Source organism: Schistocerca americana, chromosome 1 (assembly GCF_021461395.2).
Source record: "Schistocerca americana isolate TAMUIC-IGC-003095 chromosome 1, iqSchAmer2.1, whole genome shotgun sequence".
Lineage (NCBI taxonomy): Eukaryota > Metazoa > Arthropoda > Insecta > Orthoptera > Acrididae > Schistocerca > Schistocerca americana.
Window position 1 is genome coordinate 945884673 of NC_060119.1, and position 72089 is coordinate 945956761.

The 72089-nt window shown below is 39.1% G+C and overlaps 1 protein-coding gene across 1 annotated transcript; it reads left to right on the plus strand.

Annotated features, from left to right (window-relative positions):
- The first annotated feature begins 25558 nt into the window (after positions 1-25558).
- Positions 25559-26074, plus strand: LOC124595473. Its single transcript, XM_047134233.1, has one exon. The coding sequence runs from the start codon at positions 25559-25561 to the stop codon at positions 26072-26074; it is 516 nt and encodes a 171-aa protein (XP_046990189.1).
- The last annotated feature ends 46015 nt before the right edge of the window (positions 26075-72089 follow it).

The following is a 72089-nucleotide window of genomic DNA, read 5'->3' on the forward strand; positions in this document are numbered from 1 at the left end:
GAAGTGGTTGAAGAGCCGCAACCCGGATGTTTGGGAGCAGTAAACTCCAGCCCACCTATGTAAGCCTTCCACATAGGGTCGGTATGTCGTAGTGCGAAGGCAAAGTGTGCAGACATTCATGTTGAGATATAATGAAGGTGAAAACCTCATGGAGGAATTAATTGCTGAACCAAGACTGGCACAGCAACAAAAGACTGAGTTGCTTTTAAGGCTCAGATAAACGGAGTACCCTTAATTGTCATTATTGATACAGGAGCAGGTGCTTCAGTTATAGATTATGAATTCTATAAATGTTGGAGAAGGAAATTTGCTACTCACCATATAGTGGAGACGCTGAGAGGCGATAGGCACAACAAAAAGATTCACACGATTATAGATTTTGGCCATTAAGGCCTTCATCAGCAACAGACACTCATACACACACACACACACACACGCAAACGCAACTTGCACACACATCTGCAGTCTCAGATAACTGAAACCAAACTGCGAGCAGCATCACCAGTGCATGACGGGAGAGGCGACTGGGTAGGCAAAAGGAGGAGGCTGGGGCAGGGAGGGGAAGCGATGGTATGGCTTGGTGGGTGAGGACAGTGACTCATGAAGGTTGAGACCAGGAGGATTATGGGAACATAGGATGTATTGCAGGGAAAGTTCCCACCTGCACAATTCAGAAAAGTTGGTGTTGGTGAGAAGGATGCATATGGCACAGGCTGTGAAGCAGTCATTGAGATCAGGGATAACATGTTTGGCAGCGTGTTCAGCAACAGGGTGGTCCACTTGTTTTTTGGCCACAGCTTGTCGATTGTCATACCTACATAGAACGCAGCACAGTGGTTGCAGCTTAGCTTGTAAATCACATGACTGGTTTCACAGGTAGCCCTGCCTTTTATGGGATAGGTAATGTTAGTGATCGGACTGGAGTAGGTGATGGCAGGAGGATGTATGGGACAGGTCTTGCATTTAGGTCTATTACAGGGGTATGAGCCGTAAAGTAAGGGATTGGGAACAGGGATTGTGTGAGAATGGACGAGTATATTGTGAAGGTTTGGTGGACGGCGGAATACCATCGTAGGAGTGGTGGAAAGGATAGTGGGTAGGATATTTTTCATTTCAGGGCACGACAAGAGGTAATAAAAACCCTGGTGGAGCTTGTAATTCAGTTGCTCCAGACCCAGATGGTACTGAGTTACGAGGGGAATGCTCCTCTGTGACCGGACTGTGGACTTCAGGTGGTGGTGGGAGACTGGAAAGAAAAGCACGGGAGATTTGTTTTTGTACAAGGTTGGAAGGATAATTACGGTGAGTAAAGGCTTCAGTGGGACCCTCGGTGTATTTTGAGAGGGACTGTTTGTCACTGCTGATGCGACGACCATGGGTGGCTAGGCTGTATGGAAGGGACTTCTTGGTATGAAGTGCATGGCAGCTGTTGAAGTGGAGGTATTGCTGGTGTTTAGTAGGTTTGATATGAACGGAGGTATTGATGTAGCCATCTCTGAGGTGGAGGTCAACATCTAGAGCATTCCCCTCGTAACTCAGTACCATCCAGGACTGGAGCAACTGAATTACTTCTCCGCCAGGGTTTCGATTACCTCTCGTCGTGCCCTGAAATGAGAAATGTCCTACCCACTATCCTTCCCACTCCTCCTACTGTGGTATACCGCCATCCACCGAACCTACACAATACTCTTGTCCATCCTTACACAACCCCTGCACCCAATCCCTTATCTCATGGCTCATACCCTTGTAATAGACCTATATGCAAGACATGTCCCATACATCCTCCTGCTACCACCTACTCCAGCCCGGTCACAAACATTACCTATCACATCAAAGGCAGGGCTACCTGTGAAACCAGTCATGTGATCTACAAGCTAAGCTGCAACCACTGTGCTGCATTCTATGTAGACATGGCAACCAATAAGTTGTCGGTCCTCATGAATGGCTTCTGACAAACTGTGGCCAAAAATAAGTGGACTACCCTGTTGCTGAACATGCCGCCAAATATGATACCCCTTATCTCAATGACTGCTTCACAGCCTTTGCCATATGGATCCTCCCCACCCATACCAGCTATTCTGAATTGCACAGGTGGGAATTTTCCCTACAATACATCCTATGTTCCCGTAACCCTCCTGGTCTCAACCTTCGTTAGTCACTGTCCTCACCCATCCAGCCCCCTCCATGTTACCATCAGAGCACTACACAGCCGTCATTTCCCTGCCACACCCAGTCTTTTATTTCTCTCCTTTCCTTTACTTGCCCCCACCAACCAATCTTCTCTCCTGCCCTCCATCTAAACTGCAGAACTTAACTGTCCGCCACCCTCGCCATGTTATCGCTCCCCCTCCCCGCTCCAGCCTCCTCCTTACCACCATCCAGTCGCCACTCCCATCATTCACTGGTGATGCTGCTCGCAGTGTGGTTTCAGTTATCTGAGACTGCAGACGTGTGTGCAAGTTGCGTTTGTGTGAGTGTGTGTGTGTGTGTGTATGTGTGTGTGCGTGTGTGTATGTGTATCTATTACTGACAAAGGCTTTAATGGCCGAAAGCTACAATTGTGTGAATCTTTTTGTTGTGCCTATCGTGACTCAGCATCTTCACTATATAGTGAGTAGCAACTTTCCTTCTCTAACATTGTTACATTCCACCCAGGATTTTCCATTGATTGAATTTTATAAATGCATAGATCAAGTTAAGATAGTGCCAATTTTACCAGTGCAAAACTGTAAAATTGTTGGGGCCATACATGGCCGGGTGCAGATCATTAAAAATCAGGTACAGAACGTCCTAGACATAGTAAAAGAAGCGATGAAATGCTCATTCTTGGTCATTAGGAACTTAGCGGTATCCTGTATCCTGGGGTTCGTACGTTGAGTGAGAGGAATGCAAAGATAGATCTCTCTCATGCGACATGCACCTTGAAAAGTCACAATAATGTTACTGAACTGACACTGATAAAGAGTGATGCCACATATAACAATTGCAGTAGGCAGGTTCAGGTGGATGTCTCTGACCAAAAGGCACTGCATGTAGAAAATGACTACTACAGGGGGACTTACAGTAAGATAGTCCATGATACTGAATCTGAAACATAAGAAATAAGACAAGGTGTTGAAGCAAAGGTGTCAGAATCGAGTTACCTCGACCGAAACCAAAAGAATGAAGTGACTCACCTGCTAAACGCGTATAGTCAGGTATTCTCCGAGAAACCTGGTATAATAAGTGTATACACTTACTACATGCAAAGTAATCCACATGATACGTTTTGCTGCGCCACGTGTTCCGTGCCATGGGCTAAAATACGAGCCATAGCTAAAGAGATTCAATAAATGCATAAATGGCAAATAACAGACCATTCATTGTCGACATATAGCAGCCCTCTGCTCGCAGTTGCGAAAGCAATTGGAAGTATGCAGTTAGTGCTGGATACCTGAGACATTAACAAAATCATTATGTCTGTAAAACCCAACCTGAAATGAAGATGACGAAATAAAAGTAGTTACAGTAGTGCAAGGTTATCTCATTAGTTTTAGGTTCATTCTGCTGTTGTTCTTATGTGTGTACTGTAAATATGTGTCTAACTGTTTATGTATGTGTACATTTATGTGTCTGTGTATGAAATCAGGATATCTGCATGAATACATAAGAGAGCATGTGAAGAATGGCTACAAAAAGTTTATTACTTAAGAGGACAGTACACTTAGTTAGTGGAAATTTCATAAAATCACAATGTGAGTAAGGAAATGTGGGCAATTTGCATGGTCCCTAGGTGACTAATGTATGCCTGTAAATCACAGACCAACATCAAAGAATTTTAGAATAACCTTACTGATAGAACTGCCAAACATAAGTATTGAAATTAAACTTCTATCTCAGTGGAAAGTATAAATCCTTCACACGTTAGATACTTGGGAGTAATGTGCTTGGATCCTGTTGTCAGAAAGAAAAGTAAACACTAGAGAATGAATCAGTGTTGAGAGCAAATATAGTGGTTAAATATAATGAACTGAATAGGCCAGGTGACCAATTGGTCAAACTTCCTGCATGAGGGGACACAGGCTACACGAATCCTACCGAAATATAAAGACTTTTATTGTAAAATATGTACAATGTGTGCTACATAGTACAAAAGTGAAAGTGCTTACAATGGACTCTTCACACGTACAATGTACAAACCGTGTGCGAAAAGTGCATTTTAAGTGACGAACAATCTGAACCCTAAAGTAGCGACAATGAAAGCTTAAAACCTTTAAAAAACAAGAGACAAATCGACAAACTTCGTAGGTGGAAAAAGCAGTGAGCGCAACCACAGCATGGAATAACTGTGATACACAGTGTGCAAATTTATGTTAAAAAATATATACACTACTGGCCATTGGCTAGAGTGCCGACAAGCAGGACTCCATTGTCCTCAGGTGGCACCGTGCGGCGGGACTGAGAGATGGAGCAGATGCGGGAAAGGTCAGCATATCGTATCCGGTTCGAGTCCTGCAGCCGAAACCGTGGATGAGATAGGGAAACGTCAGTCTGGAGAGCATCTCCTGAATTTCCATGGTGGAAACTAGCCAATCTGTTTCTTCGAAGTTGATTTGATCCATGAATTCGAATCTCACTAATCGTTTGCAAGTTGGTGAGTGTCTGGTAAGACACTGGATCTGGTAAGGCACTGGACTCGCATTCGACAGGACGGCGCTTAAATCGCCCTCCGGACATCCAGACTTTGGTTTATACACTACTGGCCATTAAAATTGCTACACCACGAAGATGACGTGCTACAGACGCGAAATTTAACAGACAAGAAGAAGATGCTGTGATAAGCAAATGATTAGCTTTTCAGAGCATTCACACATAGTTGGCATCCGTGGCGACACATACAACGTGCTGACATGAGGAAAGTTTCCAGCCGATTTCTCATACACAAACAGCAGTTGACCGGCGTTGCCTGGTGAAACGTTGTTGTGATGCCTCGTGTAAGGAGAAGAAATGCGTACCATCACGTTTCCGACATTGATCAACGTCGGATTGTAGCCTATCGCGATTGCGGTTTATCGCATCGCGACATTGAGGTCGCGTTGGTCGAGATCCAATGATTGTTAGCAGAACATGGAATCGATGCGTTCAGGAGGGTAATAAGGAACGCCGTGCTGGATCCCAACGGCCTCGTATCACTAGCAGTCGAGATGACAGCCATCTTATCCACATGGCTGTAACGGATCGTGCAGCCATGTCTCGATCCCTGAGTCAACAGATGGGGACGTTTGCAAGACAACAACCATCTGCACGAACAGTTCGACGACCTTTGATGCTGCATGGACTATCAGCTCGAAGACCATGGCTGCAGTTACCCTTGACGCTGCAACACAGACTGGAGTGCCTGTGATGGTGTACTCAACGACGAATCTGGATGCACGAATGGCAAAACGTCATTTTTTCGGATGAATCCAGGTTCTGTTTACAGCATCATGATGGTCGCATCCGTGTTTGGCGACATCGCGGTGAACGCACTTTGGAGGCGTGTATTCGTCATCGCCATACTGGCGTATCAGCACCCGGCGTGATGGTATGGGGTGCCATTGGTTACATGTCTCAGTCACCTCTTGTTCGCATTGACGGCACTTTGAACTGTGGACGTTACATTTCAGATGTGTTACGACCTGTGGCTCTACCCTTCATTCGATCCCTGCGAAACACTACATTTCAGCAGGATAATGCAAGACCGCATGTTGCAGGCCTTTCTGGATACAGAAAATGTGCGAATGCTGCCCTGGCCAGCACATTCTCCAGATCTCTCACCAACTGAAAACGTCTGCTCAATGGTGGCCGAGCAACTGGCTCGTCACAATACGCCAATCATTACTCTTGATGAACTGTGGTATCGTGCTGAAGCTGCATCGGCAGCTGTACCTGTACACGCCATCCAAGCTCTGTTTGACTCAATTCCCAGGCGTATCAAGGCCGTTATTACGGCCAGAGGTGGTTGTTGTTCTGGGTACTCACTTCTCAGGATCTATGCACCCAAATTGCATGAAAATGTAATCACATGTTAGTTCTAGTATAATAATTTGTCCAATGAATACCCGTTTATCATCTGCTTTTCTTCTTGGTGTAGCAATTTTAATGGCCAGTAGTGTAATATAATTAATTAAACAAATTTATTTTTTCGCACTGTTTTCATTTTGATTCCTTATAGATTTTCAAGCGAATCCAGTGTCTTTCACTTTTAACTTACATCGTTTCCTATATTCTCTATGATGTTGGGATTTACGCCATTTGATAATATTTGTCTTCTTCCACCATAAGTATTTCACATTCTTCACCTTGGATACAAAAAAGATTTTTAATTGGACTTCCTCTTCTGATGCAGGCAGCTGCAGTGACATGGCATTTGGATAATACGCGGAAGAAAAGAAAGCTTTCATGGTTTTGCACTAAATGAACTCTCACATTCATACTTTTTATAGGTTTATTATTCAGACAACACATTGTATCACAATAAATACGTCTTCTGGCCATGAGAACTAAAGACAGAGTCTCTCTAATAATTGTCAAAAAAAATTGAAAAATGTTTCCATCATTTGTCCTTCGCCTCCTGGCACAGCAAAATATCTCTTTGCCGACGCTTACAGTGGCCGCACTAGTTTTTATTGGTAATAACTTTTATTGTAGTGTGTCGGGGCTTTCCCTTTATTTATCAATACAATTGCCCCCACACTATGTGGTGACATGCAATGGAGGTGCACAGTGTTTTGTATACACTTGTACAGCTTAAATTTAAATTTTGCCCAAAGGGGTACAATGACCTTTATTTGTCAGAGCATTTTTCTTTGTATTTTGGGTTGGAGATTTCAGCTTGTCTTGCTTACATATTATCTTACAGGAAATACATAACTTACATACAGAATGATAGTTCATTAAGTATTTACATGAGAGCACTGCTAGAGCGACTACTTGTCCTTTTGGCAACATTGGCAGTCTAAATATCTTTGTTGGCTGTGAAAGAGCCGTTAATTCTCCAAGCATTATTGTGTATGGTCGTTCGAGCTTCCACTCACACTTTAGTGTCACTTTCACACTGAGTGCCGTACTATACATCGAATAATTTGCTGTGGTGTGGTCTTCCATTGTGAGTGCGGTGCATGTGTGTTTACTCTCCAAGAACCGATGCTGTGGCATTCACCTTTGATAAGGCCCGGGAAGGATCTTCTCCGTCGTATTCACATTTTCAGTGGGGTGAATACTGCACATCAACACCCGACGTCAAGCTAAGTGATGCTTGCACAATTATAGTTTGCTGATTCATATATCTGACGTTGCGTCGCATTACATTACCACAATTGATTCGTTGCACTATTGCACACGCGTTTTGATACCACCATCAATTTCGTCGTTCACTTTGGCGTGAGAATTGTCTTTAGTCCTTGAGGTTTTTTCTTTTTTGTTAGTTTTTGAAGTTCATCTTTTACATATGGCTGGATATACAATTAAAGTTTACATAAACATTTTGTCATAACAATGCATATTACAATGGCTTGCATCTAAGGCTGATATTCCACCCATTATTTGTATCAAACGTAGAAAATTCTTAAACATTAAAACATTACAAAATTCCTTTTTCAGTTACAGTTGCTGGTTAGTATAGTTTGTTTGTTAGCTTCAAAAAAGTTCCTTTGTAGATAACTACAAATAACTTATTTCCCTTCCATCGCACATGTTACCATGTATACATTTAATGCAACCACACTTTATTTTCCAGTCATGCATACATCAGTTATGCAAGTTTAATATTTTCATAGGGAGAAACAGAGAAAAACATTTACATCAGGATTCTATATTATGCATTTCTGGCTTAACTACGTCTTGGCGCCGCCTCCTGCATTGGGGAAGGAATACTATTCTACTGGTTTATGGATTACTAAGGAAATGCTATTCGTCCTTTCTTATATCACTTATCAGGGAACTCCTTTTTCATGGAACTGAAACGTATTAACGACTCTTGTACTATATACCATTGTGTTGCTTACAATTGTTTACATGTAGCTTTGTGTTCATAATGCAAAAATTTTTGGCATTACCTCATGCTTACCTCTTTACGATTATGAGGAAATGTCGTCGTTTATATTCGCATGTGTCACGATATAAACTGATTAGTTTTATTTGAGGTCGCATGCCTCCCTGTTTCTGAGCACTTTGTAGTAAATGTTGTGTAGTTGCACTGCGATGATGTATATTCTTATTCTTCATTTGTCTGATGATCAAAATATACACATAGAGACACTAATAACTAAATCATTTCTTTGAGGTGCGGCCCGTTTTTTCATTTGGTACTTACAACACCCGTCGTAAATCTCTTCTGTGCCGTGTCGATGCAGTGGTCGCTGCAATATAAAAAACTTATAACTAACTTAAAAACTAATTGTGTTTCGTACCTCATAGGCCACGCATTTACTCGGTCACAACATTCGTTTGTAGACGTTTTCCATATTTCGTTCTTATTTGTTTATATATTTATTCACTTGCATTTTTATTCTTTCTATTCATTCACCCCGCAAAGAAAGTTACTTTGACATCTCCTACGGTATCTTATCTTTTTGTTAGCTAACACGTCCTGTAAGTTTCGTTGTAATGATTTCTTTTAATTCTAGTTACAATGTATGTATCTTAGTATTGATGCAACTCGCATGTTTATATAAATGTAATATTATACTCTTTCGTTCCCTAATAGCAAATATAGTTGTTATGTGCTATTATTTATTTTGCAATTGAGTTTGATACTTGTGTAGATTCTCCTTTCTATTTGGTTGCGCCTCGCGTTAGCCTGTTGCGCTTGTGCAAGGTCAATGTCTCTTCCCTAGTACTGATGTAAGCATGCATTGTTGAGCGTACACAGCTGAGTTGTACGCTGCTCCAGTTTGAATTTCGCTTCGCGTGAAGCTGTGTTTTTACGCTTCCTTCTTTTCAAATGCTTGTCTTTGCTTACAAAATAAGTAAATTACTTAAGTCTATACATATTTAATTCACAAATGCACATAATAAAATTTTTTACTTATGAAACTATGACACTACTTATAACTATATTTTCCGATAAGAGAACTGCTGTAATATTGGGTCACTACTCATGAAAAGCTTTTAAATCTTTGTGAGGGAGGAGACCTTTGTCTCTCCCCATTCTTTCATATACCAACCTACAAGTTCCAGGATAAGGTATTATGCAGTAATATAGGGTCCTCAGTAAAGCAATTCCCACTTTTTATTTCGCTTACCGACCTTTGTCGATTTGGGATGTGTTCTCAAGAGGACTAGTTGCCCTTTGTAAAAATGTGTAACTCGTTTTAACTTTCTGTTGTATATTCTCTTTCTGTATTCTGCTCTATTCTCTAGTGTTATTTTGCTTGTTTGATTTTATCCTGTAAAGTTAACTCTTTAGTAAGTAATTTTGGTATGGGTGATTCCCATTCGTCAGTTTGCTTTGTGTGAAACATAATTAGGAGAAAAACCTGTGGAAGAGTGGGGGAGATTAAACATACTCTCCATGGGACTTGCTTCTGGATGGAAAAAGCTTACCAAGATGTGTTTAATGCACTGTGTATTCATGAATTGTTTCCATTTTCTTTCTACGAAATAGGCTACAATGTCTGTTAATATTACTTTGGGTTTCCCTACTCTTCGTAAATAATCCTCTTCAGTTCTCCTTATGATGCTGCTGGCTGTAGTGGTTTTGATAACATAAAGTTTGATGTATTTTGTGAAAATATCATAAAGAGCTATTATGTATTTGACACCTCCTTTTGCTCTGGGATATGGCCCTGCCATATCCAGAGAAACCATTTCCAGTGGAGCTTTGGTTAGTGTGGGGCATAGTTCTGTAAACTTTGACATATTAGATGGTTTTTTTCTTTGAGAAATAGCACACATTTTTAATATTTGTGAAACACGTCGTTGTAAATTAGGAGAGCAAAAAAGTTTGGAAATCCTGTCTGTACATTTAGTTACTTCATAGTGTCCCCATACTTCACGTGTGTGTTTGATAAATTCGCCGATATATTCCTCTGGAAGGCATACACACCAACAATTAGAACTTTCGTGCTTCTGGTGAAAGAAAACGCGTATGTATAACTGATACCATTTACTTACCTTATGGTTTGTATTCTGGTTGAGATTTTGTATTATCTTTTTCCACCTATTGTCGTGGTGTTGTATCATACCCATCTGTTTCCAAAATTTTTTGTAGTCTGATTTTTGTGTATTACTTTGCATCAATAATGTTCAGATTTCTGAATCGTGTTCAGACAATTCACTGAACTCATCTAGTCCCTGCAGTAATCTGGATAGTGCATCTGTGATAATATTCTGGCTGCCTTTTATGTGTATTATTTCAAAATTGAATTACTGCTGGTACAAACACCACCTTCCTAGTCTTCAGTGTAACAGTTTACATGTTAAGAGAAACGATAATGATGGGTAATCACAATACACCGTAGTGTTTTTACCCCAAAGAAAATATTCGAATTTCTTAAGCGCCCAAATTACTGCTAAACTTTCCAGTTCTGATACTGAATATGATCTTTCTGCCTCTGATAAAGTTCTACTGGCAAAGTTGATGACTTTGGACACTCTTTTTCCTTCTTCTTCTTATATTTGGAACAAACATGCCCCCAGCCCTTGAGATGAGGCGTCTGTGCTTAAACAAAAGTCCTTAGACATGTCAGGATGACTCCAAATGTTTGCTGATATTAATGCGTTTTTTATTTTGGTAAAGTCCTCCCGGCATCTCTCAACCCATATCCAAGGTTTATTCTTTCTCAACTGGTTAAGTAGGGCATCGCTATTCATAAGCTGTTGTGGTATAAATTTTTCGAAAAAAGGAGGGTAGTTTCAGATATGGTTTCCATTGTTTTTGGTTCCTTGGGGGTGGGCAGTTACGTATGGCATCTAGTTTCTTTGGGTCTGGTAATATACCCTGTTCTGATGCGATTGTCCTAAAATTTTACCTGTTCTTTGCCAAAGCTAGATTTTTTAAGATATGCTGTCACTTTGTACTCTGTAAATCTCTGAAATACTTTTCCCATTATACTGATGTGTTCTGCCCAAGCTGATGTGGCTATTAACATATCGTCAACATAAATGGTAACTTTACTGAGCAATTATGGTCCTAAGACCCTGTCCAAAGCTGATATAAATACGCCTGTGCTAATGTTTAAGCCAAGGAGTAGAACTTGAAATTCATAACTCCTGCCATTGCAGACAAATGCTGTGTGTTTTCTACTTTCCTCAAGTAATTTTATTTGTCTGTCGGATTCTTTTCAGATCAAGGGTGCTGAAATATTTGATGTTATGAACTTTTAGCAATTGTTCATCTAATTATCTGGTATTGTTCTTACTGGTACTAGGATTTTGCTTACGCCTCTAGCGTTTAAAACTAGTCGTGCTGATTCATCAGATTTGCTAAATGGTAATATTGGACTGTAATATGGTGAAAATGATGGCTGTATGATTCCCCATTCACACATTCTATTGATATCCTGCTTAACTTCTTCACACTTTGTCCATGGTATGGGGTAAGACATAACACAAAACGTTTCGTGAGGATAGATATTAAGTTTATGTTCATAATCTTTGATCAATCCTGAATTCTTATTAAAAAACATTTGCATATTTAAAAAGTAAGTCAGAAAGGTCTTGTCGTTGTGTAGCATCTAGAATATTTGATTCATTCAATTTTTGTTCTACTAATTCCTGGTTAACTTCAGTGTCAGTCTCGTGTTCGTTATCACATATGTTCAACAAATACACGGCGGGATATGAATACTGTACAGTGACATGGGGTTCTGGGTTAACTGTGTCACGCCTCTCCAGTGTGCTAATCGGCCTGATAGAAAATCTTTGGTCTTTCACAAAGAAATGGCACTTACCACTACCTATGCCTGTTCGAGATTTGTGGGCTCTAAATGTGTCCCTACCTATCAAGCAGTTGACTATAAGTTTGTCTATTATTAAAAAATTACACTGCACGAAAATTGTTCAGTGTGCATGGTGATAAGAGCTTGGTGTTTTACCAACTTGGTTTTGCTGCCGGTAGCAGTTTATACTTCGCAATTTTGTACTGGCAGAACAGGAAATTTATTCCGTCTTTTTAATTCAGTGAAAAATGATTCAGGCATTCTATTAGTCATGGACCCTGTATCAAGTATTAACTGTGTATCTATACCAAAAATTTTCACTCTGATTACTGCTTGCACTTGTTCTTCTAGTGTATTTTTCGCCGATTCTAGTTCATGTCGGTAAAGATCTTCTTTTATGTCTCCTTGCTCATAGAATCGTACGAAACATGTTTGATAATCTGATTTGCCCCCATCGCTTAAAAGGTCTATAGTATGGGGCTCAACTACCACCGATTCGGGTTTTCCTGTGGTGTAGTCTGATCTACTTCAGTACATGTGACATTTTCTGTCAGGTGTACTGTGTGATTATTTCCTCAGTGTGTATCATTTCCAGTTCGCGACGTGCTTTCTCATGTGTTCATTTGGCTGTTGTGGAATGTTACCATATTGTGATTTTACTGGGCAAAAGTTGGCTGCGATATGGCGCGCGGCATGGTATTGTTGTTGCCTCGCGCCGGCCTTTGGTATTTTATTTACAGGCGGTGCATAGTTTTGAGAGGAGGGATTGAAATTAGCGTGTGGATGGTAATCGTTCGTCTTATGCGGGAAGTTTTGTTTAAATCTCTTGTTCCTGCCATTTCCATTCCCGTATCCACTACCATGGTTAATGCATCCTTGGAGTTGCGCATCCCAGCCTTGCTGTATGTTCACTTCTGGCTTTTTGTATTGACCTTTCCTATTACGATGTTGTGATGTTTGGCTGTCTGACGCCCTATTTGTTATTACTTTCTCCTCATATATGAAGTCGAATGAATCTAAAATTGATAGAAAATATTCTGTGACGTGCTCTGGTGTAGTAATTATAGTAATTAGTTTTTCAGGAACGTGTGACGGCAAACGACTTTTTAAAATTTTTAAAACATCAACATGAGAAATAGGATTCGTCCAATAACGTGTTTTATTCAGATACTTCTCAAAATACCCTCACAAGCTACCCTATTTGCTATTAAATGGGGCGGCATTAAAAACGTCTCGCCTAAGTCTCTCCTGTATGGCTTCTGACCAGTTTTCGTCAATAAATGCCCGTTCAAATTGTAAATATGGCACAACACTCAGCTACCTCGGTCGCCCACAAAAGTACATCGCCTTGCGTGTACTCAACATCACACCTGATCTTTTGTGCTTCGATCCAATTTCTAGAAAACACATGTCGAAAATCACTAATAAATACAACAGGATTCATCTTCTTACCTTCACTTGTAAATGTTGGGAGTTGACAGTGTCTTAATAGATCTTCCTCAGTAAATATAGTGGACAAGCTGTTTGCATTTTGTGTGTTGTGATTACATACCTGTCACAATTATTTACATTTCTCATAAGTACTGGTTCCGGTGTTACGCCCTGTAAACTTACACTCTGCAGTCTGTCATTAATACTAGCATTGTTTGTAGGATTGATAATGATCTGTGTGCATACATCACTTTGGTTTGCTGTGGCTGGCTCTTTGCTTATGTGTACCACTTGTGTCCCTGTAAAACTTTCACCTAAGTAGTTGCATGTCCAGTGCTCCGTAGCTTGCAAATTGGTGTTCACTTTGTCAATAACATCATTTTCCTTTTGCTGGATAACTTTTCGAACTAAATCATTGATCAATCAACATTCCTTCACTATCTATTCAGCTGCAGTACTGTTTTGTCCAAAGTACCTGCTTCAGCTAGTGAAATGGCATCAGATAAATTTTCACTAATTTTATCTCTTTCCTCTTTGGCTCAGACTGATTCGATTTCAAGTGATGCTACTTTTAAAGTGAGTTTATCAATAGCTATTGGTATATTTTCGTAATCATTATGCTGTTTGTTCACTACGGTAGAGATGTTCTTTACTGTGGAAGTTAATTGTGTTTGTATAGCTTCTAGGTTTGTGTCTGTGTCTTTAATCGCCATTATTTGCTGCTCTACTGCATCATTCTGCTGGTTAAGAGTGTCTAATTTCTGCTTTATTTCCGTAATGTCATTGTTTACTTCAAAAAGTACATCTTGCTTTAGCTGTTTCCCATGTCTCTAAATTTTACATTCTTTTCTTCGTGAAAATTCTTAGTCAAATCACTGATCTGTTGAGTTACTGTATCCTGAAAATCTTTTAAAACGTGTTTTTGCTCTTGTTCTATGTGACTATGTGACTATGGTAAGGTTTTGCGACAAACTGTCAAGCTTTGTATTTATGTCCGTTGGCAAATTGATGTTTATATTTTTTATGTCTGCACGCAAACTGGTGTTCATACTATAGTGTTTTTGAAGTATAGCGGCAAGTGCGTCATTTTGGTTTCTGTGCAATGTACTTTGGTTGTTAACAATTGTACTTTTTAAATTGATATTTGGATTTCGTCCGATAGGTGACGGTAAAGTGTAATCAAAAATCATGTTATCTTCGCTTTCCATGTTTTCCTGGGCGAGAAGAATGTTGCTCGTGGAGATACGTGATGTAGTTTCATCTATTGTCATCAACGTATTATCAAAGTTAGAACTCTGTCAAAGCTCACTAGCACTTGTTACTTCGGTTATGTTCATCGCTGAACTACTTAATACTTGGGAGTGTGGAAGACATGGCGCAAGTACTTCAGATGTTCTGTCTTGCAGTTGTACACCATCTTGGCTCATTGCGTTTTTGCCATTGTCAACAATAATGGAAACTGATTATTGTGCCATTTTGATTGAATATTAAAACCAAAATTTTGAAAAATAGAAAATTGAAATATATTATTTGTAGAAATTTAAACATACGATTTACGTGTCGTCAAGCGTTAATTGGCTACTTTTATGACACACGAAATGTTGTGAGACAAAAACTTCAAACTTTTCTCTCGCTAATCATTACGTAAAATTACTGAAAGATTCATTACAATACATTCAGAAAGGAAAATTATGGAAATGGATGTCTAATTACTACGCAGGAGACGCTACTTAAACATAGCTAAGCAAGTGGTTGCATGGCGGTCCTGCCTTTGCTGCGTTGAAACAAACAGCATATTTCCAAAATTTTCCGAAAATTCCCGTTTCACTTTTGATTCCCCTCTGAATTGGTTACTTCATCCACAAAAATTTTTGGTTCTGGTTATTTTGCTCCCAGTCGTTATGTTGCACACGAAAATTTGAAAATAATTAGTACATGCAAATAATGTTCATACGATGTCATAAATAATGTTGAATAATTTACACAACTGGTTTAATGGCTTTCTCAATGTCATGTCACCAGGTCGCCAGTTGAGCAAATTAATATTAAAACAAATGTAATAGAATTAATTAAACAAACTGATTTTTTCACTCTTTACCATTTTGATTTCTTATAGATTTTTAAGCGAATGCAATGTCTTTCACTTTTAACTTACATCGATTCCTATATTCTCTATGCTGCTGACATTTATTATACTCGTCTTCTTCCGCCATTTCTCATTCTATACCGTGGATACAATACAGATTTTTAATTGGACTTCCTTCTCTGACGCAGGCAGCTACAGTGACATGACATTGGGATAATGCGCGGAAGAAAAGAAAGCTTTCATGGTTTTGCACTAAATGAACTCCCACACTTCATACTTTCATAGGATTATTGTTCAGACAATACATTGCATCACTAGAAATACGTCTTCTCGCCACGAGAACTAAATAACTGTGAAAAAAACTGAAAAAGTATCCATCATTTGTCTTTCGCCCTCCAGAGTAGCAAAATGTGTCTTTGCCGACGCTTACAGTGGCCGCGCTAGTGTATGTTGGTAATAACTTTTATCGTAGCGTGTTGGGGCTTTTCCTTTATGTACCTATACAACAGTAAGGACTGTGAATCTGTAAATAGTATGTAAATTTATGGCCAAAGTCCGTAGTGTGAGGAAATGTCTAAGTATTAATGTGAAGTTTCACGTACAAAACAGTTACATGCAGTGTACAAAACTGTTGAAATATCACATGCATAAAAGTGTTAGATGTACTGTCAAACCGCGGATTCCACACGAGGCAGTGAGTAACGTGAAAACTCGAGATATCTGAACGCTTGAAGTGAGAGGTGGACCAACATACAACAGAAAATCCTAACGGAACACGACGACTGTATGAACGCTCTAGGAAGTGCAAATTCAGTGTGTGTGTTTGTGTGACGGGAGGTGTTGACAAGTTATTAACCAGTAAGATAGTAGAAGCCTAACCTTAAATGCTGTAAAGTTCTGGACTAGTGACATTCAAAACAAAGTACATGCAGAAACAACAAGACAGTGACACGTGTGGCTGAAGAGTTACTGTGAACTAACCAAAACATCTTCTTAGCTTATATGTGCATATATCTTCATTATAAGAAAACTGATGCGCGGTGGACTTGTTTTATGTTTCGCTTCGAGGTGGCGCGATGACAGAGCCGGCCTGCCGCCCAACAGCCGATGAGCACGCGGTGGGAGGGACACGCTACTACAACAACGATGTGCAGCTGTCCGGCGTTCTTCGACCAGCGGCAGGAGGCAAGTTCCCGATCGTTTGCCCGGCATTCCAGCGGCACCAAACAACGAAGTCAACCGACGAGAGAACCGTCATAGTTTCTTATAAAAACTATATTCAGTTCTGTAACTCTAAATTATTGATATATTCTGCAATATTGGCTGCGAGAGACATGAATGAATAGGTTTTTGTGCTGTATGTATCTCCTAAAAACTATGTTACATTTGTAAAGAGAAGTTCATTGAAAGTTGATGCACAAGAAAAGTGAACGAACTTGGTAAAATTAACCATCAATTGCATATTTTCATATTGTATGCCCGATAAAATGATTTAAATATGTAACTTGTAAATATTGTATAAAACTGTTTACTGTAAGAAAATAATCATCTACAGATCAAGGTAATCAAATGATATCATCATTTACAATGAGTACTTGATAGTAACGGGAGTGTGAACAGTTTAAAGATTCCGAGTGGGAGTTTTTAAGCCGGTTTTTTTCTCGTCGCTCATAACATAAACAGGGGAGTAATGCGAATTTTTACAGGGATTGTTCAGTCATACCAAGCTGTTCCCACCCTTCGTGTAGTGTAAGGGCGAAAGGTAGAGCAATACCCACAGTCGAAATAGATGAAACCTCGTAAAAAGGGAAAATGTTCTTTGTAACGAAATGAATGCAAATTATCAACCATTGTAAAGTGATATATACTCTATATATACGCATATGTGTAAAAAACAAAAGAGACGTAAAATGACGTGCAGTGTCTAAAAAACATACATGTGAGGACATTTGTTAATATAAAGGTGTATGACTGTTCGCAAACCACAAGAGTTTTTGGCCCATTCATACTAGGGGGCCCTTGTACCAATAAACGGCACAAAATATTAAATTGTGCAATGACAAGTCAGACACAAAATACAGAGAAACGAAAATTGTAAAAAGCTCTGAAAATGCACATGCAGTTAGCTGTCATAACGGTAATTTATAATGAAATGAAATAATAACGGCACAAACAGACTTTATAAGATAACTGTATAGGATCTTTGAGGTAATTAATTGTTTTTTATTCGCTGGTGACAGGAACTAAAAAAGACCAGCGTTATTACTCACTCTCTGTTCTAGTCTCGAAGATAATGCACGCTACGGCGACCATTTCACATTGTTAGTTGTAAATTTTAAATAATATATGGTAATTTATTCTGATTGTGCATTTTTATTTCATATGAATAGTGACCTTCATGCAGAAGTAAACATATTATTTGTGAGTTTTCCAGTACACTGGATAATTAACAGGAACAGCTGAACAATCGACCATTCTGTCGAGACATCTTGCATAGGAATAATTTCATTATAATTTCATTGTGTTCCATCATCAACGGAAGCTTTGAAGGACTTGCACCATAATTATTAAGAAAAAGAAGGTGAATATATTAATTTATGTCGTATTAAGGTAAAAACTAAGAACTTTCAATTAAGTTCAGACATTGGCCACTTCTTGGCAAGATGAATATTATTATGTTTAAAAAACGGAAATACTTTCTTTCATTAAAAGGTTTATTTTAATAAAATTTCCCTACAGTAAAGATATCCTGCGCCATATTTTATTGTGATAACACGAAATACAATTCCGGAGACTATGCTTACATTTTTGTCAGTATGAATGCTCCACATACACATCAGTTTTAACAAATTTTAATCTGCCTCACACAATCCTATACTAATAAGGCAGTCAGTCGTATGCTGTTAAATAATCAGAGCTCAGAAAATTATTTTCTGAAAGTATAGATTCCGTTCCCCCATATTATCATGATTGTTTCTTGTGTCTGCTCCATCAAATAAGTGCTTTATTCGTTCTCTTGCCGGGCATAAATATCAGTAAAGTTAGGCAGTAAGATGTTCTTACACTCTTTTCATTACAATCGTTGAGTACACCATAAGTATACTTCCGATGGTGTCCAGACCAGGGCGGTAACGGTACACCCTCACTTTGTATTTTTTGTTAATGCTGCTCACTTGGACATATGACAACACAATTTATTGCTGTGATACCTGAAGCAAATAATGAAGGAATAGATATGGATTTGCAGTTTTGAATCAACAATGGAACAGCGCAAAATCATTTTATTTTTGGTTGGCGCACTTTATACACAGGCGCGCCTGCTCGAGGGTTAACGATTTCTTGATAACCATCATAATCTGGAAACATCTGACAAACTTTCATTACATCAGTCTGCCTATCAGCTGACCAATACACATCCAGGAATTATGTGGAAAGTTCCTTAAAATATTTGTACCTCTTTGGAGCATATGCCCACCATTTCAACCTTTTCCTTTTGAAGCTCACACATCCTATTCTCAGCTTATTCTTTTCTGAGCTATCAACCATAACTTGACTCCTAACAGTATTTACAACAAAAATTAAATTTAATTCTACAATGAGATCAACAGCTATGTTGTCAGTGTTATTGCCACTCTGTACCTGCATTACTTAAGATTCTCGCAATTTGTTTTTGTCCCCAATGCCGTATTCTGAATCATCAACCTTATTCTAGATTTCAGAAATGTTTTTTTTATCTCTTCCACTTCTGCCTCATTCTTCCTTCTACATCCCTAGAAAATCCGGTCACATTCACTCTCTACTTCAGCTTTCTCTTGTTCAGCCTCAACAGTTAGGGTTTCAGTCTTTTTATCCAAGCATTCTACCTGTTTATTTCGAATCCATTTTTGAATCATCTTGTTTTGTAAACATTTTACTTTTAATTCCTATAAATGTCTGATGTGTTGGTTTGCCTGGCCTCGTTTTTGAATAATCCGCCTTTCTGCTAATAGTTTCTATCTGCACACTCAATTGTTCCTTCAGTTCTTTCTACCCTCATGCAATTTTTTCTTTCATTTCCTCCTGCCCTTCTTTCGCTCTGTTCTCTTCCACTAACCACAGTGCCAACATACTTCCTATTCCATACTTCCCATCTACTTCCCTTTTGATACTTGGTTCCAGTTTAATGGATGAACCTTACTCTACATTTTTCGTTACAGGTCCCGTATCTTTATCTACTGCCTAAACACTTCCTCATGTCTGGAAACTAGATACAGATGCAACCTCCTTAATCATCATTTTGAAAAACTTAGTGAATACAGAAAAATCAAAATAAATTATGTTTTCCACTAAATTTCGAACTTCAATTCAAGAATTAACAGATTCTGTCAGGACAGCACTAAAACGCCACTGCCTTGTCACAACACAGTCGACATATTTGGTGATCAGTTCATTAGGTATCACAAAATGTAACTGTACCATACTAAGCAGCACTTCCTGAACCTCGACTGGTCTACAGTCGACCACGTTCAACTGCTTGGACTGACAATATTCCAATCTGTCTTCCCTAAATTTACCACACTCAGAAATTTTAAGTTAACTGTAACAAGGAATACTCTACTTCTCTTCAATTTGGCTGAACATTATATTCAAAAATGCAACTAATTACCGAAAAACTATAACATCATGAATTTAGGGGATCCTATACATCCCAAGGGCTGTTGATTGAGTTTAAACAGCTGGAAACGTGAGCTAGCTGATTCGTTTTACCCCAATACTGAGTCTAGTAGGATTACCAATAAAAAAATAATAATTTACTACAGAGCTGTAGTAGGGTAGTTCAGGTGCTCATTAGCACCACAGATTCAGAACTCAAATTTTGGATTTTATTCCATGGTTCTTGGAACATTAGGTCAGAAGAAAACTAATTTTGATAGTAAAAAAAAAAACATGCACACACAAATAATCTTCTACACCAAAATATTTTGACCAAGCAAACCCTCTAATCTAGAATGTTTGTCTAATATAACAGCTACAGCTATTGTGCAGCCCTGTCATTGCTGTACTGCATTACATATGGTACAGCGTTTCTCTGGAAATGTTTCACAAGTTACATTTATTCATACCAACATGAAATGCAAGATCTGTTCAAAAAATTCCGTAACTTTGACCACAAAATTTTTCTCTTCTTACCTTTTACTTATTGTGCATGGCCTCCTTCAAAATACCCTCCTCCACAATTGATAAACTGCTTCCAACGCCATTTCCAATTCTGGAACCAGTTTTGGTACACTTCTTGTTGGATCTCACGAAGCACCAGCTGATAATTTTCTTTTATCTCGTCCATCGTTGCAAATCTTCATTCTTTCAATGGGGTTTTCATCTTTGGAAATAAAAAATGTCTGCAGGGGCCAGGTCTGGAGAGTATGAACGATGAGGCACCAAAGTGATTTCATATTCTGTCCAATTGTCATGCACCAACAGGGATGAATGTGCAGGTGCATTATCGTGATGAAAGAACCATGAATTTCCGCCCATATCCATCTCACATTTTCTCACGGGTGTTGCAACACATCCCAATGGTACCATCGACTAACAGTATGCCCCTGTGGCACGAATTCATGCAGAACTAATCTTTCAAACTCAAAGAAAACTATCAGCATGGCTTTCACAATTCACCTGACCTGACAAGCTTTTTTGGTCTTGGAGGAACTTACCCAACCCACTGTGAAGATCGAACTTGGTCTCAATATCATAACCATAGACCCAAGTTTCATCTTCAGTTTGATTATCTGAATGAACATCTCATTTTCATTTGCGTGATCCAAAAGTTCTTCACAGATTGTGAGGCAAAGGTCTTACTGGCCTTGACTTATGCAATATGGGTAACATGATGCATTTCGAGATGCAGTATCAGGATTTCATCACATGATCAAACTGAAATGTTACATACTTTCGCAATCTCTGGGAGAGTCATCTTCAATAGGCACACAAAATTCCATTGACATTCCTGACATGAACATCTCTGGTAGATGTCGAAGGGTGTCCTGAACGAGTGTCTTCTTTAACTTCCATCCAGCCATTGTTAAACCATGTTAACCATCCATAACACCAATTAAGGCTTAAGCACTCGTCACACTGTAAGCTTTCTGCATCATTTGTTGTGTCTCTGTAAAGGTTTTCTTGAGTTTCGCACAAAATTTAATGCAGATGCATTGCTCTTCTAACTCTGCTGTCTCGACATTTGCCAACTGTGCGACAGAATGTTCTACTCAATACAGCACTAAACAGTAACTAACGGACATACAATAATAAAACTCCCGGCAGTTAACATTAAACACAAATGTGAGCAGGGATGCCAACTGCATTTCACTCCAAGACACCATGGGCGCAAAATTACGAATGTTCCGAAATTTTTGAACAGACCTCGTATTTGTAAACAACTTTTGGGAGAAGAAATCTGGTAATCAGTAAATTTACCATTATTTGTAGTGGACAAGCAGAATTACAGCATCGGATGGAAGGAGTTCAGCGCAAGTGAAATTATTAGCCTTCGCTCAATGTTACCATGGGTTTACAAGTCGACTTCACAAGCACGCAACCATACGCTTTTAGGTAAGAAGAGAGAACAATGTACATGATCATGAAAATTCAAATTCTTTCATATACCTGTTTCTTCTTAGAATCTGATTTTTTTTCCAGATTACCTCTCATCATACAGTGGAGGCGGTTATATTACAAATCTTGGCCGTACAAGAAATAACTCCCTTACGATATTGCAATTTTTGAATGAATTCAAGTGGTTTGATGAAATGACACGATCTACAGTAATTGAATTAACAACATATAACATCAATCATTATGTTTTTAATGCGGTATCACTTTTGACAGAAAGAGAGAGAACGGGAATTCACATCACATACCCTTCTGTAAGTTGCAAGGTAGTCACCTATCTTTTCTATAATTCAAGACCTGCTTAACAGGAAACAAGTGCTACTGTTGTGCTTCAGTCAAGAAAGACACACAAACACAATATCAGATTTCATGAACACATTTTTATTTAAGAATGATTTATTCTTCGAATATGAAAAAACCAGTAACAAAATGGGTCAAGAAGATTTTTTATAGGATCTGGGATATTTAGGAACAGGGAAGAGCACATGGATTACAATGAATCCTCAACCACTTTTCCTCATATTGTTACATTTCCTCCAGAGCAAAAAATCAGTAAAACACATTAACTGAAAACTTACTGCTTGCCTTATTGTACACTGGCCACTGCTTGTAGCGTATTAAACAACATTTGTTTTAGCGGTTTTTTCAGATCAATAAACAGGTTCTTACCATCAGTGCGTTTCAGTGAAGTGCTGGGTAGTATACAATGGCTTTTTATATCTTAACACACTAATATTGTCACTGTAGAGTTAGAAACTGTTCTAGCATTTCATATTTTTTAGGTAGTAAATGAAGTAACAAAATTAGCTCTTTGACTTCTTGACTTATTCAAATAATTTCTGACTGTTATGGATGTGGTCACTACTCTCATCAACTGACTGGTCCCTGATCTTATTCCACCAGAGTACTTTGTCATAGTTACGGTTTTGTAATGTGTTGCCTCCTTGTCAACAGTGAAATCTGAATCATTGTCAGTTATAAGTTCCTCTTTTCTATTAGATGAGGCCATTGCTTACGTGTTTTTCAGATTCTGACATGTGACATATGAGAAAGTTGCAGAACAAAGAGATAAAATATTTTTGCAATAATAGATAGAAGATAAATTTGTTTTATTTCAGTTGTTCTGCTTACATCCAGTGGGAATTGAGGGAATATTGGACTCTGCCACTTCAGATCTTGCCAGTGTTTGTTTTGTGTGCTGCTCTCAACATTTCCACTCCACATTTATACTGCTTTCCTTTTATGCCAAGGACATTGTTGGAGTATTGAATTCATACAGTAAAGTGTCCTCCAAAACAGAAGATATTTTCTGGGCATTGCTAGCACCATTGCCATTATCTTTATACAGGAATCACTTGCTCCCTCAGTTGTGTCATTTGTGTAAATATAATTTATATTAACTATTTTAATCACTTAATTTAGTGCAGGCTTAACGTAAATAAGTAAATTGAAGGTGTAGAGGAAGAAAAGGAAAGGAAATGGATTACTCATGAATTTACATACAACTTAATACAGCTGCAGATCGCATGTGGTATCTTTTCTTTCAGACATGTCTGAAAGAACAGACACTAAGCATTTATATTATCTGTAAGTTTTGCACAATAAGTCAAAATACATCATTGACAATTATAAAATACTTCTGTTGCAATCATCTTTCTTTTTATCAGTTAAACTTTGTCTGAAAGCACTTGATTGGTATCTGATTGATTGCTCCCAACCGAAATCTCTTTGACCCTTATAAACTAAATCTTCACATAGTAAAAGTTGGTTTTGATGTAACATAACATACACTTTTTGGTACAATATCAAACTGCTTGAAATTAATCTGAACTGTAACATATCCAAAGTAGAAACGAAGACAGTAATTGAAAACCGAAAAGTGGTAAATTTTGAGAGCTCCTTAGTAGATATGATAGAACCAGTTCAAAATCCAAAATATCCAGCACTATAAAAAGCAATATCATTGCAGATTAATCTGAAAGGCCAAACTATTGATGAAGAGCAAGAAAAAGTAGCTAGTCCTAATGAGACTGAGCTGAACTGTAACATATCCACAACAGAAACAGGACACTACATAAAAGCCCAAAACCCACCGCAAAGAAGAGCATATATTACTGGAACTAAGTACAAAATTCGAATGCAGTAAAGAAGAAGAACAGTTGCAAACTGCTGCACAAAGGAATAAAAAAAAGCCTAGTGAATCAGTGCCCACGAGAACTTTAGTAAGCAGAAAGATGACGTCTTAGCATTTGGGAGATGATTTTTTATGGTACAGCCAAGTGAAGCAAAAAATTGGAAGTTAAATATTAATGGCAAGAAACATGAACATGCCAGTCAAATAGAGACTGAGAATTTTATTAGTAAGCAAAAAGAAATAATGCTAAAAATTCTGCATCAAAATCTGCAATACATGAGTAATATAAGACTAGAAGTAGAACTACTTGCAAATGAAATATGCCCAGACATATTGTGAATAAGTGAAAATGGCTTAAAATAAAATGAAATTTGCAGTCTTACCATAAAAAATTATGTTCTTGTCAACTATTTCTGCAGATCAGAATATAGAGGTGGAGGAGTAGCTCTATTTGTCCAAATAACAGAGAATTATGATAGTAGTATGAATGATACATACAAAACCTTACCAAAATGCAAAGAAAAAAATTTTGAAATTTTGGGTATGGTCTACAGTGAGTTAAGAGTATTCTGTGTGTACCGATCGAGTGGCAAAATAAATCCTTTCCTCAAAAAAATGTCCATTCTATTATGAGAAACATAAAATGAAAGATTGTGTAAAATGTGATGATTTTAACATTGATATGGGACACAAAGAAAGCAAAAAAAAATGAGTAGCTGCTACTACAATACAACATGAAGGCAACTGTTATGGAACCAACAAGAGTGACTTCGGAATCTGAGTCAAGTATTGACAATATTATCACTAATATAGATAGCAATGCATATACAACAAAGGTTCTAGAAACAGGAATTTCTGATCTTTTGGACAGTTTTGTAAAGTATACGGAAATCTGAACTCACAAAGAGAGACAAAAGTGTAGAGATGTTAGGCTTATCAGCCAACAAAATATCAACATCTTCAAAGTGATGTTAAGAAAAAAACAGTGGATGGACACACTTCAAGCCCAAGGAACAGATGAAAAATACAGTGCTTTCCAAGACACCATAACACATTACTTCAATTTAGCATTTCCAAAAACCAAGAGTAAAAGAAAAAACCTTGAAAAAAAAACAGTGGATGACGAAGGCATTAATAGAACAGAGACCTACCTTATGAGAAATGAAACAGAGAGAAAATATTGAAACGTACAGGCAGTGCCAGAAGAAATACAGGCAGTTCATAAGACAATAAAAAGCAAAATCAATTAATGAGACTATTTCAAAATCAACAAATAAAATGAGAGCAGCTTGGAATATAATGAATTTTTAGAGGGACAAGAAAAAATACTCACAGAGAACAAATGAAATAGAAACTATGAGAGTAAATAACAAAATCATCACAGATAAAACAAAAATTGCCAACATTCTGCATAATAACCATACAGATGCAATAGAAAAACTAAAGCATGAATATAATAGTCAAGGAACTGAGCAAACTGCTATGACAGATAAGCGAAGCCAATCTATGTACCTGAAACCAGCGTCTGAAAAGGTACTGACAAATGTTATGAAAAAGCTGAAAACAACAAAGCCAACTGGACATGATGAAGTGTCAAACTACCTAATCAAGCACATGGCAGCAGAAATAATTACGCCATTACTGGATATTGCCAACTGCTCTTTCCAGGAACGAGTATTCCCAGATAAACTCAAATTAGTTAAAGTAGTACCTGTATACAGAAAGGGAAAGCACGACGACCCTAACAACAACAGGGCAGTATTTTCAGTATCAGGCTTCTCCAAAATATTAGAAATTCTCATGCTAAACGGACTAACTGCTTTTTTGGTAAAACATAAAGTAATAATTCCAGCACGGCATGGATATCAGTAAGGGAAATCAACGGAAACAGCAACTGAATCATTAACAGACTCAATCATACAGGCCTTGGACAAGATGGTAGTCTCTGGAGTTTTTCTTGATCTATCCAAGGCATTTGACGCAGTTGGTCATAGAGTCCTAGTAAAGAAACTAGAGAATACTGGTATTCGTGGACACGCAGCAAACTGGATATCATATTTAAGTAACAGGAGGCAATATGTAGCCATTAATAGCTTACATAGATCAGAAGTTAGATGCATTAAGTATGGTGTACCTCAAGGACCTGTAATGGGATCTGTTCTCTTCAATTTAATTGTGAATAATATACAAACATGTGCAAATGAAATCAAAATACTTTATGCAGATGATATGACTGTGCTAAATGTTTCCTACAATTTGGAGGCACTTGAGCAAAATACATTCATATCAGTCAGTAGTACAGCACAATGACTCTCTGATAACGAGTTAATTAGTAATCTGAAAAAAACTATGTACATGGTCTTCAAAAATAAACAAAAGCAAGAACATATGAATGTTTTCTTAGATGAAAAAGTACTGGAAGAAGTATCTTCAGTTACGTTTTTGGACATTTCAATAGACAGTGAGCTAAATTGGAAACAGCAGATAAATGCTATTTCCAGCAAGCTTCGCTCAGTGATATTTATAATGAAACAACTGGCTCAGCATACTCATCAAGACCTTTTGTGCACTGTCTATCATGGACTTTTTGAAGCATACATGTGATATGGAATGACAGTATGGGGGAACTCAACTATCACAGGGATGAAGAGAATATTCAGATTACATAAGCAAGCCATTCGCATTATATTGAAAAAGAAGCAAAAAGAACTGTGTAAAATTTGTTTCAAAGAACTAAACATCCAACGTTTCCATCATTGTATATATTCAAGACCACTGTGAGTGCATTACGTGATCTCACAACACTGGAGATTAATGAGACTGTTCATATACACAACACAAGGAACAGAAAACAACTGTGGTGCATTTCACATATACTTAATATTTTGGAAAAAGGAACCAAATACTCTGGTATCAAGTTAATACAAGCAATGCCACGGGAATTGCACGACCTCAAATCCGAGAAAACGTTCCCCACAACTCTAAAAGTTTCTGATACAAGGAGAATTTTATAGTGTAGCTGACTACATTAGCAAACTGTGATCAAAAGTTCACCCTGCCAGTGACAAATCTCAGACATCAGAAAAAGACCTAGCAACAGGAATCAATGTTAAGGACATTAACTATAATTAGGAACCACTGATATATAATATAAGCTAATTATATCTCAGCAAAGTATTTTCTATGTACCATAAGTCATTTTGTACCATGTAATATTATGAATACACTGCATCATAAGGCATTGTGTACGATTTAATATTATATATATACTGTGAAAGCTCCTATGTATATTTATTGTGTAAGCTATTTTATATACCTTTATATTTTATATTGTTTAGATTGTAAGCCTAATGACCTGTCCTATGTTACAAGTACATATCTGTACAAAAGGTAATTTATGACACCAATAAAAATCACAATCACAATCACACTGTAACCCACTACTCAAAAACCTGCAACAGAGCCTTCACTTCTCACTCATGGTAAAATTTTACAGTTACTGAAAAAAACTATACATCTACAGTACGTTACCTAAATTCAGTTACACCAGTAGAACTATTTATGGAAACAACAATACGGTCTCGAAATTCTCCATCTACTAAGAAAGCAACTACTTGTATTAGTACTGCTACACCACAGCTAATATCAATACCAACAAAACTTCACAAAATTACTAGCTAAAACGAAAAATTCAAGGGCCCACTGGAAAAATCAATGAAGATAAAATAGTGAATGAAACTTTTACTGAAGTATTTCACTAGAAACAATAAGAAACGGCTTCAACGCACAGGAAATTCTAAAAAACACAGCAAGCGAACTTTCCAAAACTTTATTTAATCGTTATCTCGCCATAAACTTCACGAAACACCGCTGAAAACTATTAAATTTAATAACTGTATAACAGTGCACAGGTAATTTTGTAAGTACTTAGTTTTATTACCAGAACAGCTGCAACTGCATGCCGCAAAATGTAAACACTTGGTGACCTACTGTGGACTACTGTCTGTGTTTGGGGACACACATGGTGACCGTCATGCCACATGCCAGAACCGAGAGTGAAACCAGCAGTAGCATAGGGGTTGGCTGGGGTTCCACGCAAAGCTGTGTTGCCAAGTGGGCGGTACTGTGTGTCAGCACAATGAAGGCTGTTGTCCATCATGACACCTGGTGCTGGTAGCTCAGGTAGAGTCGGGTGAACTCGGTTAGTCTCAGCAGCATCCTGGCAGATACTATGGTTTTGCCTTTTTGAAATCGATACCGATTTTTTTTATTTTAAATTCATCTGTGAAATTTTGGATTTGCATGGTTACTACCTTTTCAAATATTTTTGATAGTGATGGAATAAGAGAGACTGGGTGATAGTTTCCCATATGTACTTTTGTGCAACTTGTGAATAGTGGCTTAACTACTGCATACTTCAGTGTGTCAGGAAAATGATCTTCTCGAAGGGACTGGTTAACTATTGCAGTTAGTGGCTGCACAATTATTTTGGTGACTGTTTTTAACACTTTTGTTGGTATCCCATCCCATCCTGCTGATGTTTTACTTTTTAATGCTGGTCTTACATTTTCTATATATTTTACAGCAATTTTGGTAAATGTATTGAAATATTCACTGTCAAATTGCTCACTGTTGAAGAACTTTACCTTGTGTGGGTACTCTGCTATATTGACATTAGATTTACATTTATAAAGAATTCATTAAGTAATTCATAAATTTGAACAGGATATACAATAGTTTTATCCTCTATCTTAATTACAGAAATATAATGGCCTCTACCTGTGGCACCTGTTTCAACTTTGATCACTGATCACAAAGCCTTTGATTTGTTTTCATTATCCAATATAAATCTATTATTTGCCAATTCTTTGGCTGCCTTTACAACATTTTTAAAAATATTTTTGTGATCTTCACATAGGCAACAAAATCAGGACTTTTGTTACCTTTTACTTCCCAATGTATCTGTCTTTTTCTTGCACTTTAGATTTTTCATTCGTTCAGTAATCCACATTACTTTATTTCGTACTTTTTTGTGATGTACAGTAAGGGGGACGCAGGAGGAGCTGGCCACTGTTCACGAACAGCTGAACGTGTTGATGGTCGCCGTCAGCCGTCTCCAGGCTGCTGCCTCGGAGTGTAGCGGCAGTGGGGAAACTGGTGCGTCGCATGGTACACCCAGGTGTTACATGCTTCGCCCTCGGTCCCTGCTGTTGAGACATCTTCATGGGTACCGGGCATGGTTGGGCCATCCTCTCCCCAAGGAAAGTGGCGGGTTCAACGGCGTTTGCGTCGCACAAGGCGGAAAGTCAATGTGGAGGCTGGCCGTGTGGCATCGCCTGCTCTGCCTGTGAGTGGACATGTGGCCGCTCCTCCAGCAAGGTCCGAGCATGCACCCGGGGGGAAGGGGTTTATTAGTCATTGGGAGCTCCAACGTTTGGCGGGTGATGGAGCCACTTAGGGAAATAGCGGAAAGGTTGGTAGAAAAATGCCAGTATTCACTCTGCCAGCTTGCCGGGTGGTCTCATCTGAGATGTAGCCCTGCTGGCGGCGATAGAGAGCACTGGGTGCACACGACTACAAGTTGTTGTTCATGTCAGCGCCAATGACTCCTGCCGTCTGGGTTCAGAGGTCATCATCAGTTCATACAGGCGGTTGGCGGAGTTGGTGAAGGCGGAAAGCCTCACTCGCAGGGTGGAATCTGAGCTAACTATTTGGAGTATCGTTCCCAGAACCGATCACGGTCCTCTGGTTTGGAGCCGAGTGGTAGGATTAAACCAGAGGCTCAGACGATTCTGCGGAGATCTGGGGTGCAAATTTCTCGACCACCGCTATCGGGTGGAGAAATCTAGGGTCCCCCTGAATAGGTCAGGCGTGCACTACACGCAGGAAGCGGCTACAGTGTAGAGGAGTACGTGTGGAATGCACATGTGGGTTTTTTAGGTTAGAGAATTCTCTTCCTAGGCCTGACAAGATGCCTTCTGAGATGCGACAAGATAGCAGTAGGCAAAACGCAACAGGGAATGACAATATTAATGTGGTAATAGAAAACTGCAGAAGCGTCTATAGAAAGGTCCCAGAACTGCTCTCATTAATAAACAGTTACAATGCCCACATAGTACGATGGACGGAAAGTTGGCTGAAACCAGATGTAAATAGTAATTAAATTCTAAAACCAGATTGGAATGTATACTGCAGAGACAGGCTGGGCAGTGAGGAGGGAGGCGTGTTAATAGCGATAAAAAGTGCAATAGTATCGAAGGAAAATGACGGAGATCCGAAATATGAAATAATTTGCGTGAAGGTCACGGTTAAAGCAGGCTCAAACATGATAATTGGATGTCTCTATGGGCCCCCTGGCTCAAAAGCTGTTGTGGCAGAACATCTGAAGGAAAACTTGGCAAATATTTCGAGTAGATTTCCCGACCACGTTATAGTTTTGAGTGAAGATATTAATTTAACAGATATAGACTGGGAGACTCAAACAATTATAACAGGTGGCAGGGACAAGGGATCCAGAGAAACTTTTTTTAAGTGAATTATGTGAAAACTACCTTGAGCAATTAACAGAGAACCGATTGGTGGCGATAACATTTTAGACTCTCTGGTGACATACAGACCCGAACTATTTGAAACAGTTAATGCAGAACAGGGAATCAGTGACCATAAAGCGGTTACAGCATCAGTGATTTCAACTGTAAATAGAAATAGTAAAAAAGGTAGGAAGATTTTTCTGTTTAGCAAAAGTGACACACAGCAGATTTCAGAGTACTTGATGGCTCAACAGAAAAGTTTTATCTCAAGTACAGATATTGTTGAGGATCAATGGACAAAGTTCAAACCATCGTACAATATGCATTAGATGAGTATGTGCCAAACAAGATCGTAAGAGATGGAAAAGAGCCACTGTGGTACAACAACCGAGTTAGAAAACTGCTGCGGAAGCAAAGAGAACTTCACAGCAAACGTAAATATAGCCAAAGCCTTGCAGACAAACAAAAATTACGCGAAGCGAAATGTAGTGTGAGGAGGGGTATGCGAGAGGCGTTCAATGAATTCGAAAGTATCGTTCTATTACTGACTTGGCAGAAAATCCTAAGCAATTTTGGTCTTATGTCAAAGCGGTAGGTGGATCAAAACAAAATGTCCAGACACACTGTGACCAAAATGGTACTGAAACAGAGGATGACAGACCAAAGGCCGAAATACTAAATGTCTTTTTCCAAAGCTGTTTCACAGAGGAAGACTGCACTTTCGTTCCCTCTCTAGATTGTCGCACAAATGACAAAATGGTAGATATCGAAATAGACGACAGAGGGGAAGAGAAACAATTAAAATCTCTCAAAAGAGGAAAGCCGCTGGACCTGATGGGATTTTACACAGAGCATGCGAAGGAACTTGCCCCCCTTCTTGCAGCGGTGTACCGTAGGTCTCTAGAAGAGCTTAGCGTTCCAAAGGATTGGAAAAGGGCACAGGTCATCCTCGTTTTCAAGAAGGGACGTAGAACAGATGTGCAGAACTATAGACCTATATCTCTAACGTCGATCAGTTGTAGAATTCTGGAACACGTATTATGTTCGAGTATAATGACTTTTCTGGAAACTAGAAATCTACTCTGTAGGAATCAGCATTGGTTTCGAAAAAGACTATCGTGTGAAACCGAGCTTACGCTATTCGTCCACGAGACTCAGAGGGCTGTAGACACAGGTTCCCAGGTAGATGCCGTATTTCTTGACTTCCGCAAGGCGTTCGATACCGTTCCCCACAGTCGTTTATTGAACAAAGTAAGAGCATATGGACTATCAGACCAATTGTGTGATTGGATTGAAAAGTTCCTAGATAACAGATCGCAGCAAGTCATTCTCAATGGAGAGAAGTCTTCCGAAGTAAGAGTGATTTCAGGTGTGCCGAAGAGGAGTGTCGTAGGACCGTTGCTATTCACAATGTACATAAATGACCTTGTGGATAACATCGGAAGTTTACTAAGGCTTTTGCGGATCATGCTGTGGTATATCGAGAGGTTGCAATAATGGAAAATTGTACTGAAATGCAGGAGGATCTGCCACGAATTGATGCACAGAGCAGGGAATGGCAATTGAATCTCAATGCAGATAAGTGTAATGTGCTGCGAATACATAGAAAGAAAGCAGTGCGCTTCGTTACAGGATTATTTAGTAATCGCAAAAGCGTTACGGAGATGATAGATAAACTCAATCGGAAGACTTTGCAGGAGAGACGCTCAGTAGCTCGGTACGGGCTTTTGTTGAAGTTTCGAGAACATACCTTCACTGAGGAGTCAAGCAGTATATTGCTACCTCCTACGTATATCTCGCGAAGAGACCATGAGGATAAAATCAGAGAGATTAGAGCTCACACAGAGGCATACAGACAATCTTTCTTTCACGAACAATACGAGACTGGAATAGAAGGGAGCACCATTAAAGGTACTCAAAGTACCCTCCTCCACACACCGTCAGGTGGATTGCGGAGTATGGATGTAGATGTAGATGTAGATATTATGACCTATAGCCCACTCCACCTTATTTAATCTGTGATAGAATAAGTTCATATTATGTTTGCTGACTGGCGTTTGGTGCAGGTTTCTTTTCCAGCAAGGTTCTATTGTTTTTGGTCGCTTCATAAACAGAGTGGAATGATCAGGAAGTCCTAAATCTAAACAAAATTTATTTGCCTCATTATTAGTGTAATTGGTTAAAACATTATCTATACATGTTGCAGACATTTCATGTACTCGAGTAAAATGAGTGAAATTTGCGCTGAAATCCTATATTTTAAACATATCAATAAATTTTGTTGAGTTATTGACTTGCTGGTTAGATCTATGTTGAGATCAGCAGTTATTATGATTCTTTTCTTGGTTTCTTTTTGAAGTTTTCGCAATACACACTGGAATTTCGACAAAAAATGTTTATTTCTACGCCTGTAATTCTATACACAGATAAAATTACAATTTGTTGCCCTAACTCTACGCAGCAGCTTTCAAATATACGTCTTCATTAAGGGAATCCACATCGAGTCTTGTTCTACATTCCATTGAGCTTTCCACAAGTATGCACGATCCTTCTCAAGTTAAATTACTCCTACAGAAGCTGCTGGCAACATCAAAATTATTAAAGTTATTTAAGATTTTGATACTATCCTTTGTAAGCTATTGTTCATTCAAGCATACAACCTTGATATTTGGTATTTTTGGCAAAATGATTTGCAGGTCGTTAAGTTTTGTTTCTCTGCCATTTGTGTAGTTTAAACTTAACCCATTTATGTTCAAGTGTATTACGAACGTATTGTTAATTTTTTGAATATTCCTAATGTCATCTATCTTGAAATGCTGTTTGTGTATCTTCATTTCAACTTTGTTATTAATTTTTCCGCCCTCATCTCTGCATACTAGTTTCGCTTACTAAGTATGATCTTGCATATATCGCTATACATATTGCTGAGTGTTGTCGATCCTAGCCTGTTTAGATGCAGTCCATCTTGGCCTACACATTTATCATTGATAAATTTATTCGAATTCACGAAAACTGCCCCAAGTCTGTTGCACTGCTCTCTGATGCGATTGTTTATACTGCCTATGTATTTATCACTTACCGATCTTCTGTGCAGGATACTACTAATAATTAACTTTGATGCTGGGTGCACGTTTCCGCCGTCCTGATTAGATTTCTTGCTTCGTTTACCATCTCTTCTTCACTGCTGTTTTGCAGCGAGGTCGTCCCTACATGGATGAATACACCTTAGTAGTATTCGTTGCGATACCGGCGGGAATGCATTTTGTTTAGTTGTCTGCATGTTCTTGAGGTGACTATTTAATTAATTAATACCTATCCCTGGACGGACGTCAATTTTAGTATTCGGCACTGCAACGTTTTTTATTAGTAAATCACCAATTATTAAGAAGTCATTTCTGGTGCTTTGTTTGCCACGTTCTTGGTGCTTCCTTCCTTTGTTTTTGTACGTGACTGCAACCCACTCACATTTATTTCTAGGTTCGACATAATTTGTATTTCTTTCTACATGATTTTTCTCATTATCATCACTTTTTCAGTGTGCACATCACTTTTAACACATTTGAGTTTGACAGTTTTTTGGCCAATTTCCTTCACTGATCCACTGTTTCCACGGATCCATAAACGTTTTTCATTTAATAGTTTCTCATTTTCCTTCTTCAAGATTACAATTTCTTTTCTGAGAGTCTCAATGCCTCTATTCAGTAATTTGATAATTTCGTCTTTTGAATTTACCATGTTGAGAAAATCTTCACGTTCAGCACTTACACAGTTACGACATGACTACCTGATCTCGTCATTTACTAACTTCAGATTCACATTCACACACTTTTCGTGTAACCAGAAGTAACATTTCACACAGAACAGAGGTAGAATAGAATAGAATCTTTATTTGCCTTTCAGTATGTTTTCCATACAACTGGCATCGTCAGTGTGTTCAATACATTTTTTTTTTAAATTACAATAATTATTATTGTACATAATTGTGCCTGTGCAGAGCAAGCAGATACGCATGCTAAAGTAATATTGGTAATACAACAATTATTCATTAACGATAGTAATAATAATAATAATAATAATAACAATAACCCCGTGGAGGCCCAGGAAAAGACTAGGCCTCTGGTATGTTCTGCCAGTCGTAAAAGGCGACGAAAAGAACAAACCACTAATAGGGCTAACACCCCTTTTAGTGTGATTAGTTGGTTCAGGACAGAACTAATGAAGCCTCGGACAAGCACTGTCATGGTTGGGGACGACGCTTGAACCCTATGCCTGTCCACAATGATAAGGACACTGCTAGCCACGCGGAAAATGATTTAAATCCAAATGGAGGTGTTTTGCAGGATATGCTTCCTGCAACCACCCTAGAAGGAAAACAAAGACAGAGGATGAGATGGTCAGATGAAGTTAACTGACACCTTATGTTCTGTTATTACCAAGCAACAAACTTAGGAACCAACACAACTGGATACAGATCACAAGTATACACAACATTTATTACCAGATACCCAGAATTATAATTTTTAACAGAACAACGACTAGCTGAACAGATCCGAGTAATAATCAAAAATAACAGGATACCCTAGTCAGAATTAGAAAACGTCAAACAACAAGTACAACAAATACTGGAACGAAATAATGTGCAGTCAGAAGAAGAAGAAAATACAGTAATGGACTCAAACATCCCAGAGCAAACAAACCAAGAACAACACACATCAATTAATCAATCAGAGGAAAACGAAATCTTAAGACAGCCCCCAGAGCAAGTACAAATAGAACACAAAGTGACACACATGTTACATATAGAAGAAACATTTCAGCTGACATATATAGAATATAAAGACACAAATACAGACATTAGACCATTCATGCATAGACCACCAAATAACCCACAAGTAGAAACAACAATAACAACTATCAACACAATCATACACAACAAAATAAATGAAAATACTACTATGGAAGAGTTACAACTACTGGTTTATATTGGAGCACTCACTACACTAAATATACACACCAGGCAGAGATCAGAACCAACCAACACACAGAAAAACCCACAAAACCAGCATGGCAACACAGGCTACAAATCAGAATAGAAAAATTGAGAAAAGACATCAGACAGCTAACACAATTTATAAGAAATGAAATATCAGACAAAAAACGAAAAAGATTAGGTAAAATCTCACAACAAGAAGCGATAGAGCAATTAGATGAAAGAAGCAGAAATTACAAGCATTGGCCAAACGACTTAGAAGATACAAAAAAAGTGAAAACAGAAGGTAACAAAACCAAACATTCAACACAAACCAAAAGAAATTTTACGAGACAGTAGATAACACACGATAGGGAACAATTGACAGGAATGGGTAGCTTTGAGGGATGAAGTAGTGAAGGCAGCAGAGGATCAAGTAGGCAAAAAGACGAGGGCTAGAAGAAATCCTTGGGTAACAGAAGAAATATTGAATTTAATTGATGAAAGAAGAAAATATAAAAATGCAGTAAATGAAGCAGGCAAAAAGGAATACAAACGTCTCAAAAATGAGATCGACAGGAAGTGCAAAATGGCTAAGCAGGGATGGCTAGAGGACAAATGTAAGGATGTAGAGGTTTATCTCACTAGGGGTAAGATAGATACTGTCTACAGGAAAATTAAAGAGACCTTTGGAGATAAGAGAACCACTTGTATGAACATCAAGAGCTCAGAAGGAAACCCAGTTCTAAGCAAAGAAGGGAAAGCAGAAAGGTGGAAGGAGTATATAGAGGGTCTATATAAGGGCGATGTACTTGAGGACAATATTATGGAAATGGAAGAGGATGTAGATGAAGATGAAATGGGAGATATGATACTGCGTGAAGAGTTTGACAGAACACTGAAAGACCTGAGTCGGAACAAGGCCCCTGGAGTAGACAACATTACATTGGAACTACTGACGGCCTTGGGAGAGCCAGTCCTGACAAAACTCTACCATCTGGTGAGCAAGATGTATGAAACAGGCGAAATACCCTCAGACTTCAAGAAGAATATAATAATTCCAATCCCAAAGAAAGCTGGTGTTGACAGATGTGAGAATTACCGAACAATCAGTTTAATAAGCCACAGCTGCAAAATACTAACACGAATTCTTTACAGACGAATGGAAATACTAGTAGAAGCCGACCTCGGGGAAGATCAGTTTGGATTCCGTAGAAATACTGGAACATGTGAGGCAATACTGAGCTTACGACTTATCTTAGAAGAAAGATGAAGGAAAGGCAAACCTACGTTTCTAGCATTTGTAGACTTAGAGAAAGCTTTTGACAATGTTGACTGGAATACTCTCTTTCAAATTCTAAAGGTGGCAGGGGTAAAATACAGGGAGCGAAAAGCTATTTACAATTTGTACAGAAACCAGATGGCGTTTATAAGAGTCGAGGGACATGAAAGGTAAGCAGTGGTTGGGAAGGGAGTAAGACAGGGTTGTAGCCTCTCCCCGAAGTTATTCAATCTGTATATTGAGCAAGCAGTAAAGGAAACAAAAGAAAAATTAGGAGTAGGTATTAAAATCCATGGAGAAGAAATAAAAACTTTGAGGTTCACCGATGACATTGTAATTCTGTCAGAGACAGCAAAGGACTTGGAAGAGCGGTTGAACGGAATGGATGGTATCTTGAAGGGAGGATATAAGATGAACATCAACAAAAGCAAAACGAGGATAATGGAATGTAGTCGAATTAAGTCGGGTGATGTTGAGGATATTAGATTAGGAAATGAGACAGTCAAAGTAGTAAAGGAGTTTTGCTATTTGGGGAGCAAAATAACTGATGATGGTCGAAGTAGAGAGGATATAAAATTTAGACTGGCAATAGCAAGGAAAGCGTTTCTGAAGAAGAGAAATTTGTTAACATCGAGTATAGATTTAAGTGTCAGGAAGTCATTTCTGAAAGTATTTGTACGGAGTGTAGCCATGTATGGAAGTGAAACATGGACGGTAAATAGTTTGGACAAGAAGAGAATAGAAGCTTTCAAAATGTGGTGCTACAGAAGAATGCTGAAGATTAGATGGGTAGATCACATAACTAATGAGGAGGTACTGAATAGGATTGGGGAGAAGAGGAGCTTGTGGCACAACTTGACTAGAAGAAGGGATCGGTTGGTAGGACATGTTCTGAGGCATCAAGGGATCACCAATTCAGTATTGGAGGGCAGCGTGGAGGGTAAAAATCGTAGGGGGAGACCAAGAGATGAATACACTAAGCAGATTCAGAAGGATGTAGGTTGCAGTAGGTACTGGGAGATGAAGAAGCTTGCACAGGATAGAGTAGCATGGAGAGCTGCATCAAACCAGTCTCAGGAATGAAGACCACAACAACAACAACAGATAACACACACATTAAAATAGACAATCCACCAAACATAACAGATATGGAACACTTCTGGAACGACATATGGTCAAACACGGTACAACATAACAGGCATGCACGGTGGATACAAGCAGAAACAGACAGATACAAGATGATACCACAAATGCCTGAAGTGATAATTTTGCAACATGAAGTCACCCAAGCAACTAATTCTATGCACAATTGGAAAGCCCATGGAAAAGATAAAATAGCAAATTTCTGGCTAAAGAAGTTCACCTCAACACATTCACATCTAACTAAATTATTTAACAGTTACATTGCAGACCCATACACATTCCCTGATACACTTACACATGGAATAACTTATCTCAAACCTAAAGATCAAGCAGACACAGCAAACCCAGCAAAATATCGCCCCATAACATGCCTACCAACAATATACAAAATATTAACTTCAGTCATTACACAGAAATTAATGACACATACAACACAGAACAAAATTATAAATGAAGAACAAAAAGGCTGCTGCAAAGGAGCACGAGGATGTAAAGAGCAACTGATAATAGACACAGTGGTGACATATCAAGCTAAAACCAAACAAAGGTCGCTACACTATATATACATTGATTACCAAAAAGCTTTTGATAGTGTACCCCACTCATGGTTACTACAAATATTGGAAATATACAAAGTAGATCCTTAATTGATACAGTTCCTAAACATAGCAATGAAAAATTGGAAAACCACACTTAATATCCAAACGAATTCAAATAATATCACATCACAGCCAATACAGATTAAGCGTGGAATATACCAAGGAGACTCATTAAGTCCTTTCTGGTTCTTCGTTGCTCTGAACGCACTATCCAACATGCTAAACAATACAAATAATGGATACAATATTACTGGAACATACCAAAACAAAATCACACATTTGCTGTACATGGATGATCTAGAACTACTGGCAGCAACAAATCAACAACTCAACCAATTACTAAAGATAACAGAAGTATTCAGCAATGATATAAATATGGCTTTTGGAACAGACAAATGTAAGAAAAATAGCATAGTCAAGGGAAAACACTAAACAAGAAGATTACATATTGGATAACCACAGCGACTGCATAGAAGCGATGGAAAAAACAGATGCCTCTAAATATCTAGGATACAGACAAAAAATAGGAATAGATAATACAAATATTAAAGAAGAACTAAAAGAAAAATACAGACAAAGACTAACAAAAATACTGAAAAAAGAACTGACAGCAAGAAACAAGACAAAAGCTATAAATACTTATGCTATACCAATATTGACCTACGCATTTGGAGTAGTGAAATGGAGTAACACAGACCCAGAAGCACTCAATACACTTGCACGTTCACAATGCCACAAATATAGAATACATCACATACATTCAGTAACAGGAAGATTCACATTAAGCAGAAAGGAAGGAGGAAGGGGATTTATCGACATAAAAAACCTACATTATGGACAGGTAGACAATTTTAGAGAATTCTTTATAGAATGAGCAGAAACTAGCAAAATACACAAAGCAATCACTCATATAAATACGTCAGCTACACCACTGCAATTTCATAACTACTTCTACAACCCTTTACATCACATAACATCAACAGATACGAAGAAATTAAATTGGAAAAAGAAAACACTACATGGCAAACACCTGTATCATCTAACACAGCCACACATCGAACAAGACGCATCCAACACATGGCCAAGAAAAGGCAATATATACAGTGAGACGGAAGGATTCATGATTGCAATACAGGATCAAACAATAAACACCAGATATTACACCAAGCATATTATTAAAGACCCCAATACCACATCAGATAAATGCAGACTTTGCAGACAACAAATAGAAACAGTAGACCACATCGCAAGCAGATGTACAATACTAACAAATACAGAATATCCCAGAAGACATGACAATGTAGCAAAAATAATACATCAACAACTTGCCATACAACATAAGCTAATAAAACAACACGTTCCCACATACAAGTATGCACCACAAAATGTTCTGGAGAATTATGAATACAAATTACACTGGAACAGAACCATTATAACAGATAAAACAACACCACATAACAAACCTGACATCATACTCACCAATAAAAAGAAGAAATTAACACAACTAATCGAAATATCCATACCCAATACAACAAATATACAGAAGAAAACAGAAGAAAAAATTGAAAAATACATCCAACTGGCTAAGGAAGTCAAGGACATGTGGCATCAGGATAAAGTTGACATTATACCAATTATACTATCAACTACAGGAGTCATACCACACAATATCCACCAGTACATCAACGCAATACAGCTACATCCAAACGTATATATACAATTACAGAAATCTGTAATTATTGGTACATGTTCAATTACCCAAAAGTTCCTGACTGCTATGTAACATATACCGTACAGTTAAAAGGAAGTCACACTTGATCAAGGTCTGCGTCAGTTTCCATTTTTAACCAGACATAACGTCTGAGAAAGGAAAAATAATAATAATACATCATAACAGTTAAATATACAATAGTATAAAGATATGTTTATGGTACATCTTACATATCCATGTAAAAAATCATTGTTGGTACAGTACTGTCACAAACATATAGGTATAATTCATTTCGCAGTTTTTTGTTTCATGTAGCATATCTCTTTTGTGTCACTGTTTAGAATTTCATCAAGTGAGTAATATGGCGTACATTTGAGCCACACTTTTACTGTTTCCTTAGTTATTCATCGGTAGTTCACTCACAGCTTTTGGGAGTTTGTTATAAAATTTCAAGCTAATGTGTTTATGGCTCTTTTGTGTTAATGTCAGCCTTGTGTATTGTAGGTCTATGTTACTATTATTTCGAGTATTATGAACATGCACTTCAGATCTTAAGTTAAAGTTCTTTACATTCTATTTAGCATATATTAAACAAATATAAATGTATATACTAGGTATTGTCATTATCTTCAGTTCTTTAAAATGATTTTTGCAACTTTTTCTTGGTGCTAGTTCTAAAATGCACCTGACTGCTTTCCACTGCCACCTGAAGATGGTGCTTGAACCCACTGAGTTACCCCAAAGAAGTACCCTGTATTGTAGTTGTGAATGGAAAAAAGCAAAGTATGTGAAGATAGCAGATTTTTACTGATAACGTTACTCACCTTGTGTAATAGAAAGAGAGTTCGAGCAAGTTTGCCACACAGATAATTTGTGTGTTTCCCTCATGTAAGTTTTTGATCTATATGTAAACCTAGTAACTTGACATTTTTTGTATTCTGTTCAATTGGTTTCAGGGTGAAGTAATTTTCTTCAGTTTTCAATTTGTTTATTGATAAAAGGTTCGCTCTGCATCAGTCACTGCTCATTTCAGTTACTGCTTTGTTGTATTCTATGACATCTTGCAGATTTTCTCCATCTGTTATTAGTGTCATGTCATCAGCATACAGTACATTGTTGCATGGCATATAATTTGAGAAGTCATTGATGTAAACAATGAACAGGAAAGGGCCAAGCACTGAGTCTTTTGGAATTCCTCTGTTTATTTTCATGGATGTTGACTTTTGATAGTTTATTTTTACTAATTGTACCCTATTGCTTAAGTATGATTGAAAAAATTGGAATGGTTATCTACAATACCATAATGTTCTAGTTTTTTTATCATTATTTCGTATGTGACTGAGTCAAAGGCTTTTGTTGAATATAACAGTGTAGCACAAGTGAGTTTCTTGTTTTCATATCCTTCATATATATTAGCAAGGAGGCATTAAACTGTTTTGGTTGTAAATAGTTCAGATCGAAAGCCAAACCGGTTCTTACTCTACTTTCAAAATAATTTTAAATTTGGATATGTATGCAGTTTTCTATTACTTTTGATATAATGGCAACTATTGATATAGGTCTACAATTGTCTGGCATTTTTCTGTCACCTTTCTTATAGATTGGGAGTGTAACTGTCATTTTCAGACATTCAGGGAATACTCCTTCTTCAAGTATGTGATTCATCAGACATGTTAGTGGCATTACGATTGCAGTGGCTATGTGTTTAACAATACTGTTACTAAGCCCGTAGTAGTCCTCATTTCTTGAGTTTTTAATATTTTTTTATAGATTTGATAATGTGGCCAGAGGTGATTTTTGACCAAGAGAATTTCTTGGTTGCTGGTGCTTGTTGTTTAAGAAGGGTTACAGCAGCTGAAATACTATCACAATTATTTTTACCAAAAGAAGAAGAAGAAGAAGAATGAGAGCTGGCACAATTTATAAAATACAGTAGAGCGTCGATTATCCGAAGTTATTAGGGGATATGGGTGTTCGGAAAACTGGTTTGTTCAGATAATCAAACTGTACATCTTTATTTGCCAAAAAGAAGTACTGTACAGTAAATTTATTCATAAAGACAGGCATCTCTTTTAGTATTACAAAGTAACATACAAAGGCAACTTCAGTTGGAATATATAGTATGTGGCACAGTTTATCAAACAAAAATACATACATATTACATATACATTTTGCATGAACAATACATTCAGTATACAAAATTAACGTTTAAAGAAAATCCTTTATTTTGGTCTGTCTAAGCAAGCCTACATGCTTACGAGCAGCTAAGTCACATACTTTTTTCATTACAAATATCTGAAACTGGTCACTTTCATCTTGGGCTTCAAATCATCGCAAGGCAGTATCTAAACAAGTGAACGCCTCAGAAGCTGTTTCTATACTTTCATCTTCACTTTCTGGAGCACTGATTGGTGAGATGCTAGTGGCGTCATCTTTATCAGCGACGACGTTTACAATCTCGCTGTCCTGCATGATTTGGTGTCCTGGATCTGCATCATCGATATTCATCCATTCATGAACCTCTTCTTCATCACATTCCTGGTAATCTATTTCTTTTAGCATGCCGAGAATTTCGGACATATAATTCTGTTCGTCATTTCTTCACGCAGCAGCACACAAGTGGTCGTAACAGAGAACAGAAGGTGACTGTTTGCACCGTGAGAAGCTCTTCTTGGGGGCGCGCAATCCTTCAAACTGCGCGCAGCAACGCGCCTCAACTGTAAGCTGGCGCAGCTGTTGCTGTGAACAGCTTTGATACTGCCGCTACTTCTACTGCCAGTGCCAAGCCGACAGAAGTGTGCCGATTGTTGAAGCACAGCGACTGGCGGCTTGGCCGGTCAGCAGCGCCTTCTGAAGGCCCCAGTAGAAGCAATGTTCCGCCAGCGGTGGCCCAGTGCGGCGACTACTGTGGGAAACTTGGTTTGGAAGTGAGGGGGATGATGGACGGTAGGGTGGGAGAGTATCAGGTGCGAGCGAGTACACAGTTCGGTTAAGCGGTCGTTCAGTTGACCGACGTTCGGATAATCGACGCTGTACTGTACTCGTTAAGGATGTTGCAATCTATAGGCACTGTGGCTTCCTGTTTGCTCATATTGATTTCACTTTTTATTATATTCCAAGCTGCTTGACGGGCATTTTTTGAGCCTGCAATATATTCATCATTTACTTTACATTTAGCTGATTTTATTTCATATTTGTACAACCTCTTAAGGGTCACGTAGTGTTTCCTGGCTTCCTCATTTTTATCACTATTATTTTTTAGTATAAGTAGCAGTGTCCTCATTTGCTTGAGCTCCAGAGTGTAGCACTTGTTAGAGTGTTGAGGTTTTTTTCTATAGTTAGGGGTGCATCTTTTTGTGATATGTGGACAGAGACTATCTACTGCATTTTTAATGATATATGTATAAACATAGAGAAATATTCATCAAGACTTTTTATATTGTGTAGTGTATTTGGCCAGTCTACCACCTTCAGTTCATGATTCAATTGTACAATATTGCTCTCTTTTAGTTTTCTGAAAGTGACTAACTGTTTAGTTCTCTCTGGGTTCATACTGCCTATTCTGACCCATATCCCACCATCATCATCAGATAACTCTAACTTAATCACATTATGCTTTAGTTGATCCTGATTTACATTACTAATTACATTGTCAAGCCATGCATCTAGTCTAGTAGGTTTATCATTTATTCAGTAGGAGTTTAGTGCCTTTAGGCTGTTAACCATGTCATTAACATTTTTTCTACTTTCTCTTATATCTATATTGAAGTCACTTGCAATAAAAATTTTGTGATTTTTGTGTTTAGTGAATAATTTGATTAGTGAATTTAGTTTACCTATAAGAACTTCCTCATCAGAGGCTGGTGTACGGTACACAGAAGCAATGATAATTTTTTGGGTATGCAGTACTGCTACTTCAAATACACTTTCAATGCAATGTTCGTGTAGGTCTATCACTGAATGCTGCAGATTTAAGTTTTCTTTGATGTAGTTTGCAACTCCAACATATACAATATTTGTTCTACAATACTTTGTGGCTAATATGTAGCCATAAGGTACACACAAATCTATTTCTGAGTCATGCAACCAATGCTCATTAATACACAGTATGCTACAGTCAATTTAGTCTGTCAAGTACTGTAACTCATTAACCTTATGTCTTAGGGATTGGACATTAGCATGACATAACATTAAATCGTTTTTGTTACTGGGAGGAATACTTGTTGCTTTTTTCTGTTGCATTATCTTTACTGTCCCTTGCAAACTGTTGTGACCAAGCTTGTGTTAGATTTGGCCACTGCTGGGAGTTTCCCTGTACCATATCTTTGAACTGAAGCCTATAAATTGTTTTATTAGCAGAGTTTAATTTTTCTCTTACAGTCCCAAGTATTTTTTTGCTTAGAAGTGACTTTTCCAAGCGATTTAGATGCTGTCCATGGCTTGTATGACAAGCTCTGTTACAGTGACAAGGTTTTTTAAGGGGCACAATTGTGGTGTGGCAGCAGTCTGAAATATCATTCATGTCAATCAGTGTTACGTTTTTGAAATGTTTACGTACTGAATCACAAGAGGGTATTTGCTTTTTTAATTTCGTTGTTCACACATGATTGTTCTATTAGATCATAACGGTGAGGTATTTTAGCCATTATTACATTGGTATGTGTTAGGTTACCCAGTGAGTCTTTCAGTGCTTTTGTTGCTGCAACTGTTTCATTGTGATACACATCATTAGCACCTCCTATAATTAATGCATAGTCCTTTGATGATAGATTCTTGCATTCTTCTTCAACACTGTCAACGACTTGGCTTCATCTTGCATTTGGTTTTACTAGTCCCTGAATTTTGAACCTTCCTGCTGCATCATCTGTTTTCAGTTTTATAGCGAACCCTCTTCCAAAACTGTCTGAGAAAACTTATAGGTTATTATAGTGTTTATTTTTTCGTAATACCTTCGTGTTCATTTGATGAGATTGTTTTATCGCAGTTTTGTTTGGGGTATGTCTTCCTTAGACTGTCACTTGATAATCACTCTCATTGTTTACATGTGTTAGAGCTGAGTATCTATTCTCATGTTCAGGGATTGTACAAAGATTAAGATGACTATTCACTTTTGTGTTGTTTGTTACCTTACAAGGTGGTCGAGGCATAATCCATCCTGTGCTGCTTTTCTGAAAATGTGTTTGCCCTGTGGACTGGGATGGTGTTTCGTTATTTAGCTTGTCCATTGTTGTTGTAAATTCTCTATGGTAAACTTCCTGTTGGCTTCTAGCATTAGATCTTGTCCTACATTCCTCACATTTCCAGTTTGTCAACAATTTCATGTTTCCTGTAAGGGATGGATCAACTTTTTCACATCTAAAGTGAAATAGTAGACAGCATTCGTTGCACTTCACACCACTTTTCACATTTTTCTTGCAACTTTTACAACGAGACGAAATTTCATCACTTGAAACTTGGGTGCTAGGATCTAGTCTTTTATCAGTGTGAGTTGTACTACGATTTTCTGTTAGCATATACGAAAGTTCATCACATTTGTATTTTAATGTATGAATTTCTTCTATTAACGCCATAATAATTATGTTTTTACAGTCCTTTTTAAGTTTACTATTGAATTCATTTTGATCACATTTTGCACATAACCATATTATCCATTTTGAAGTCGCATTTGCACATTGAAAATGAAATGCTGTTTTACATTTCACACTTTTTATTCCTTTGTGAGCTCGCTTTTCACAGTAGCAATAACCGGAATCGAGAAATATGTTCATATCACTGTTGTAGGACGTGGTTGCTATGCAGGCATTTTCTTTATAGCGTTTTTCTATTTCCTTAGTCTTTATTTCGGCTGTTTTTCCGGCAATATGACACACCATGCACATATTATTACGGTAAACACTGAATTGTTTGCACTTTTCACACATTTTCTCGCTATTTCTTTGTTTACTAACAGGAATATCACACTCGCGATTTACTTCGACCACCATCTTGGTGTCATAGATGTGTATGCTTGCTGAGGTCAAAATGAAATTTATGACTGTTTGTATTAGTATAATAAATTGGGTTCTAAAATGACCAGATAAATAAAATAAGATTGTTACAAAATTTACATAACCCTGTAAAAGTGGTAGCCTGACACTTCATGTCACTTGTGTTCTAATGATTATATAATGGTACATTTCAGTGCCCAAAATTTCCCTTTTCTATAGATATAACATTCTACCATGTAGAAAAAGATAGATTGTTACTTACTATAAACAAGATACATCAAGTTACAGACAGGCATGATTAAAAGACACTCACATATCGGTACAACTTTTGGCCACAGCCTTCGTCAGTAAGGACACACACACACACACACACACACACACACACACACACACACACACACGAGTGCCAACTCCAGCATCTCAGGCCACAATGTTGCATGAGATGGATTGCAAGCAGCAATCTGTGATGGGTGGGGAGAGGAAGGGATAGTAGTTTATCAGTGGGGAGAGAGACAAATGTGTCTGGTGAAGTGGACAGGGAGTACACTGCCGACAGGCACAGCGTCAGGAGGCTGTGAAGCAAGGAGTTGGGGGAAAAAAGGAACAAAAATGGAGAGGAGCGGATAAAGATGATCAGATGCATAGTCAGAGGGCTGCAAATAAACAGGGGAGGAGACAGGAATGGAGAGGAGACGATAGAACAGAGAGTGTGGAAACTGTTGAATGGAGGATGTGGGGACAGTATATTAGCATAGGTTGAGGTCGAGATAATTGTGGTAGCGGAGAATGTGCTGTAATGATAACTCCCATCCGACAATGGAAAATCCAGGTAGGAATATAACAATATTATGAAAAGGAAAGTTGCTACTCACCTTATAGCAGAGATGCTGAGACAAAAAGACTGTCACAAACAAAGCTTTCGGCCATTAAGGGCTTCGTCAACAATAGACGTACACACACACACACACACACACACACACACACACACACACACACAAACGCAGCTCACACACAACTGCAGTCTCAGGCAACTTTAACGACACTGCGAGCAGCAGCACCAGTGGATGATGGGAGTGGTGACTGGTTAGGGTAAGGAGGGGGTTGGGATGGGGAGGGGGAGGGATAGTATTGTGGGGGTGGCAGGAAGGGGGAGGAAGTAGTGGGAAAGGAGAATGACTGAGTGTGTTGCTGGAATGACGGCTGTGTAGTGCTGCAATGGGAACAGAAAAGGGGCTGGATGCGTGAGGACAGTTACTAACAAACGTTGACACCATGAGGGTTATGGGAAGGTAGGATGTATTGCAGGGAAAGTTCCCACCTGCACAATTCAATTGGTGGGTGGATTCCATATGGCATAAGCTGTGAAGCAGTCATTGAAATGAAGAATGTCATGTTTGGCAGTGTGTTTAGCAACAGGATTGTCCACACGTTTCATGGCCATGGTTTGTCGGTGGCCATTCCTGTGCACAGAAAGCTTGTTGGTTGTCATGGCTACATTGAATGCAGCACATTGGCTGCAGCTTAGCTTGTAGATCACATGACTGGTTTCACAGATAGCCCTGCCTTTGATGGGATAGGTGATGATTGTGTTCAGACTGGAATAGGTGGTGGTGGGAGGGTGTATGCGACAGGTCTTGCATCTAGGTCTATTGCAGGAGTATGGGCCATGAGGTAAGGAATTCGGAGCAGGGGTTATGTAAGGATGGATTAGTATATTGTGGCATAATCCATATCACTTCAGGCAGGGGGGGGGGGTACCTTCATAGTCTCGGATGTTATTGAATTTAGCATGTTAAAATTCAGGAGTAAGTAAGAAAAAGGTATTATTTGTTTTCTCCAAAAATATTCCTGCCCTAAGATACGCGCCTCCAAAGATGACACTGCAAACACCATTCTGAAGATGAGAATTTCGAAAAAAATGTTGTACCTCTGTAACAGTTCTAGATATTTTGTTACAGTTTTTTTATTTGAAAGATAATTGCTTTATGATTACAATGGTATCCTCCATTTTGGCATATCTGTCAAAATTCTTTTACTGTCACCTTTTGAATTTTTTATAATTTACAGAAAAATGTTTTTATCAAAAATACCAAGCCAGAAAAGTTAGATTTTTTTTCAGTTGATTAGTTCCATGTAGTACCATATTCTCTGTAAATGAGAGCTTCCACTTTTAAGTTGGACAGGTTTTATTTTCAAAAATCAGGAGTAATGTATGTCTTCACTGAAGTTATTTCTTACTAATTTCTTCGTTAAAATTTTTATTTCTATTGTCTTTATTGCAGTTATGTCTTATCACTTTCTTTGTTGTAGTTACGTCTTTTCACTTTCATTGTTACAGATATTTCTTACACTTTGTTGTAGTTTCTTGTCAGTTTCTTTGTCACGGTTTTTCATTGCCGGTTTCTGTATTGTAGTTATTCAGTGCTAATTTGTTTACTGAAGAGGCTTCTAAGAATCTGAAACCATCCAGTGAGTTCTGTGTTTTTGTGAGGAATTTGTCAGTTGACACAGTTGAAGTGTGTTTTGTGAAAAGGGACTCATTCAAATCTCTTCTGACTGGAGCCACAGAAGAGTGAAGTGTGCTGACTATTTGCATATCCATATGTAAAGCAAACGAAGAAACAGACTTTGTTCAGGTTGGGAATAAGTGTTCCCATTTGAAGATTCTGTTTCAAACTGAAGATGTTTCCAGTGATGACTTTTTTTTGTTCTAAATGTTTTGACAGAATAACAACAGTGATAGAATCTGAAGAAGGTGAAGCCTCCAATGGTACAGATGACGCAGATTGTGCAACAATAGAGGAAGAATTAAATACCCTCAATCAGTCAGCTACAGATCTAGGTGTTTGTCTTGTTAAGAAACAATGGTCAGTGAAGTACAGTCACAAGCTCTATCCATCAAGAAAGCGTTGAGAAATAACCGAAACTATGGATGAAGACACTACAGCAAAACTGATCACACTCTTCAAAGCAGAAATTTCATCTTCAGAAGAAAATGAACCAAAGCACTTTTGCACCTCTTGCCAGGAATTTTTCACAAATATGACTGTAGCTGTAACTCTTCAGGCTTTCCCGGCGATCTAATGACATCTTGGGTTGTTGGGTGTTCTGCCGGATATCAGCGTTGTACTTGCACGATATTTCGGTCACGTAGCTCGAGACCTTCATCAGGTGCGACCTGAGACTGCTCCTCGAGTGGACCTGGTCCAGTACTTATGCCTGTGGCCTTCCCCCTCCACCAACGGCTGCAGGCGCTTCCTCTGTGGTCCGCGCCCATTCCCTGCGACCTGCTGGAGCGTTGCTGCTCCGTTTTCCGTCCGCTGCGGTTCTAGGTGTTCCCTCTGCGGTCCGCGCCCACCAAACCCGCTCTTGGGGGTTTCATCTACGGTCTGGGGTACCAGTCGTTCCCCCTGCGGTCCGCGCCCGCTCACCACGACCTGTTGGAGCGTTGCCGCTCCGTTTTTCGTCCGCTGCGGCTCTGGATGTTCCCTCTGCGGTCCACACCCACCAGTCCCAGTTCTGGGTGTTCCATCTTCGGTCTGGTGCTCCTGGCAGTCCATCAGGGGCTCGTTTACCATCTCCATGTCTCTGGTTCTTCTGTTTGTGTAGTGTTGCAGCTGGCCCCGTTGCTCCTTTAACAATTCCAGAGCCGGATCCCAGGCTCTGCTTAGCTGGTACCCTGTGTCACGATTCACAAGATCGTCAGCCATTTTAATCTCAATCGATTCTCTTATAACACTGTCCCAAAATCTGGGTGTTTGTGCTAGAATCTTGGTATCCTCATACTTCATGGTATGATCTAGTTCTAGACAGTGTTCAGCAATGGCTGACTTAGTCACCTGTCTTAATCTAGTGTGCCTCTGATGTTCTTTGCACCTGATCTCCACAGTTCTTGTCGTCTGGTCAACCAGGGATTTACAATATACCTTGTCAATGTGGCATGTCCTACATTGGCCAGACGACAAGAACTGTGGAGATCAGGTGCAAAGAACATCAGAGGCACACTAGATTAAGACAGGTGACTAAGTCAGCTATTGCTGAACACTGTCTAGAACTAGATCATACCATGAAGTATGAGGATACCAAGATTCTAGCACAAACACCGAGATTTTGGGACAGTGTTATAAGAGAATCGATTGAGATTAAAATGGCTGACGATCTTGTGAATCGTGACACAGGGTACCAGCTAAGCAGAGCCTGGGATCCGGCTCTGGAATTGTTAAAGGAGCAACGGGGCCAGCTGCAACACTACACAAACAGAAGAACAAGAGACATGGAGATGGTAAACGAGCCCCTGATGGACTGCCAGGAGCACCAGACCGAAGATGGAACACCCAGAACTGGGACTGGTGGGCGCGGACCGCAGAGGGAACATCCAGAGCCGCAGCGGACGAAAAACGGAGCAGCAACGCTCCAACAGGTCGTGGTGAGTGGGCGCGGACCGCAGGGGGAACGACTGGTACCCCAGACCGTAGATGAAACCCCCAGCAGCGGGTTTGGTGGGCGCGGACCGCAGAGGGAACACCTAGAACCGCAGCGGACGGAAAACGGAGCAGCAACGCTCCAGCAGGTCGCAGGGAATGGGCGCGGACCACAGAGGAAGCGCCTGCAGCCGTTGGTGGAGGGGGAAGGCCACAGGCATAAGTACTGGACCAGGTCCACTCGAGGAGCAGTCTCAGGTCGCACCTGATGAAGGTCTCGAGCTACGTGACCGAAATATCGTGCAAGTACGACGCTGATATCCGACAGAACACCCGACAACCCAAGATGTCATGACTGTAGCTGTTGAATATTCTACATGCTACAGTGAAAATGTGCAAGTTTTAACTATTATTCCAGACACATTTGCAAAGAAAATTATTTTGAACCACGTTCCATCAGTATCAAAGTACATGGTAGACAAATCAAGACATGTAAGGTGCATAAAAGGAGTCCTTCGAAGACCAGATCCCTATTATAGTCATCCTGTAGAAGCAGCTCAAGTTCATATAGTGCAGTCATTTTATCTGGAAGATAAATGGGACTGTTCTCACCAGAGTGCCAGCAAAAAGGACACTATTACTGTAACAGCTGAAGGCCAAAAAGTTGTGAAAGTGAAGAGGTATATGACCCGCAGAATTAAAGAAACTTTTGCAATTTATACGAGCAACTATACAACTACACATATTGGAAGATCAAAAGTTTATGCATTACGGGCTAAGTGGGTAGTTCCACACCCACCTAGAGATGTCTGCTTATGTATGTACTGCGCGAATTTTGAACTTTATGCGGTAACTTCGAAGAACTTGCTGGAGCACATGACATATGACACCTTGGTTGAGTGTGTGAAGTCTTTAGTAGTCTGTGACGTAAAGTGAGAGACTTGTTTGTTTCAAAAATGTGGTGACTGCCCTGGAAAGGAAGGACTGTCTTTACAGACACTTGGCCTGGAAGACGTATCAGATAACTCTGCAAAAATTACATAAGCAACATGGGAGGAAAATAAACTAATCAAGAAAACTGTTGCCTTTGACAGATTCATTAATGAATTTGGTAAACGGCCAGTGAAAGCAATAACATACCTGCATCTCAAGAAATTGCAACAACACATTGCAGAAGTGAAAGGGTGTGTACAGGCTGAAGAACTATGTTTAGTGCTTCACTGTGATTTTGCGGAGAACTGGCCTGTAATTCTCCCACAAGAAGTACAAGGGTATCATTGGAGTAATGATCAGTTTTCAGTTTCTACAGGACTGACATATTTTCAAAACAAGACCACAAGTTTTGCAGTTACAGGTGATGACACAGGACATGACTCAGTACATGCTTTGCTAGCAATGCTCAAAATTCTTCAACTGCAGACAGGAGCATACAAGATCATCATTATTTCTGATGGTGCTACAAGTCATTTTTAAAATCATTAGCAGCTGTTTGAGCTGAGTAAGTCGGTAATGCCAACTGACTGGATATACAGTGCTGCTGGTCATGGGAAGGGGCCTTGTGATGGTGTAGGAGGCCTGCTGAAGCACCATGCTACAAAACATAATCTTTCCAGACCAAATACAGCTGCAATTCAGAATGCTGAGGATTTTATGAGAGTCATGAAATCTTACACATCCACACCCCTCATTCTTTTGTCCAAAGAGGAAACTGAAGTATTCCTTGAGCAGAAAAGAGAAGAATAGTCCCAAACAAATTACTCCTATGAAAGGAATTCAGAAGACGCATTTTTGGACTCAAAGTGAGAGGCAAACTCATATTACAAGCACTTTAAAGAGAAAGAAAGAAGAAAATTCTTTAATTCAGCCAACACCTCAGGAACAGCAGGATAATATTGAGATTCATAACCTAAGAAGGGGGATGTTTGTGGTTTGTGTGTATGACTGTGACTGGTGCATTGCAGAGACTATAGACACCAGTTATGAGTTAAACGAAATTGTAATGAACTTTAAGTTACTACATGGACCAGCTGCTGGATATAAGTTTCGAGCTGAAGGACAGCAACAACGCCATCAGTGCTCACGTCCAGTTCACATTGTTTTGAAGTTGTAAGTGCTCCAGTTCTTATTGGTTCAACAGCAAGGTATCACTCTATATCAAGGGAAGGTACCGAAGCAGTGGAAAACATTTTTAGTTCATTGACTGCCTAATTTCAGTACAAAACATAGTGCACAGAGGTTGTATAAATTGAAATGTTCGAGTCTTTGGACCTTTCAAATACATTTTGGAATCATTTAAAATGCTTAAAAAATGAGTCTCTTACTTATCTTTCAAACTAAAATTTTGTTAAATAAGGCTGGATTTTGAATTTTATGAGCCTGTTATGTGATAATATGATAATAAAACAGTTTTTATGTATTGAAGAAATTTCAATTGTTTATAAAGCCTGTTCAACCTAAAAGTGGAAGCTCTCCTTTTCAGAGAATGTAGAAATGTATGGTTCTAATCAACAGAAAAAATCAAACCTTTATGGATTGGCATTTAAAAAAAAAATTTCCATAAATTATAAAAAAGCTCAGAACACTATAGTAAAAGATCTTCGACAGGTAAGTCCAAATGGAGGATTTCTTTGTAATCATAAAGCAATTATCTTTGAAATAAAAAAACAACAAAATATCTAGAACTGTTCTAGAGATACAGCATTTTAAATTTTTTTACAAAATTCGCATCTTCAAATGGTATGCAGAGTGTCCTCTTCGGAGGGCTGTGTCTAGGAGCAGAATTTTTTTTTGGAGAAAATAGAAAATATGGGTTCCTTACTTAGTCCTTCATTTTAACATATGCTAAATTCAATAACATCTGAGACTATGAAGGTGAGATTGTTTCCTAGCATGCTTGAATCGGTATGGACTATGCCTTGTGTAGGTTCAGTGGACAGTGGAATACCACTGTTAGAGGGGTTGGAAGGATACCGGACAGGACATTTCTCATTTCAGGGCATGATGGCAGGGAATGTAATTCAGTTGCTCCAGTCCTGGATGATGCTGAGTTATGAGGGCAATGCTTCTCTGTCGGCAGATGGTGGGACTTTGTAAGGTGGTGGGAGACTGGAAAGGTAAGGCAAAGGAGATTTGTTTTTGTACTAGGCTGGGAGGATAATTACAGTCCATGTAGGCTTCAGTGAGACCCTCAATATATTTTGAAAGGGACTGCTCACCACTGCAGATGCGATGACCACGGGTGGCTAGGCTGTACAGAAGGGTCTTCTTTGTATGGAATGGGTGGCAGCTTTCTTCCACCTACAAACCTTGCCACAGTGACTCCATTCCAGAAATCGAGCAGGATCTCCAGTCACTACTCAAATCCTTAGGTCCACCCCAGAACCTCTCCATCATCTCTCTACTCACCCCTACCACTCCCTGCACTCCTACCTTCTACATGCTTCCTAAAGTCCATATACCTAACCACCCAGGACACCCCATTGTGGCCCGCTACTGTGCCTCCACTGAGAGAATCTCTGCTCTCGTAGACCTTCAACCTATTACCCAAAACCTACCCTCCTACATGAAATATACCTACTATTTCCTCCACTGACTCTCCACAGTTCCCGTCCCTTTACCTCACGGTGCCCTGCTCATCACCATTGATGCCATCTCCCTTTACACTAACATCCACAATGCCCATGGCTTTACCACTACTGAACACTATCTTTCCCAATGCCCGATGGATTCCAAACCAACAACCTCCTTCCTAGTCACCACAGCCAACTATATCCTCACCCACAATTACTTCTCCTTTGAAGGCATTACCTACAAACAAATCCAGGGTACAGCTATGGGCACCCACATAGCATCATCCTTTGCCGACCTATTCGTGGGCCATCTAGAGGAATCTTTCCTAAAAACTCAGAATCCTACACCCCTCACAGATTCAGATTCATTGATAACATCTTTGCGATCTGTATTGATGGTGAAGACACCCTATCCATATTCCTCCAAAAACTCAGAAACTTCTCCCCCATTTGCTTCACTTGGTCCTATTCAACCAACAAGCCACCTTCCTAGGCCTCCACCACAAAGATGGCTACATCAGTACCTCCATCCATATCAAACCTACTAACCACCAGCAATACCTCCGCTTCCAACAGCTGCCATGCATTCCATACCAATAAGTTCCTCCCATACAGCCTACCCACTCGTGGTCACCACATCTGCAGTAATGAGCACTCCCTCTCAAAATATACCAAAGGTCTCACTGAAGCCTTCACAGTTCGTAATTATCCTTCCAACCTTGTACAAAAACAAATCTCCTGTGCGTTGTCTTTCCAGTCTCCCACCACCTCACAAAGTCTCACTGTCCGTCCACAGAGCAGCATTTCCCTCATAACTTAGAACCACTGAGCTGCATTCTACGTAAGCATGACAACCTACAAGCTTTCTGCCCACATGAATGGCCACCTACAAACCATGGCCAAGAAACAAGTGGACAATCCTGTTGCTGAACACACTGCCAAACATGACAGCCTTCATTTCAGTGACTGTTTCACAGCCTGTGCCATATGGGACCTTCCCACCAACATCAGCTTTTCTGAATTGTGCAGGTGGGAACTTTCCATGCAATACATCCTGCCTTCCCATAACCCTCCTAGCCTCAACCTTCATTAGTCACTGTCCTTACACATCCAGCACCTTCCCTGTTCCCATTCCAGCACTACACAGCCGTCATTCCATCATCACACTCAGTCTTTCTCCATTTCCGCTATTCTCCCACCCCCTCCCCACCTCTCCCCTGTCTTCCACCTAACCTTCAGCACTTCACTGTCTGTCACTCCCACCATACTATACCTCCCCCTCCCCACCCTTCCTCCTCCTTATCCCCACTTAGTCACCACTCTCATCATGTACTGGTGCAACTACTCACAGTGAGGTTTCAGTTGCATGAGGCTGCAGTCATGTGTGTGTGTGTGTGTGTGTGTGTGTGTGAGAGAGAGAGAGAGAGAGAGAGAGAGAGAGAGAGAGAGAGAGAGGAGAGAGTGTGTGTCTATGTTTATTGTTAATGAGGCCTTAATGGCCAAAAGCTTTATTTGTGACAGTCTTTTTGTAGTGCCTACCTGTGACTATGCATCTCCGCTATATGGTGAGTAGCAACTTTCCTTTTCATAACATTGTAACTTCCATCTGAGCAGTTCAGAAAAGCTGGTGGTGGAGGGAAGGATCCAAATGGCTCACCTAGTGAAGGAGCCATTGAAACCAAATGTCTCGTATGTTCAGTTACATGTTGTGCTACACAGTGGTCTGCTTTGCTCTGGGTCACAGTTTGGTGGTGGCTGTTCATCTTGGTGGACAGCTGGTTCGTAGTCCTACCAATATAAAAAGCTGCACAACAATTGCAGCAGAGCTTGTAAATGATATGGCTGCTTTCACACGTGGCCCGGGCCCTGATGATGTAGGACAAATCTGTGACAGGACGGGAATAGGTGGATTGGGCATGTGTTGTACCTGGGTCTGCCATAGGGATATATGATCCTTGTGACAATGGCTTGGGATTGGCTGTGGCATAGGGATGGTCTAGGATGTTTTAGAGGTTGGGTGGGTGACAGATCACCACTTTTGGATGGGTAGGGAGTATCTTGGGTAGGATGTCCCTCATTTCAGGATACGATGATAGGTAAGCAAAGCCCTGGCAAAGAATATGGTTCATTTGTTCCAGGGTAACAAAGGGGACACTCCTTTATGGCTGGTTTTTGGGGTTGTGGGAGGATTGGAGTTGTGAGGGGAAATGGCACAAGAAATCTGTTTGAGGACTAGGTCTGGGGGATACTGCCTGTATGTGAAGGCCTTGGTGACCACTAAGCATACTGAGCAAGGTAGTTTTTGTCACTGCAGATACACTGTTCCTAGGTAAGCAGGCTATATGGGAGCGATTTTTTGGTGTGAAAGGGATGACAGCTGTCAAAATGCAGGTACTGTTGGTGGTTGGTGGGTTTAATGTGGACAGAGGTGCAAATTGAGCCATCAGAGAGGAGGAGGTCAACGTCCAGTAAGGTAGCACACTGGGTTGAGAAGGACCTCATGGAGAGGATGAAAGAGAAGGTGTTGAGGTTGCAAAGGAATGAAAATAAAGTGTCTTAGTCCAGGGTCCAGATCATGAAGATATCATCAATGAATATGAACCAGACTAGGGGTTTGGTGCTTTAGGAGGCTAGGAAGGTATCCTCTAGATGGCCCATAAAGAGTTTGGCATAGGAGGGTTCCAGGCGGGTGCCCATGGCTGTGCCACAGATTTGGGTTCTGAGAAGGGGCTAAGGTTTTAAGCAGGGATTGAAATTTATGTTGGACTTCTGGGATGGGACCACTCTGCCAAAGTTTATAGATGGAGGAGTCAGACAATTGGCAGAGACCTTCTGCCAGGTAGTCACTGCGACTCAGAAAATGGTGGTGAAATCTTTGTCTGCAGGTAGGATGTTCTGAGGTTTTGTACGGCTGTTCTTTCTTCTACTGAAAGTTTGGTATTCTGGGGAAGGGGCCTGGGGAGGGATGGTGAGGCTAAACTGGGAGTAAGGAATTCCTGGAAGGTGACCAGCAGGTGTTTAGGTAGGAGGCAGGGAGGATCATGGTTGAATGGTGATATGACGTGGAAGAGGCAGGGTTCAATGTTGTAACTATGGTTAATTTGGTTGGAGAAAGCATTCTAATTATTTACTCTTTGATTAAATTTTGAATATTTGCAAACTTATCTGCAAGATTAACAATGAATGATGTTGATCACTTTTTGTGATTCATAACATTTTTGATGAGTCAGCACCTTGCCCTAAAAGCCATGAAACTTGTTAAATACCTTCTGCAAGCACATTTTTAACACTGAATTTTAAAGAAGGTCCTAGTAACTCCTGAATTCTCTGTACCCCAACTACAGTAGAAGTGATATCAAAGAACCTATTGTTTTCCATTGCTCGAGAACTCTGTGGGTTTCTTGTTTTCAACTCACTTAAATCAAGTGTGATGTACAAGTTCATAAAAATTTGTGTTCAGCTAGTATTCACCTAGTTTAGCAAATTATGTTCTGATGAATAATCTCCCTCCTGTAGGTTTTACCACTTCATAATACATATAACTTGTTCTAAGCAAGGTCATCTCAGTTATTATGAATCATAGTTAAATGTGCATTTAACAAAATAATTTTAAAGCATAATTTGTAATATTATCCTTTTTTTACAGATAAACACAGTCACAATGATACTGACAAGATTTAGTATGGATTATTGGTGCACTATACCAAACATGTGTGTAATAACCATTCTGCTGCTGCTTCTATACCAACAGATAAAGAGAGTTACAAATTCATTTTGGGAAGTCTGGATACCACAGGCCTTTCTACTAGATATGACAGTTGTCATATTTTTCATTTTATGGATTAGTATATTTCATTTTCGAAACTTGCTTCTTGCAGCACTTCTCAGAGACTTGGAGAATATTGAGAAAAATAGTTTTATCAACTTTCATACTCCTTGTTATATGGAAGTATTGTTTAGGCAGGTTGCAGGTATATTATTATTTCTTTCAGTAATAAGATTTTGGAGAATTTTCCAACATTTTCACATCCTTGTTCTATTTGAAAAGACAGTTATCTCTATTACGTATGTCCTATCAACTATGGTAGTAATGGTACTGATTTTAAATGTAGCACTTTTCTTTTCCTGCTATTCTATCATTCATTCAGTACCAACCAATTTTTCATATATCTGTACATCTTGCTTTAGTTTGCTAATGAGAGGACTGGAGGTATCCAATAGCACTGTCTGCAAACATATGACTGGAACAGAGTCTCACACTAAACTAATCTTCTTCATCTATGGTGCCATTCTGACACTAATTTACATGAATCTGTTTACTGTGACAATAATAATGCATTACAAGGAAGTGAAGCACAGACAAAACATGTTCAGTACTTTTACCCTCTACAAATGTATTAAGAGTAAACTACAAAACTGCTTTAAGAGAACGGATGTGTCATCAGCAAAAAGGTTGCGTGGAGGTGGCGAAAGGAAAACATGCAAGAGAAAAGTAGTTCCTCATTTAGTTCCCTTCTCAATAACAAATAAGACAGATCGATTACCAAATGCAATTAAAATACCACTTCAGAAGGTATTTATGATGAAGCTTGTCACAGAAGAACAACTGAAGTTTTTGCGTGCTAAAAAGTTTGCATCTAAGGGAAAAGAAACCACAAGGCTACGAAATATGATTTCCACTGTAATCAACTGTCTTAACACTGAAAATAAATATAAAAGTGAAGAAAAAGCACCTGATGACATTTTTTATAAGGGATTTGAAATGTCAGAATATAAACTTATCCATAATGCGAAACTATCATATGTGAAGTCAGTCTTACAAAACTCTCTTCATAATATGTTCTCATGCACCACTGAAATAGACAGGCTTATTAAAACTGTCCCCTATGACACTGGAATAGTGGATAATAATGTCACTCTTGACATAAATGATAAAGAGGCACCATTTGACAACCTGCTTTCAGTACTTGAGAGCTACATCAGTGCCACAGAACGCAGGAGACAACAAAATTTTTCATTGAAAAATGATTATTGTCAATTTCATGCACCGATACAAAGAATTATGATAGCTAAAAACAAATCAAAAAATATAAAAGACTCCAGCAGAGATTTTAAACCAATTTCTAAAACTCATAAGTTCTATGAAAATAAAAATTGATATATAGTCGCCACCTCCTCCTGCAGCATCAAAAAAGATAATAATAGGTGCTACAATCAAATTCAACATAGCCAAAAGTTGAAGTTTTGTCTCTGACTATGGAAAGACTTCTTCAGAGAGATTCATCTCCATGAATGCAGAAGCTCCTCAACCCTTTGATTCAGTTACCCTTTTATCTCTAAAGCTATCTCCTGCAGTAGAAGGTGAAAGGTCAGGATATAGTTTTATATATCGATCAGAGACTGTCAGCCTGTAAAGTTATAACTGACATACATGCCAGCAGTGGAGGCTCAGTTTTTTGAGTTCTATAGTCTCATATTATCTGCATGTTTCTCCATAAGATACATATCATAATGAATATATCAAATACAATTTAAAATGTTTACTGATAGTTGGTAAGATATCAGAAGATGTCACAAACATTACAAAATTCCGTACCATAGAACAGTTATGAGAGCAGCCCAATTTCTCAACAAAATATATGTTACATAATGTATTCAAGAACATAAAATGTGATAAATCAGTGCATCTGTACTAGACATGTAAGTCGCACTGTAATATTTTTAACTCAATAATTCAAACTATTTTTTTCATACGCTATTAGTATCAATGACTACAAGTGTAAAGTGTAGAGGCTCTGCCTTAATAACTGTAACAGAGACTTCAGTATTACATTGAAATGTTTTTTGCTAAACATGGAGAAGAAATAGAAAGAAAATTGAATGACATAAAGAAAGGGTCCAGAGCGCATTAGGGAGTGACATACTTATTGAATTTAAGACCTCACAAAACTGTAGGATTCATACTGAACACCAGGGACATCTTTTTGCATGACTGCATGGTTTGTATTGTGTGAGAATTTTTCTTAAAGTTCAAATGTACAAAGAACATCATTGTTCGTAATAACTAGCAGTACCATATTTTTTGCACATAAGACATCTAGTTCAGGTACATTAGGTTTTGTGATATTGGTAAATAATTACAAGGCAGCACTTCATACCAAACTGTATATAAATATATCTAAAATATATGGCCAAATGTGTATTCAAATGTATCCAAAACACATCCAAAAATGAATCCAAATATGTAGCCATGTGTATAAAATATGTATTCCAAATATATCTCAAAATAAGACTAAGTAGTGCCTTTACATATTTATTTTCTGGACAAAGAAATTCTAAGTAATCAAGAAATGGAACTCATTTGGGAATTGCATTACAAATTGTAAACATATTTAATATTACAGCGATATACATTGTCACATTACACTGAACTTTAACTGTGAAGCTGTATGTGACAGATCATTTTTGGAACCAAGTGTCAACACAAATTGATTAACTTGATGTCAGTTATATTTGTTTAATACCTTATCTACATGTTTCAGAAATAAATATAAAATTTGATGATAAACATTTACCATTGCATGAAGTTACTGTCAATCAGTGAATAATTATCTATAAATAAAATGATAATTAGTTAGAGATGATATTGATAGTTATACTGTTATGAAGTATTACTGATACAAAAGCAGTTACATATGTAAAACAGAATAGTTCAAAGGGCAGATAAACACTATCCAATACAGAAGAAAATAGCTTGTTCACCAATCCCATGCATGCAATAATTTGCATCAGAATGCCTCTTGTAAGTCCCTACTTGCACTGCTAATTGCCACAAGCATTCTGTCTGAACATAGCAGTATCTATCTTTCCATCATACCCCAGAGATTTCCATTGCTTTTTCTAAGATTTTTTTAGGGTGAATACATCTGAAAGATAAAGTTGTAGAATAAATACAGTTACAGTTGAAATAGCCACAGGTACTAGTAAAACAAAGTACTGCATATTGGTCAACATCAGAGATACTAAAGAATTTAATTTACTGTCCTCTATCAAAACATCAGAATTCTCATTGAAAAAATGATGAATGTCTTATACACATACTATCCATAAAACAAAATAAAAGGACAACTGGAATTTTAATATATTTATGTGCATATTGGAACATCACGTGGAAATCATTCAAAGCTAACAGACCATCACAATGGATGCAGGCTAATATCATATTGCTGTAGAGCCAATCAGAAGAAAAGATGAGTGGCTATATAACCAAAAAATGTAGTGAAGTCCCAGGCTCTTCAGGTTAATGAAAATAGTTCTGAAAAGCTCTTTGACTACTGTGTCACAGTAGTGGATCAGGAAATGAAAAACTTGTAATACAAGCCAACAGCTGAAATTACCTTAAACTCCATAATGTATCTAGAAACAGTTTTAATAAGATCACACAGACTTCACTGGAAAATCATTTCTGAGCTGAGAGGCCATGGCCAAAATATAAAGTATTTCCTGATATTTTGTCTCTGACTGTGGGAGACATCTTCAGAGAGATTGATCTCCATAACTGCAAAAGATCTTAAAGCCTTTGATTCAGTTGCCATTTCATCTCTAAAGCTGTCTCCTGCAATAAAAGGTGAAAGGTCAGGATATAGTTTTATATATTGATCAAAGAGCCTCAGCCTGTAAAGGTAAATGCCAGCAGTGGAGGCTCACATTCTATGATAGAGAATCATTTTTTGTGGGCAATTACATCATCATTTTCTGTCCAATAATACTAACAAAGGACACAAAGAACTGTTGATGTACAGTTTGCATTATTTTGCACAGTAATATTGGCAATGAGGATTGAAGGACTTAGTGCAACAGCCACAGAGAATCTGTTTTTAGAACTAACAACTGGCGTAATTTAACTGTAAAATCGATAATCAATGGTGTATCAACACCTACATCTACTATCAAGTGCAGGTCCCACTGCAACAGTTTTCAGGGCTTTTTCCCATTCCATTCTTATATGGAGTCTGGGAAGGATGATTGTTTAAATGCCTCTATAAATGGAATAATTAGTCCAATCTTATCCTCACAATCCCTATAGGAATGATATCTAGGGGTTTGCAGTATATTCCTATAGTCATCATTTATAGGCAGTTCTTGAAATTTTGTTACTAGGCTTTCTTGGGATACTTTCCATCTTCATCATCTCTGTAAAACTCCCTTGCATGTCAGACAAACCTGTCACATTTCATGCTGTCCTTCGCTATATATGTTCAATATCCCTGCTAGTTGTATTTGGTATGTCATTTGAGCAATATTCTAGGGTGGATTGCACAAGCGATCTATAAGTAATCGCCTTTGTAGACTGACTGCATTTCCACAGCAGTCTACCAATAACACAAACCCTGCTACCTGCTTTACTTACAACTGAGCCAATGTGATCTTTCCATTTCATGCCCCTATTAAATGTGACAAAACATAAGAGTTTACTCATTCCAACTGTGACTCAGTGATATTATATTCTACATCCACATCTATTCTCCACAAATCACTGTGAAGCACATGGCAGAGGGTACATCCCACATTGTACAAGTTGTTAGAGTTTCTTCCCATTCCATTCACATATTGAATTGGGGGAAAACGATCCTTTAAATGGATTTGTGTGTGCTGTAATTAATCTAATGTTTATGTCACAATCCCTATGGGAGCAATATGTAGGGGGTTGCAGTATATTCCTAGAGTCATTATTTATAGCCAGTCCTTGAAGTTTAGTAAGTAGGCTTTTTTGGTGTATTCTATGCCCACCTTCGAGAGTCTGCCAGTTCAGTTTCTTCTGAATCTTTCTGACTGTCTCCCATGGATCACACAAACCTGTGACCATCCATGCTGCCCTTCTGTAGATGCATTCAATATCCCCTGTTAGTCCTGTCTAGTGTGGTTCACACACATTTCAGCAATATTCCAGAATGTGTCCCATGATCATTCCAGAAGCATTCTCTTTTGTAGACTGATTGCAATTTCCCAATATTCTACCAATAAACCAAATCCCACAACCTGCCTTACCTGATCCTCCGTGATCATTCTGTTTCATATCCCTACAAAGTGTTACATCCAGGCATTTGTAGGAGATGGTCGATTCCAACAGTGACTCATTGACATTATAGTCGCAGGATACTAAGTTCTTTTTGTTTTGTGAATTGCACAGTTTTAAATTTCTGAACATTTAAAGCAAGTTGCAAATCTTTGCCCCACTTTGAAATCTTATCAAGATCTGGCTAAATATTTATGCAACTTCTTTCAGACATTACTTCACAGCTGAGAACTGCATCATCTGCAAAACATCTGAGATTATTATTAATATTACCAGCCAGGGCATCAACATACAACACGAGCAGCATGAATCCTAGCACACATGCCTAAGGCATATCCAAAGTTACTCTTACATCCAACAATGACTCTCCATCCAAGATAACATGCTGCACCATCCCTACCAAAAAACCTACAGCCCAGTCACAAGTATGATTGTACTTCTGACGATAAAAATAGATGTGGTACTGAGTCAAATGCTTTTCAGAAATTGAGAAATACTTCATCTACCATGGTTGGCATGGAGGAGGTCACTGGATTTGAGCTACATCATCACGTTTGAGCTGAGAATATGTCGTAAGATTCTACAACAAATCAATGTCAGGGGTATTGGATGGGAGCTTTGTGGATCACATCTGCTACCCCTTCATAAACAGATGTGAGCTGAAGTTTCTTCCAGCTAATGGGCACAATTTTTTGTTTGAGGAATCTACAATAGACCGTAGTTAGAAGTGTGGCTAACTCAGCAGCAAATTCAGTGCAGACTGTGATAGGGATTCCATCAGGGCCTGGAGCTTTGTTCAGTACTTGTAGGATATGCCTACTATGTTTTTTCATTTTGTTGAGTGCACAACTTTACATTTCTGAACATTTAAATCAAGTTGCCAATCTTTGCCACACTTTGAAATCTTATAGAGGTCTCACTGAATAACTGTACAGCTTTGTTCTTACTGTACTTCATTGGAGATAACTGCATCACTTGCATTAACTCTGAGGTTAGTACTAATATTGTCTGCAAGATCATTAATGTTCAGCCAGAAGAGTAAGGGACCCAATTCACTTCCATGAGGTACGCCCGAAGTTACTTCTACATATGTCGATGATTCTCCTTCCAAAATAACATGCTATGGCTTTCCAACCAAGAAATCCTCAGTACAATCACAAATTTCGTCTGATACCCCATATGATCATACTTTTGGTAATAAGTGTTGGTGTCAAACTGAGTCAAATGCTTTTCAGCAATGGAAAAATGCTACAACTACATGACTGTCTTGATCAATAGCTTTCAGGTTATCATGTGAGAAAAGAGTGAGTTGAGTTCCATGTGATCAATGTATTCGAAATCCACACTGGTTGGCATGGAGAAGGTCTTTCCGCTCATGATACTTCGTTTTGTTTGATCTTAGAATATGTTATAAGATTCTACAACAACTGAATGTCAAGTATATTGGATGTTAGTTTTGTGGCTCACTTCTGCTACCCAAATTTTAGACAGGTTAACCTGCACTGTCTTCCAGCCATTGGGCACAGTTTTTTGTTCAATGCTTCTACAAGAACTTGTAGTTACAAGCAGGGTTAACTCAGCAGCAAGTTGGGTGTAGAATCTGAAAAGGATTCTGCTGGGCCATGGGGCTTTCTTTGAATGGTTTCAACTATGTCTCCACCCTACTGACACTAATATCTACTTCACTTGTCTTTTTGGTGGTACAGGAACTAACTGGGACATTAGTTCTTTTGGGAAAAAATATTTGAAAGCAGAGTTAAGCGTTTCTGCTTTTACAATAATTGTTAGAGGAACCATCTTAAGTTGTATAGGAAGTTTTATTTAACTATCGATGACTAGTTTGGCCAGCTTGTCCATTATCAAATCATCCATGTTTATTAAATCTTACATTACAAACATACACTCCTGGAAATGGAAAAAAGAACACATTGACACCGGCGTGTCAGACCCACCATACTTGCTCCGGACACTGCGAGAGGGCTGTACAAGCAATGATCACACGCACGGCACAGCGGACACACCAGGAACCGCGGTGTTGGCCGTCGAATGACGCTAGCTGCGCAGCATTTGTGCACCGCCGCCGTCAGTGTCAGCCAGTTTGCCGTGGCATACGGAGCTCCATCGCAGTCTTTAACACTGGTAGCATGCCGCGACAGCGTGGACGTGAACCGTATGTGCAGTTGACGGACTTTGAGCGAGGGCATATAGTGGGCATGCGGGAGGCCGGGTGGACGTACCGCCGAATTGCTCAACACGTGGGGCGTGAGGTCTCCACAGTACATCGATGTTGTCGCCAGTGGTCGGCGGAAGGTGCACGTGCCCGTCGACCTGGGACCGGACCGCAGCGACGCACGGATGCACGCCAAGACCGTAGGATCCTACGCAGTGCCGTAGGGGACCGCACCGCCACTTCCCAGCAAATTAGGGACACTGTTGCTCCTGGGGTATCGGCGAGGACCATTCGCAACCGTCTCCATGAAGCTGGGCTACAGTCCCGCACACCGTTAGGCCGTCTTCCGCTCACGCCCCAGCATCGTGCAGCCCGCCTCCAGTGGTGTCGCGACAGGCGTGAATGGAGGGACGAATGGAGACGTGTCGTCTTCAGCGATGAGAGTCGCTTCTGCCTTGGTGCCAATGATGGTCGTATGCGTGTTTGGCGCCGTGCAGGTGAGCGCCACAATCAGGACTGCATACGACTGAGGCACACAGGGCCAACACCCGGCATCATGGTGTGGGGAGCGATCTCCTACACTGGTCGTACACCACTGGTGATCGTCGAGGGGACACTGAATAGTGCACGGTACATCCAAACCGTCATCGAACCCTTCGTTCTACCATTCCTAGACCGGCAAGGGAACTTGCTGTTCCAACAGGACAATGCACGTCCGCATGTATCCCGTGCCACCCAACGTGCTCTAGAAGGTGTAAGTCAACTACCCTGGCCAGCAAGATCTCCGGATCTGTCCCCCATTGAGCATGTTTGGGACTGGATGAAGCGTCGTCTCACGCGGTCTGCACGTCCAGCACGAACGCTGGTCCAACTGAGGCGCCAGGTGGAAATGGCATGGCAAGCCGTTCCACAGGACTACATCCAGCATCTCTACGATCGTCTCCATGGGAGAATAGCAGCCTGCATTGCTGCGAAAGGTGGATATACACTATACTAGTGCCGACATTGTGCATGCTCTGTTGCCTGTGTCTATGTGCCTGTGGTTCTGTCAGTGTGATCATGTGATGTATCTGACCCCAGGAATGTGTCAATAAAGATTCTCCTTCCTGGGACAATGAATTCACGGTGTTCTTATTTCAATTTCCAGGAGTGTACATGCATATAAAATACTGGCCACAAAACATATAAATGTGGCAATATAAAATATATTGTCCATGGCCGAACATCACTGTATGACACTTTGACATACAGCGATGTTCGTGCACATCTAGTTGTAATGCAAGACGTATGTACATCGACAATTTGATGATGGACATGCTGTCCGAAAATAGTCATCAATAAATAAATAAAACTTCCTACACAGCTTGAGATGGTTTCTCTACCGGTAATTGTAATATGTTGAAGGAGTCACAGTAAAGTCTCACTGCAGGACAAAGTTTTATTGCTAAATGCTTACAAAATGTGTCGTGTAATGCAAAAAACCACATACACAAATGCTACATGTAAATATAGTCTTTTTACCAGTAATTTCACTACAGAAGTTCCAGATGGCAGCATGGTATATGCAACTGCGGAGTTCACCAATTACTAACACTTGACACATAATACTATTTACAAATATAGAAGAAACAAACAAAACTGAACATTTTTAGTTGGTTATTACAAAATTCCCACTTCAATTAATAAATGTTTAACACTTCCACTGTCTTTTGTCATTACTATCTTCAGTTGTACAGCAAGAGAGCAGTTGTCTTAGCTTATTCAAGTTTCTAGTGACTAGCTTGGTGATAACATCTTCTTGCTGGTCAGCAGGGCTTACTGTTCCAGGTGGAAGAAGTCCAAGTCGATTTTTTCTCATACAAAATGATACGTCACATGTGTTTTGTTCGCTTATAATGTTCAGGTTTCTTGATTAACTGTATACCACTCTGAGAGTCAATATACAGGGTGGCAGCAGTTTCTTTTAGCCTCATAATATTTTTCAAAATTGAATAGTTGCACATGATTTCCTTTACAGCTTAACCCAAAGCTAAATATTCTGCTTCTGTTGTTAACAAGGCTACCACTGTCTACATCTGAGAGTTCCATGCTATAGTGGCCCTATCAAGTTTTACAACGAAACCTGTGGTTGATTTTTGGGTAAGAACATATCCTGCATACTTCAAGTCACTGAAAACAGACAAACAAATTCCCAATCTGTGGATAATATGAGCTATAAGAGATTGTTCCCTTTAGATATTTTAAGATTCTCTTCCCGGTTTTTCATTATCCTGACTAGCACTGTGCGCTGCAAAGGTGATGTCACGTCTCATTAACACTGATAGAGCAAGCTTCCAACAGCCTGAAGTTATGGAGAACTGAATGTTTCTGAACTGAGGCCTATCTCAGAGTACTCCTGACCACAATCAGCAGGTATTGCCACAGCATTGCAATTCTTCACGTTTTACCCTTCCAGTATATCCCTCACATATGCCACTTCACTTAAGAAGATATAACCATCTTGAGAGTGCTCTATTTGAAAACCTGGATAATAACCAGCACTGCTCTTCACCCTCAATGATCAGGAAGGGTTCATCACCTTGCTTGAAAATTTTATCAGAGTGACAATCCTTGTATAATCTGCCCACAAAAACAATATCACGATGTATTCTAACTTTATCTTATGAGGAAACCAAAAAATATGCCTTCACATCTGTGTTATATATAAACAGAAAACCTTTTACAAGCTTTGGAGTCCTATATCTGCTGTGTCTCCTTTGGAACATGTGTGTAAACCGTGCATCCATATACCCTTAGTTTGGCCACATCACGGTTCAATACAGCTCTTAATTTGTAGGTGTTTCTCCATTAACACTGCTTATGGTTTTCCTGTTGAAGAGATAAGTTGCGATGTTTATGGCTTCAGTCCATAACCGTATTGGCAGTCCGCTTGTCTGAAGCATTGTCTTTGCAGTCTCCTCCCATTCAGCTGCATCATTCTGTTGGGGATTGTAGACTATTGATTTTTTGTGCTTGTGCCATGGTTTTGCATTATTTTGTATTCCTCTTGATTAATAAATTCTAGTCCATTATCAGTTCTGATCACTTTAATTCCATGCTCATCTTGTTTGTCACAGGCTTTTATTAAGTATTCCAGGTGTTTGGCCACTTCAGATTTATGTTTTAAAACATAGGGGAGACCAAGGACAAAAGTAACATTCTGCAAATTGCAATTTTTTATTACCTCCCTATAAACTTCTGAAACAAAAGGAACTAATGTGTGTGTTCTCTGAAGCTTTCCTAATACAAATGAATTTAGTTTCCACAAAATTACATACATTTGGTATTTGTAAAACTAATTTTAAGGCATCAGTGTAACAGCTACTATTGTCCCCGTTACCGGGGATGGTAGTAACACAGATAGGTTACAAAAGTAACATAATAAGTTAAGCCACATTTTATTACCTAAAGGACTCATACACTAACTTAAAGTACATTACCACTACAAAACATTAATTAAACATCAATATAAACTTCAATTCTCATTAGTTTACAATTATTATATTAATCAAAATAGCAATTAATAGCACTGAACGAATTCAGGTTTTATGAGTACATGTTCAGTGAGTCAATAAAAGAGAAAAGTAATGTATATCTTAGTCCTAATCAAATTCACAATTGTGGAACATGTAAATATCCCCCCCCCCCCTCTTTGGTACAAGCAACATGAGACCAATCCTTAGATTCCCAACAATGAATCCACTTCTCTTTGGGACGACTATGAGGAAAGGCTCAACACGTACAAGGCAATAGCTATCATTGTCTTTCAATGATGATTCTTTAAGTTTTTTCTGCTTTCGCACTCTTGGCCCACTGCTTTTTTAATTTAGCTTCTTTTCTGCTTTTTTCACCTGGGGAAGGGCCTTTAGCTCTTCTTCTACAGCCAGTTTCTCTGGAGTGTCGGTCAAAACTGCAGACTTTCTCCTTTTTCTTCCTTTTCTTGTTTCTTGCCTTGGATCTGCTTTTGGTAATGGATAAACACCTTCGGGTGAAAAGGCTGTGTGAACTGAAGATAATGTTTGTAAACCACTAGTTCTGCATCACAGGCTGTGACATTTGAAAGTGTTTTCTCGTTCAATGCTACTGGATCAGGATTAGATGTACTTCCAACTTCAGATTGGTCACTAGACATCGCTAATGGTTCTACTTAGGACATAGTTTGCTTTCCATAACTGGAAACTTGTGCTGGGTGATCAGTGACAGAAGATGGTGCAAAATCGATTTCACTGAAGACATTCCTATTAAATGGTACTATGCATGTGCAGTAAAACCCTGCTGCAATGTTTTTGGGAGTTACAGCAAGTCGGAGTGCTTCCCTTACAACTGAAGGGATTTCATAAATTGACATGGTCTTTCCTGGATGATTCTTGATCCATTTCTCAGCAAAAGCATTCACCATCTTTTTAAATGGACCATAAACTGAACAGTCTAGAGGCTGTATCCTATGTGTACAGTGCGGTGGAAATGACAGCGTAACAATCCCCTTGCTTTTGCAAAAATTCAGGCTTCAGATGGATATATGAGATTCGTGACTGTCGAGAAGCAGTAAACATTTGTGCTCAGGAGTTGGTCTAGAAAATTTTACTAAATGATGCAAGAATAACAAAAATTCTTCCTGTTGCATCCAGCCACTCGGATTTCCTGCTCCAATGCAACCAACAGGACATAGGACCATCTCGAATAAAATGGTCACGATACCTCAAGCGAGGGAATACAAAGAGAGGTGGTGTACTGTTTCCCTTAGCGTTTATGGCAATAGCAACACGGACAAGAGGGCCTTTTTCAGCCAACGTGATAGCTCGTACCTGCTTTATTCCCCGTTTAGCGACAATTGTGTTTGGTTTCTGAACAGTGGTGACACCTGTCTCGTCCATATTCCAGATGTCCATGGTCTCTAACTCATATCTCTCCATAGTGATAGCCAGGTTGTAGAAAAAGGCATTCACATTTGTTGGATTAAAGCTCGTTGCTCGAGCAAGACTTGTGGATTGAGGCGAACGAATAGACAACTGGAGATTCCTCTTCATGAATGTTGAAAACCAGTCTGGACCAGCAGTTTGATTATCCACCCAAGTTGTTGGAACTGGTATACTGTTTGTCGTTGCCAGTCAGTGAGTTAATTTACAGATATCCTTAGGACAAAGTACGTAAAATATCCCCAACGCTTTAATCACATATTCAGTTATAATTTTTTCTTGTTCATCAGAGAACACTCGTTTTACACTCCTATATCCAACACGAGGCATTGGTATGCTGCTATCAAGTATATGTTTCTTTTTAATGTATCGATGCAATGTCACATGGTATACATTGTGTTTCTTTGCTGCTGCTCTAACACTTATATTATAATTTGCAATATCATCTGCCGCAGTTTGATATACAGCAGTAGGAGTTAGTCCTCTTGGAGTCATCCTACGCCGTGTTCGTGGAATAATTCCCTGTAACGAAATAACTAAGTAAATAACGTGTCTGTTCAGTAATAATGAGTTTGTTCAGCTAGACACTACTACTCCTAACAGTATCATACTCAATTTACTGTTCGCCAACAAAAAAAAAACAAAACAAAAAAACATGGGACCTGCAGCTAATAACACTATTTCAGTAATGGGGACGAAAGAAACACTGTTACTTTCATCCCCGGCAGTAATATTTCTTTTGGCCCCAACCACGCTTTTCTGTTTAATTGATATTTTAGACAAAATCTATACAAGTAACAAATAAATTGACAATGGTGGCATAAAACTGGAGGTTTCACATAGTTAAATTATTACAGTACACTTACGTTTACAGCGTAATGCGACCGTTATCACTAAGAAAATTGAGAAAACTTTTGTGAGACACAGATAAAACGTTTTACTGCGCCACGCTCAACAGAGACTCTCCAATACTGGCCAACAACTGGTAGGCAGTTGGGAAACACGAAGGGAATATAATGTTTGAATCACATGATTTTCGGAGCTACATGGGAAGGTAGTGGAGGGATGTAACTTTGATATCCTGTTACTTTTGTCCCCGGTCTCCCCTACTTAGTACGGAAATGGGAACAGTCAGCTTTTAATAAAAGAAAGTGGCACAAGCCACCAACTACACTAACTTCCATAGGACAACACGAATCATTGTTAATCAACTCACCTATCTTTGCTGACTTTGAGTCAGTTTTGTGGAAGGACAGCTTATGAATTTCACCCATAATGCAGTCTTCACATAAGTTTATATTCTCTTCCTGAAACTGGATTTTTCTATCTTTCAAAATCTTCTTGCACGAGAAAAATTTGGTGTGCAAGTCTTTTGTGTCAGATCTTAAGCTTAACCTTCGCAGTCACATTTGGCTGAATGTCATTTTCACTCAACAAAACTTCGTTCTATATGAGCTTTCTTCACAAACTCCCAC

Bases quoted from the DNA above. Each gene is read 5' to 3' on its own strand.
- LOC124595473 (XM_047134233.1), top strand. From the start codon at position 25,559: ATGAGAGTAAATAACAAAATCATCACAGATAAAACAAAAATTGCCAAC.